The sequence below is a fragment of the Trachurus japonicus genome, chromosome 17 (genome assembly GCF_045865225.1).
Source record: "Trachurus japonicus isolate A0001 chromosome 17, Traja_1.0".
Classification (NCBI taxonomy): Eukaryota; Metazoa; Chordata; class Actinopteri; order Carangiformes; family Carangidae; genus Trachurus; species Trachurus japonicus.
This window is the reverse complement of record NC_140923.1, coordinates 1,060,469-1,132,557: the sequence shown is the minus strand read 5'-3', so window position 1 is coordinate 1,132,557 and position 72,089 is coordinate 1,060,469. Positions and strand designations below refer to the sequence as shown.

At 42.7% G+C, this 72,089-nt stretch overlaps 2 protein-coding genes and 1 pseudogene across 4 annotated transcripts; 1 reads left to right on the top strand and 2 right to left on the bottom strand.

The window, feature by feature from the left end:
* Positions 1-12,197: 12,197 nt before the first annotated feature.
* On the top strand, positions 12,198-39,922 carry LOC146969670 (uncharacterized; annotated as a pseudogene). The gene is made up of 3 exons (XR_015038034.1): positions 12,198-12,380; positions 12,544-13,564; positions 39,913-39,922. The product of XR_015038034.1 is annotated as an uncharacterized LOC146969670 (transcript).
* A 1,635-nt stretch (positions 39,923-41,557) lies between these two features.
* Positions 41,558-45,988, bottom strand: LOC146969669 (uncharacterized). Its single transcript, XM_085803672.1, has 2 exons — positions 45,771-45,988; positions 41,558-45,586 (listed from the first exon to the last, which is right to left on the bottom strand). The coding sequence occupies exons 1-2, from the start codon at positions 45,868-45,870 to the stop codon at positions 41,955-41,957; spliced, it is 3,732 nt and encodes a 1,243-aa protein (XP_085659798.1). The 5' UTR covers positions 45,871-45,988; the 3' UTR covers positions 41,558-41,954.
* Positions 45,989-56,955: 10,967 nt separating this feature from the next.
* On the bottom strand, positions 56,956-70,190 carry LOC146969668 (armadillo repeat-containing protein 1-like). Of its 2 annotated transcripts, XM_085803676.1 has the most exons (7): positions 70,172-70,190; positions 68,306-68,479; positions 66,015-66,106; positions 63,442-63,634; positions 62,196-62,312; positions 59,221-59,295; positions 56,956-57,148 (listed from the first exon to the last, which is right to left on the bottom strand). In XM_085803676.1, exons 2-7 carry the CDS (start codon positions 68,465-68,467, stop codon positions 56,957-56,959), a joined length of 831 nt encoding a protein of 276 aa, XP_085659802.1. In that variant the 5' UTR covers positions 68,468-68,479; positions 70,172-70,190; the 3' UTR covers position 56,956. The 2 variants fall into 2 exon arrangements, with proteins under 2 accessions (XP_085659802.1, XP_085659801.1); XM_085803675.1 differs by lacking the exon at positions 70,172-70,190 and having other exon boundaries at positions 68,306-68,495.
* Between the last annotated feature and the right edge of the window lie 1,899 nt (positions 70,191-72,089).

The following is a 72,089-nucleotide window of genomic DNA, read 5'->3' as shown; positions in this document are numbered from 1 at the left end:
ACCTCCGCTCATTTGATTGTGCAACTGCAGTGGGTGATTTATTAATACGTAGTAAGAAGCTAAGACTACCGTTTAAATGCACACATCATTTTGAACTCTTTATTAACAGAAAGTAGGCAGATTTTGTATCAAAATAGTCTTTTTTATAACAAAAAAAGACATTCTATGTAACAATTTATGCTCAGCAGCCGTGGGCACCCCCATATAGTCAGAATGGTATGGTCCTGGTTAGATTCGACTACGAGGTTCATAGTCGAATCAGACCCCTCCGAATCGAATCATCGAATAGTCGACTTTTGGAGGTCAGCCCTAGTCCAAAGTGTCTTATTTACACTAAATGACTGCTAGCTCAGCGTTCATTGTGAAGGACTTCACCTCTCCTCAGTGACTAACCCTTCCAGAGATAACGTCTGTGCTGTTGCGCTCTTACTGCAGCAGTAAAACCAGCAGCCTGTTGATTTAATGATCATCTGTCAGAGCAGCTGAATGAATGTAGGAAACACCAGTCCAGTCCGTCCTTACAGCCACTAACAACATCATTTGTCTGTTCAGTGTTCAGAGACTAAGAGTTAAAAAGTAAACCTGTAGAGGCTGACTGTGCTGCACACAGAATCTACAGGACATGATAAAGAATCACAGCCATAAACACAATTAATAATGGAATTGACCTTCAACACTGAAACAAGCAGAGTGGAACCAACAGCTCAGTGAGTTCATGTACTTACCAGAGACGAGGGTCAGAAACACTGCTCTGTCTCTGTTCTACAGTTCCTTATTATGCACATAACACAGGAAGTCACACCCATTTCCAAAAATCCTCTCTCTCTGTAGAGCTGAAAGTAAATGTGAAGTTTCTACATTTTCTACATTACAGACTTGAAGTCAACGATCTGTTGAATGTTTCCTGTAGAACCAGTCCAATCCTACACAAGTACCCATCATGTCTATATTTTAACTCCATGCTTCTTTTATTGAATATTGACTGTCAAATCATGTTGTGTTCAAGAACAAAGTTGATACCCCACTCCCCAGATGTTAGGACATTGGGCCTCATTCACCAATATCTTCTTAAGAACCTTCTTAGATTCTTTCTTAAGTTGTTCTTAAGAGGTTCCTTAAGAAAACCCTACGTCAGATTCATCAACGCGTTCGTAAGCCTCAGAATTGTTGGCAGCTGTGTTCATATGCCATCTCCTCGTAAGTTGAGGGCGTGTGCCAGGTGAGTCTAATTAACATAGGATTAGCATAGGTAACGGCCCCATCAATGCCCGTAAAAGGGCATGAGACTGCAGGGCCGTGTGCACAGCACCCACAGGCACTGAGCAGAGAAGGTGGAGTGAGAAAGAAAGTTGAAATGCTCAAATGAAAATCTGGGAGGGAGCACCAGACTCCAAACGTAAAAAGAACTTAAGTAGTGAAGTGGCGCTACTGCGGCAGGAATGAAACAAAGAAACAAACAAAAGGCTTATATTTAGTTTATATTTTCATATTTATATTTAGTAGCGTCAGCAGTGGCTGCAGCTCTTCGGGTTGTTATCAGAGAGACCACACTCTCACGTGTGCCATCATAAATATCATCATATTATCACATATGAAAAAACAACAACAATTGTGTGTAGTGTGAACACTTACAGTAAGTGCACTGTTGCAGCCCGCAATTAGGAAAAAAAATTCATATCGGCAGCTGCATGCCCCCCCCCCCCAAAAAAAGATGACTGATATGAATTAAGTCTCTATAATGTTTTTTGAGAGACTGCAATGATTTGTCTATTATTATTATTAATATATAAGATTATTAAAAACATCATAAAAGATAAGAAAATAATTCTTATTCAAATAATTTATATCATACAACTACAGAACAAAAGAAAACGCAATAATCCGTTTTTTTTGCAGAAGTCTCAGCACTTAAAAGTGCGTAAGTATACTCCTGACTGTTCGTAGATTTTGTTCTTAGTTAAAGCTTCAGTTGGTAACAATTATTCAGTCATATTTGCTGGAACTGTCACTATTCTGATGGTCAGACATTAAATGAGTAATTTAGGACAAAATCAAACTCCTCTGGCTCCACCTACAGCCTGTAATCGTATTTGCCAAAATCCACCGCGCCCGACGATTCTCCACCAGTCAGGTAGAGGGAGCAGGAGGAGCAGCCAATCGCCGCTCCTACACGTCGTGCTATGGATACGGTACGTCTTCTGTGGGTGCGTTTATGGCTACTTTGTGTGTGTCTGTGTGTGTGTGGGGCGCTTGGTGTGTGTGTGGGGCGCTTGGCAGAGGTTCATAAAGGGACCTGACGGAGTATTGTCTTGAAATTTCCGACCAAGTCGCGGAGTTTACTTTCACTTTCGTCAACTTACCAACTGGAGCTTTAAGAACAAATTCTGGATAAGAAAACATTCAGGAATGCCACAATCTTCGTAAAAACTTTGTAGGACTTAAGAACAAATTTGTTCTTAAGAACGGTTCGTGAATGAGGCCCATTGTCACCAAACTAATGCTGAACACAGGCAACAAGAGAATCTGACAGGTCACACATTTCACTGTAACACCAGACACTGGTTCTGAACTATGGGGTCAAAGGTCATTTCAACAGAATGAACATTGATCATGTGTAAACAACAGAGGAGTTGATTTACACATGAACCTGTGCATATTCTCATTTGTCCAGGTCATAGTATCTCAAAGGAATTTTCAATCGAAAGCAACTGGACTTGGTTATTTGTCTAGGAAGACGTTTCACCTTCATCCAAGAGGCTTCATCAGTTCATCTGACCAGGCTTGGACTGGTCCAACTATCTGGTGTGGGGACCCAGGTATTTAACCTCTTGTGGGGGCGTTCACAAGGCTGGTGTTCTATCCTTGGGATGTACCTGGTACTGTGTGTAGCGCTGCCACACATAAACATTGAAGACAGAGAAGAAGACGGGAAGTCCCCGCTGAAATTCAATAGAAGAAGTCCCCCACTGTATTACTATTACTATTGTATCAGTGTCCTATGAAACCAGGGGTAGACGTTATGAAACCCGACGAACTCCACATAACTTTAAAATACAAGGCAACACCTGGTCCAGATGGTTACATGCTGCTATTCCGACATGCCGCTATTTCGACATTGACTTCTAATTGTCGGAATAGCGGCATTAACATTATTTTTTAAGCATCCCACTATTCCGACTTTTTTTTTTTCATTGTCGGAGTAGCGGCACTTTACTATTTTTCAAACATTCCGCTTTTCCGACATTGATTGATTACGTTATAGTCAGACGTGTCCTTCTGATTTATTTTTATTTTTTCATCTGAGACACTGTTTCTCATACACAAATACATAGGCCTATTAGAGAAGAAAAAACAAACCCTCCAAGTTTAAAAACACACAGCACACAGCAGCGCACACTGATCAGCAGCTACTGAGACTGTTATTATTCTGTCACCTGAGTTTATCCTGCTGCTTTACATCGTTTTAACATAGGTAAAAGAAGAAAAAAAGATTGTCTGGAATAAAGGGGCAGATTACATAAGATTATTCTTTTTTCTGCTCCCTTTTGTTGAGATTTGGGAGGTTTTTGCCTGATTTATTGCCCGATGCCATGTATCTAGCTTTCTCTCCCCCCCTCCGCCTGTTGTCTTCGTTGTCACTTTGTTGTCGCTCCACAGAGCGCACATGGCTAATTAATATGCACGTGCTGACCATATGGTTGTGTAGGCATTCCGGGGACGGAGGTGTGTTCACCACCATTCTTGGATCCAGTTATCAAAGTTGAGGTGCAGAGTTGTGCACGCACAGTTTGATAGATCTGAAAAAGGTGTAAATATTTTGGGTGTCTTTTCACCGTAGGCCTAAGCAAAACATTTAGTAGCAGCAGTTTTACACTGCTTACTTACAGTTTTGATAAATGAGGCCCCAGGCCATAAGCCCAGAGCCCAGACGCTCACAGCTGGAGCTCCGCGGCTCATCCGCGGCGCTGTCCGTGGTGCTGAAGGTCACAGGTTAACTTGACAAACAAACTGCAGCATAGTTCTGTTTGTTTATCATGTGTGTCAGTTTTGTTTGCGACTTGATAGTTTAGTTGTTGAGATTAAGAACATTACTCCCTCATCAAACCAGTGATAGACATGCTGAAAAGAAAAGAGAGAGAGAGACGCGCCTGGGTATCGCAGCTGTAAAAAAAATAAAATAAAAATAAAAATAAAAAAGACGTGTCGGAATAGCGGTATCAAAAAGTGTCGGACTACCGGCATGTCTAGATAGAGGGATGTCGTAATAGCGGGATGTCTAAATAGTGACATGTCGGAATAGCGGGATGTCTGAATAGCAGGCGGACCCCGTCCAGATCACGGGTTCGATAAACAGGTTCAACGTCTAGGTAACCAACAAATAATCCTTAAAACAATGTACCAAACAAATGAGGGAGCAACAGGAGTCTCAGTCATAGTCTCATCAAAAGTAATGGACTTAGTCCATGACAGGACCCTCCACGTGTCTCTGACAAAACTCCCCGACCAGGGATGGAAAGACGTGGAGCGCATAGTACGCCAGGGAGAGAGTAGGGCTGGTACATGGACAAGTGAATCAGATGGATGGCAGAGAAATGGAAATCTCAGGAGAAAACATTTGGGGTGGGTGATACACACGCAACCGAGAACACATTTAGACGTGCCGCCGGGTACTGATGCAGAACTAGCATGATACCTATTGACACAGGACGAGGAGGAACTGTTAGCTGAGGTTCCAAAAGAAGTCTGGTCAAAAGGAAAAACAGACGTCGGACTCATGACAACAGCCTCAGAAGTAGTGGTCCGCCCAAAAACTAGCTACAGGCCAAGAATTAGACAATACCCACTAAGACCAGATGCAGAGGTGGGCATAGAACCGGTAATACAAGACATGCTCAAGGCAGGGATAATTAAAGAGGACCCAGAGGCATGTTGCAACACGCCCATTTTCCCCGTGCGTAAAGCTGATGGCAAAACATGGAGAATGATCCAAGACCTCAGAGAAGTAAATAAGGCAGTTGAAAGTGCCACACCAACGGTCCCAGACCCACACACATTACTCAACTCACTACAACCAGATAAAAGGTGGTTTTCAGTAGTAGATTTAAGTAATGCATTTTTCTCTATCCCCGTGGCCAAAGAGTCACAAGGATGGTTTGGGTTTACTCACAAAAACAAGAAATATTCATACAACAGGTTACCCCAAGGGTATTGCGAGAGTCCAAACATATTTTCATACGAAGTGAATAGATGTCTAGCAGATTGGACTGTACCAGAGGGTACACAATTCTTAGTGTATGTTGATGACATCCTGTTAGCCGCTCAAACACAACAACAATGTCAAAAGGCGACAGTTTCGCTCCTGGCTTACCTCGCTCATACAGGAAATAAAGTGTCACGAGAAAAGCTACAATTGGAAAAACAAGAAGTGAAGTTTCTCGGTCACACTATCAGCGGGGAGGGGAGGAAGCTAAGCGATGACAGGAAACAAGCAATCACTAAGGCTCCAAAGCCTGAAACAAAACAACAAATGATGCAATTTATGGGGCTGACTAATTTCTGCAGAAGCTGGGTGCTCAATTATGCAGTATTAACACAACCATTGTTAGACATGATGTATAAAGAGGAGTTACATCTGAAAGATAAACTCACATGGACGCCAGAAGGAGAACAAGCATTCACTACTTTGAAACAGACGTTAGTAAACACAGGGGTATTGGCCTTACCTGACTATTCGAAAGAATTTCTGCAGACGGTAGACTGTAAACGCGGTTTCATGACATCCATGATAGCACAAAGACACGGCACGAAAATAAAGACGATAGGCTACTATTCAAAAAGACTCGACCCTGTGGCAATGGCCTTACCACCGTGTGTGCAAGCAGTGTGTGCAGCAGCAATGGCGGTGGAAGCCACAGCTGAGCTGGTACTCTTCCACCCACTCACATTACACGTGACTCACGCTGTGCACTGTCTAATTAGTGAAACAAAAATGAGTTTTCTTTCACCGGCGCGTCACATGGCTCTGACAGCAACACTACTGCTGCAACCACACCTGCAGATAAAAAGATGCACAACATTAAACCCAGCCACATTACTTCCCATCGAGACCGATGGGACACCACACGATTGTAAAGCCGAGACTGAGAGTGTCAGTAAACCACGACCCGACCTTAAAGACACTCCCCTACCAGACGGACTTTTATGGTTTGTAGACGGATCTTGTTCAAAAAACAAATATGGAAAAAATCAAACAGGTTTTGCAGTGGTTAGTGAAACCAAAGTCATAACAATGTCAGCATTGCCATCACACTATTCCGTCCAAGCGGCCGAATTAATAGCACTCACCACAGCCTGTGAGTTTGCAAAAGGACAAAGCTTGACAGTATATACCGACAGCCAATACGCATTTTCCACTGTGCACACTTTTGCCGCGCAATGGGAAAGAAGAGGCATGAAAACATCAACAGGGAAACCTGTTGAACACGCAAAATTATTAACAAAACTGTTGGCTGCTGTACAATTGCCTAAACAATTGGCTATCTGCAAATGTGCAGCACACACCCGCGAAACCGACAATGTATCACAAGGAAATGCATTTGCAGACGAAACTGCCAAAAAGGCAGCTCAGCAAACTGAAGTGTTAGTACAAGACACCGACAAACCACACATCATTCCACTAGATGTATTAAAAGACATGCAAAAGCAGACATCAGATGCTGAAAAAAGGAAGTGGCTACAGAACGACGCAGTACTACAAAATGAACTATACACCATACAAAACAAGCCGATCCTACCTATAAATATGTAAGAGATAGCAGCAAAAGTGAGCCATGGGCTCTGCCATGTCTCAACAGGAGGGATGGTACATATTGTGCAACAACATTTCTATACATTTTCAAATTTTTCAACTTATGCACAATCATTTTGTAGGAAATGTATGACATGTTGTAGGCATAATGCACAAGGGAACATACGCATAACAAGAGGATCATTCCCAAAACCGGAATATCCGTTCCACCATATGTGTATGGACTTCATTGAGTTGTCAAAATATCAAAACTATAAATACTGCCTAGTGATGGTCTGCCCTTTAACTAAATGGGTAGAAATTGTACCCACATCTGCGCCTGACGCATTAACAGTTGCCAAAGCTCTCTGTAAAAGAATAATACCAACCCATGGTATTCCAGAAAAGATTTACAGCGATAATGGGACACATTTTGTAAACGAAGTTGTTAAAAAAGTATCAGAAAACATGGGAATACAACTTAAACACCACTGTGCCTACCACCCTCAGAGTGCAGGGTTAGTAGAGAGAACTAATGGTACAATCAAACTAAGACTCAGGAAGACCATAGAGTAAACAGGAAGACCCTGGTTAGAGTGTATCAGCTTGGTAGAAATGTACATGAGAATCACGCCCACAAGCTCAGGGCTAACACCCTTTGAAATGGTTAAAGGCAGATCTTTCAGGTTACCTGTATGTGATAGCATACAAGAAGAACAGGATGCTAAAGCTGAATGCACATTAGCAGATTGGATGTGTTCACCATTTAAGACCACTGAAATACAAAGAGCAAATAATCTGCCAGATTCCTCTTGTCCATTACAGGATACCAAGCTGACACCTGGAGACCAGGGGCCTCATGTATCAATACTTGCGTGGATTTCATACTGAAACATGGCGTACGCCAGAATCCAGAAAGTGTCGTACGCACAAAGAAAATCTGATGTATCAAAGTGTGCGTACGCATGGATCCAAGCACTTTTCCTTTGTACATCCCAATCAACGTGGAATTGAGCGCACATGTAGAAGTGCCGAACTCCTCCCTGTCCACGCCTCCATTTAAATATGCAAATCAATGTAAATAAGGCCTGCACCAAAGATTCCCTTCTCTTTACGGTCAGATAACACCATGAAAAACTGTGAGGAACAGCAATTTAACCAAATTTGAGTTGAAGGTGCTCCTCAATAAAGTTGAGCCGTGTAAACATATTTTTTTCTTTCTTTTTTTTGCCGTCCTCCGGCACCATCACAAAGGGGGTGGGAGAGTGTGTGTGTTATATAAAGGTGAATGTGAGGCGGAGGACCGCTGTCATCCCAAATGAAAGCAGACAATGTACTCGATAATTAAATTATGTGAAATGGATTTACAATTTAATTTGCCTTCTTTTATACACAGATCGCGTAGTAAATAAATGCAGAAGTGCGCCAGGGAGGCTGATAAAGACACATGTCCAACTTTACGCATGTGTTTATTGACATTAAGTAGGCTACTTCACACAGCGTGTGTAGTTTAACCAGCAAAAAAAGAAAGTCACTGACAGTGTGATATCTGGGCGGACATGCTCAGTGTGCATCGGGGGTTACATAGGACAATTAAACTCTATTCTATTCTCTATTCTAAACAAATACATTTACTTTGCAGTGCCAGCCTGTAATCTGTTCCCAACTATGCTGAATGAATGAATTGTGCGCTGAACCAGCCATCTCGCCTCAATGTTTGTTAATATGTGATGCATCTGTACATTCACTTCGCATCTGCAATATCTTAAAACTAAAGCTGACGGTACCACTTTGCGCGTGCTTTTATATCCACCTATCTAATTGCAACACGTGGATGGGATGTTCATAAATGTGTCTCTGATGAGCACATTACTCTGAGGACTAACTGTTTTCACATTATTAAAAGAAATGTTCAGCAGGGAAGCCATACTACAATCCCACAGACATCAACAATGTATTTTATCATCAGATATCAAGATCTGTATACATCCCCTCATAACCCAAATATTTAAGACATCTACAAATTTCTGAACAATATCAATCTACCCCAATTAACATCAGAACAATCTAATGCACTGGAACAATTATTAACCGCAGAAGAATGAACAATGCACTCCATAAGATGCCAAACAACAAGGCACCTGGTCCAGATGGCTTCCCTGCTGAGTTCTACAAACATTTGTGGTCCACAGTTTCTCCACTATTCTTTAGAATGATACACGAAATATTCAAAACTAACACAATACCTTCCACCATGAACACAGATTTAATCACCCTACTGTTAAAACCTGACAAAGATCCAACCCTCCCATCCAGCTACCGTCCTCTTTCCCTGATTAACACAGATATAAAAATCATAAGTAAGGCACTAAGGCCGCGTTCAGACTGCCAGCAAAAATCCGATTTTTATCCCATCCAGATTGGAACTGGATGGCTCTTTTTAAGTCTGATCTGCCCGGTGCTGCAGCCGCTGCGTCCGCGAGGCATCGCCTGTCACATACGGCGGAGCCTCCGCTCCGACGTCATTGCACCAGCAACCTGTCAGATGGGTCAATAATGTGGCACAGTCTGAACAGAGCCAAATGCGATTTGGACACTTGCTAAAATCAGTGTGGACAGTCAGCCCTAAAAATCGGATATGAGAAGGAATCAGATATGAATCAGATTTGCCTGCAGTCTGAACGCGGCCTAACAAATAGAATTGAAAAGGTCATCACCTCTGTTATACACCCAGATCAAACAGGTTTTATCAAAGGAAGACAGTCATCCCACAACACTCGGAAGCTGTTCAACCTAATGCAATATTTGCAAAACAAGAAACTTAAAACCATAATTCTTTCACTAGATGCACATAAGGCATTTGACAGGGTCAACTGGAAGTTCCTGTTTGCTACTCTGCAGAGGTTCGGGTTCGGAGAGTCATTCATAAACTGGATTAGGGCACTGTACACTTCACCGACAGCCACTATCACCACTAACGGTCTACATTCACAACAATTCACTCTTCACAACGGCACACGACAGGGATGTCCACTTTCTCCATCATATCACTCTTTGCAATTTTCATTGAACCACTCGCAGCCAGCATATGACAAAATATAAACATCAAAGGTATTACATCATTATCCACAGAACATAAAATAATTCTGTATGCGGGTGACGTATTGATCCTTCTTCAGGAACCATATCCCTCCCTGTCAGAATCCCTTTCTGTTATTCAGATTTTCTCATCACTCTCTCTCTCTCAACCTGTCCAAATCCACCCTCCTCCCTCTCTGCATGGATGAAGGGGATGTGGCAGCCCTCACCTCACAGTTTCAGCTACCTACAGGAAATATTAAATATCTAGGTATCTACATATCCACCAAGCTGTCAGAGTTATTTAACCTCAACTACAGCCCACTACTCAAATCAATACAGAGTGACCTCCTCCGCTGGACAAATTTACCACTCTCACTCTTAGAAAGAATTTCAACAATAAAAATGTCAGTCCTCCCCAAAATTAACTATTTATTCTCCATGATCCCCACTCTGCCCAACCCACCCTGGTTCAAAGCTCTAAACACAGCTATCTCTCACTTTTATTGGAAAAATAAAACCCCTCGGATTAAACTATCAACATTACAGAAACCCAAATTATATGGAGGACTAGAGGCACCAAATTTCAAACAGTACCACACTGCAAGTCAATTAAAATACTTAATACAATGGCTCACTGGATAGAAACTGAACAGGCATTATGTAATAACATTAATTTATCCGATCTCCCCTTCATCATAACTCATTCAAACATAACATCTGCTTCCAGAACATCAGCATAGCCTCATCTCTGACAGCTTGGTGGAACACCCACCTCAGTAAAGGCTCCACAGTTACACCGTCCCCCCGCTCACCAATCTGGAACAACCCAGACTTCACAATAAACAGGAAACCACTGCACTTCACACTATGGAAAGAACAAGGCACCATATTACGGAACCGTATTGCATTCACTTGAATAAAAAAAAAAAACATTTTTTTCTGAGTAATTTATTTCTTGGTCTGTTTTTCTGAGTAATTTTTTCTTTCCTGTTTTTCTGACTAATCTTTTTTCCTGTTTTTCTGGCTGTTTTTTTCCTCTGTTTTTCGGGGTAATTATTTTTCTGTTTTTCGTGGTCATTTTTTTCTCTGAATTATCGAGATACTTCGAAATCTCACGAGAACATCCAACCTGCAAGTGACTCCCATCTATGGTGACTCCTGCTCCCCACATATGCCCCGTCTTCAACTTTCTACCATCCCGGGTCAATTAAGGCATGTGATTAGTTACACACACAACATGATACTGTTGTTATGTTTTAGACTTTATCCTTCTATTGTAAGCCTATTGCTCAATGTAGCAGGGAAGGAATAGACCATAGACGGTATATAAAAGAGGAATAGATGAACATGTCTATGGGCATGATTTTAGTTTAATTAAGCTAATTAAAGCTAATTAAGCTAACAGTTTTGTTTCCATCATGCTGGACATTTTTTCTTTTATCAAAAATGAATCACCTTTCTTTCATTATATTGGTTTGGCACAAATAAAATGAGCCCTTCGTCATAATGTTAGGTTATATACTAATCGTATACGCTAACACTCTAGAGACATAACATGATAATACTAACATAGAAGTTGTTTAACATGGGGGCACTTACATGTGTAAGCAAACAGAACGTTGCCAGTAGACTAGTCACTAATATTGACACCATTGTCGGACCATGACAAGTGTTTTGAGTTGCTGAGGTTGCTATGGTTTGCTTATGGGCTCCCTCTCCTTTGCTATTTCCTATGTATTTAATACAAGTACACTGAGGATCCTACATGAAACGTCCATGCACATAATTATTTGTGTAGCCCCATATGTTGAATAAAACAATTTAAAATTTTAAAAGTTTTTGCACCTGCTTACTGGTAAAGTACAGTTACTCATACCCTATGTTGCAAAGCCCCAATTTGGATTTTATTGACTTTTTCAAAAGTAATCATAGTAATAACAATAATACTAATAATAAAAGCCCAGTCTAAGCTGCTGTGTTTAGTCTTCTGTACTATTGATGTTTATGAATAACCATGAAGGCTTTCATCACAAAAGGAGTTCAAAGTTCAAACAGTCTTTATTATCCCCAAAGCAATTATCTGTGCAGCAGTGGTCAACACATACACGACACCCAACGCACATGCAGTGCAGACACTACACAAATCAATTTTGTTGGTGATTTGAGTGAGCGTATTCAAATGTTTAATGACAGGTCAAGTTTCAAACGATTACATATTAACAGGGTGGTTATAGGTCTATAGTCAAGTCATGAAATATCCATTTCAAACATTGATTTTATGCTTTCATATAATTCGACAATATCGTGATACAATTGGCCTTGACAGTTTTCAACATGTTAACTGTCGGTTCAGTAAATATTTATATAGTTTCTGCCTTTTTCCTAAATGTTTGCAGTGCCAGCCATGGCTACATCCTCCACATCCGGCCTCCCACAAGATGATGGTCTGTGGATATTTCTTCGCAACAGAGGTGTTCCTGAGGAGAGTATTCAGAAAATGCAGCAGGATCATGTAAGTCACAGCTTCAAACGCTGTTTGTGTACTGTCATATTGTCCATTGTTTTATTATCTGCATTTGTAATTGGTTGTCCTGGAATTTAGCACAGAAGTAAATCGTCTTGAAGATAATATAGGCTAGTTTAACCTGTGTCATGTCTTTTTGTTTTTATTGCAGATTGACAGCTCGGTAGTTGGAGAAATAGATGATGCCACAATGGCTGCTTACATCCCAGCCTATGGCGACAGGATTGCCACAAGGCGTTTCTGTATGGAAAAACACAGAAGAGGTGGGGACGATACAAAAAGACTGTCCTTATTTAAAAAACTTAAAAACAAAATGGGCACAATGAGCAACAAAGACAGCGATCAAGGTTTGGAGGAGGAGAATACAGTGCAACCAACAAATATGCGTCTAAAAAGTAATAAGAGAGCCTGGAAGTCAACCAGAAAAATAGAAATAGGGTGGATACATGACAACAAACAAGTCAGAAAACGCAGTGGTGGAGGAGCCAGAGTTCTTGATATGAACAAGAATGCCACTAAAACTGAGATTCTGTCTCAAGCTAAAAAAAGTGTTTTCATCGTAAAGTCAACGATGGGAAAGTGGGAAGAGTTCAGCCACGATATAGTGAACTTCCAGGAAGCACAAGTTGATATGTCAGTGTGGGAGAATACTATGAGACACACAGATTGGGATTGTTAAGATTTTATTTGTTCACAAAGACCCTGACCAGTGTAGATGACCCAGAGGAAGGAGCTGATGCACAGACAGCTGAGCAACATGAAAACACAGCAGAATTTGGACAAGATAAACACACAATGGAAGAGGTCAAGCTGCTGACAACGGAAAGACATAACAGTGAAAATCAAATACACACAGTCCAAGGTGATGAGCAAAACACTGCCACGATGTCAGCTGTTGTCTCTACTGTAACTGTTATTGATCTTACATGTGTAATACATCAGAGGTCATTTTTGGTCCTTTGACAGGTGGACCGTTTTTAGGTGATCGTGATGATACACTCATACATGAGCCGATCCTTGCAATAGAAGAGGAACAAATAAACACCCCTACCTGCACCTCAACTCCTATTGATGCTGAGACAGCTTCTGCTAGACCGCCAAGTCCTGCCGGTGAACTTTTGCATGTGACAGTGAAACTCCAGAGTGACTCTCTTAGATGAACTGATTGCTCGGTATTTTATTTTATTTTATCCTATTTTATTTTATTTAAATGCAGTCAGCTGAAAATGAATCTTGTGATTGCTCCTCACTTTGGTTTTATTCATATTCAAAGTAAAAGTTCATTCAGTGGATATTTCAACGTGTATTAGCACCAACGTGCTGATTAACATATCTGTCTCCTAACATCCTGCTGAGAAGAGAGAAGACTTGCTTACACACTTAAGCCGTGAGAAAAGAAAAGAAAAGAAAAAAATACAAGCGCGGCGGCAGAAGTCACGAAATGGAGACATTGTAATAACTCCCGTGACATTGCAGCTGCAATACGACTGCTATGACGGTCTGAGAAATAAATGATCAGAAATAATCTGTGTTTCATTTTGATAAGTTAAAGCTTCCGAAGCTTCAAACCCATATAACACATTTGATTGACAGAGGAGGTCCCGGATCCACTCGGTGAGGTGCCGGCGAGGTGCCGGATCTTGTTCCGGCACAAATTAAGCATTGTTTAAAGCCCTTTGAGACAAACTGGTGGTAAAAACGGGCTATACTAATAAAATTGCCTTGCCTTGCCTAATCATGTGTAAACAACAGAGGAGTTGATTTACACATGAACAAGCACAGCTGCAGTGATCTAATAGAAGGACTGAGGGGAAGTGGCTCTGCTCCACCCTGATCTCACCGAGGCTGTACAAGTATCTGGTTACTTTTCCTTATGTACTTTTTTTGTACATGTAGGATTTGGTTTGAGATCATTTTACTGCACTTTAAATTATTAACTTACGGTTAGTGAAATGTATTTATATTACTGACTTATATATTTTTTGTACTTTTTGCCCTGTGGGCCCTATGCATATTATTGTTGAGTATGAAGTAGGAGACTAATCGCCTTGTGAGGAGGCTGATTGACTGAAGAGGCTTGTTTTACACACCTGTTGTAATTAGTCTGATGGTACTTATGCCACTTCTGTCACCTGTGATCTCACATTGAAAAAGACTTCGGTCAAAACGTCTGTGCTTGCCTGTCCTGTAATAAAAATTTGTGAGCATGCTGGCTTTTTCCCCCTTTTCTGTTTGTACTGTAGCCGTGCACTTCCTTAAGTTTTTATCCTTTTTTTTGGGTGAGTGCTCGCTTCTCCCTCCTTTTCTCCTTCTCCAATTTTTCCCTGTTAAAAGGGTTTTCGATGTGTCGATGTGAGGGTCTAAGGACAGAGGATGTTGTTATGATGGGATGTAAAGCCCTTTGAGACAAACTGGTGGTAAAAACGGGCTATACTAATAAAACTGCCTTGTCTCAACTCAACTCAACTCAAAGTTTATTTCTATAGCACATTTAAAAACAACCTTGGTTGCCCAAAGTGCTGCACAACATACAGGTGCTAGCAGTATAAATAAAACAACAAAATCATCAAACATAGATTAACAGAAAAATAGGGCCGTAAAAACAGTTACTAAGATAAGATAAAACAATTTAAAGCTATACTAAACATTAAACATAAAAAGTCAGGGTGTCAAGGTGAGTTAAAAGCCAGAGAGAAGAGATAAGTCTTTAAAAGTGATTTAAAAAGCTCCAGAGTTTCAGCTGCTCTGATGTGGAGGGGTAAGGTGTTCCACAATTTTGGGGCCACAACAGAAAATGCTCTGTCGCCCTTGCTCTTTAGTTTAGATCTGGGGCAAACCAGCAGTAACTGGTTGCTTGACCTCAAGGCTCTAGCTGGAGCATGATGCTTAATGAGGTCAGATAAATAGAAAGGGGCTAGACCATTTAGGCTTTTAAAAACAAACAATACAATTTTGAACTGCACCCTAAACTGGACAGGGAGCCAGTGAAGAGAGGCGAGAATGGGAGATATGTGATCACGCCGTTTTTTCCCTGTCAGCAATCGAGCTGCTGCATTCTGGACAGCCTGTAGGCGGTTCAAAGACTGCTGGTCTAGTCCAGCATACAGAGAATTACAATAGTCAAGACGACATGTGATAAATGCATGGATCGCCCTTTCAAAGTCAGGTAAGGGGAGATAGGGCTTCACCTTACTTAGTAGTCTTAACTGGAAGAAGCTAGATTTGAAGACTGAGCTTATCTGTCTGTCAAATTTAAAAGCAGAATCAAAGATAACTCCTAGGCTCCTAGCAGTAGGGCGACAGTAGGAGGCTAGTGGACCAAGAACACTATTACAGCCATCAAGAAGGTTGGAATTGCCGAATAGAATTATTTCTGTTTTTGATTTGTTAATATTCAGGAAATTTAAGGCCATCCACGTTTGAACATCATTTAGACAGTTCAACAAAGCTTGAGTGGAGGCAGAGTTATTGGTTTGGATAGGCAGGTAAATCTGCAGGTCGTCGGCAAAACAATGAAACAATATGTTATGTTGTCTAATCATGTGTAAACAACAGAAGAGTTGATTTACACATGAACGTCCACAGCTGCAGTGATCTAATAGAAGGACTGAGGGGAAGTGGCTCTGCTCCACCCTGATCTCACCAGGACAAAGAGTCTGTTCACATGAGAGCAAAAATCCTCTCTCTCTGTAAAGCTGAAAGTAAATGTTAAGTTTCTACATTTTCTACATTAGGTACAGACTTGAAGTCAACGATCTGTTGAATGTTTCCAGTCCTACACAAGTACCCATCATGTTTATATTTTAACTCCATGCTTCTTTTATTGAATATTGACTGTCAAATCATGTTGCGTTCAAGAACAAAGCTGATACCCTACCCACCAGATGTTAGTGGTCTGATGGTTGCCATGGTAACTGAAGAACCACATAGAGGAAACACTGCTGCTGAAACTGTCAAACGGCTCTTGACTGTGTGACTTCCTGAAGAACACAGAACTAACAGTCACTGTGAGTATTAGGGCGTATTCACACCAGGAAAGTCCGATAGTTCACTTGCTTTGGTGCGGACTAAATGTTTTTTTACTTGGTGCGGTTTGTATTCACATTGCATTTTTTCACAAGCGGATCAACTTTGTAAACAAAAGCACGTGTGTCCCACAGTCGCTCAGTCATTGGATAAAAATGATCAGCGTACTCAGACCAGGGTTTTTTCTGCATTATAAATTTTGAGGCGGCCGCCTGTCTGCGTTTGTACGGAGAGATCAGCTGATCCGCTGCTGTTTACTTTCTCTCCGAGCGTCTCCGCCTGCAGATGTTCAGATGAGGGAATACCTACGCTGCTCGCGTCAGGAGCAAGTTGATAACCAGCTTCGTAGTGGCCTACCGTGTTAACTCGGGCCGGGGCTTGAGGTTTTGTTAAGCTGGAACATGAACACAAAGCCTGGCGATGTTGAGCCTCCTTCGCAGTACAGGCTGGAGGAGTCTGTGTTTTGTTTTTTTCCCCCGGCCTTTATTTTGAAAGGACAGCTGGAGAGAGACGGGTAGGCTACGTGGAGATAAAGTGAGGGGGGACTGACACGCAGTCCATTATTATCTGAAGCTTTCAGGCAACATTATCACCCCTAAAAATACTATAGCCTATATGTTGGTGAGAAATGAACGAGGAGGAGGGGGAAAAAAGACGTGTAAACGGCTTATGATTTGTACCCGTTTACATGTGTAGATGTTGACACCTAGTCTGGTGCGCTAAAAAAAAAAAAGAAAAAAAGGACGGCACAGCAAAAAACAAACAAAAAAACATAATCATTCTCTCAGGATGAAGAAGTTAAAAAAAAAAAAAAAAAGATCGTTAACGGCTGTGGGTGCGTCCTCTCCAGCATCTGATAAATGTTTTCCACTGACCAGATATCAAGGAGGCAGCGTGTCTATCTGTGCTCCATGTTGACCCACGGCTCATTGTTGATCATTTCCACATTTTCTGACAACAACGGAAGCCTGTTGAATCCAAAAAGGCGCTTGGATTTTGCATTTGGTTCGGGAAAGGTTCGGTTTGCATTCACACCGTAGTACGCGAACCGCACCAGGGTTCGTTTGGGACTCTGGTGCGGATCAAACAAGTGGGCCGAGTCCCAGCTGCAGAGGTGGTCTCGGTTCACTTGTTTGATCCACACCAGAGTCCGCTGGTTTGTATTCACACCTCCCCAAAAAGTCCGCACCAGAGGAAAAGTCTGTTTCAAGCGGACCAAACGAGCCTGGTGTGAATACGCCCTTAGAAATGTTTACCTCAGGACAAACATCGTTCACAACCTTCACCACGATCCACCTTCAGCTGATGTCATAACGTGACCTGGACAGGAGGAGCTGGAGGAACTCCCACTGTTGAACTACACACTGTCTCCAAACTAATGCTGAACACAGGAAACAGGAGAAACTGACAGGTCACACATTTCACTGTAACACCAGACACTGAGTGAACACCTGAATGTTTGTGCTGATGGCTCCACGATGCTAAGGCCCTTTCACACCGGAGACGTATTTTTCGTGTGAATAATTTGCGCATCAATATTTTTTTTCATCACGGATCCTTTCAGACCGACCGCGAATGTGTCGCGGCGAAAATGCAACATAATTCTTTTATGTTGCACACACACACACTGACACACACACACACACACACACACACACACACACACACACGGGCGCATGGACACGTGCTCGGCCGCTAATGTAAACAATGTAAATAACCTTTGTCTCGGAGGAGAGAGGAGGGGGGATAGCAATAGAGTGTGTTCATACTGTCAGGACAGTGATCAGATATTGATCAGTGATCAGACAGTGAGCTGCTGTGTTGAGTAAAGTTGGTAACAGGACGACAGTGGCATAGCGACGCGAGGGATAGTTAACAGATTGAAGACATGACGTGGAGGCGAAGAACCACCTGTCGCAAAGCAAAACTTTGGAATCTAATTGTTGCATCTGTCACATAACTGACATTCAACACTGCAACAAACACTTAGTGGAACCAACAGTTCAGGTACTTACCAGAGATGAGGTTCAGAACAAGTGCTCCGTCTCTGTTCTACAGCTTCTTATATGCACACATATATATGTACATGTACACACACACAATCACGTACACACACACACACACACACACACACACACACACACACACACACACACACACACACACACACACAGCAAGTCACACCATTTCCCATAAACTTCTCTGCAAACCTGAAGTGAAACCTGAAAAGCATGATGCTTCAGGGTTACAGGGAGTCACCTGTGAACAAACTACAGGGATGGAAACAAATAAGAAGAAGTACAAGCACAAAAAGAAGAAGGAAAGTGAAAATGACTGATGTGTCAAAAAGTTCCTGTCGCAAAAGGTCATGTTCAGGACAGAAATTGTTCACGTTAGCTTACAGTTTTTCTCAATTGCTAAAACACTAAACCCTATTGTCTGAACCACTGATTGAATCAGTCTCTTTTGGCAAAACCATCAGCACTTTTCACCTGTTTAGACACAACTCACCAACACATTTTCATTGTGATGCACCTGTGTTGCATAATGCTGAGCACAGGTGGCAAAAGCCAAACACAACTAAAGCACAAGTTTCACCGGGTGAACACAACAACTCAACATTGATCATACTTGTGTCAAATGATGTGAGGGCACATATACTGTAGCTAGTTCAGGATGAAGTCCTGTGGTCTGATCCAGTAGAGAAATGATGCTGTGGCTGAGTTGTGCACTTCTCATTTCTAGATTTTTGTACTTTATTTTTACGTAGGCTTACTGTGTACAAGTACTAAATGCACAAGATTTCTGTTTGTTTTTGAACTGTACAAGTGCTACGTGTACAATGCACAGGATTTCTGTTTTTTGTACTTTTTTTTTTACTGTAGTACTATGTACAAGTGCTAAATGCACAGGTTTTTTGTTTTGCAACGTGCATTTATGGAGGAAGAGGAGGAGGTGAGAGACGACAGAGTGAAGGAAGAGAGGATGAGGGAGGGAGGGAGGGAGGGAGGGAGGGATGAACTGGGAAGAAAAAAGAAGAAGGAAGGAAAAGGGGATGAAATGGATGTGGGGAGGGAGGGAGGAGGGTGATAGAAAGGGAAGGAGAGAAGTGCTACAGTGTAAATGCACAGGTTTTTTGTTTTGCAACATGCATTTAGCTACAGTGAACGATAAACATTTATTTCTACAGCTTCATGTGCTGAGCGTTGTGTTTTTTATTTTTCTATGTAGTGTTTAGTGACTGCTCAGTAGTGGTTTTAATTTTGATTGACTCGGGGCACGATTTGACAACATAGTTCAGGTGAAAGTTTGGTTTTGCAAGAAGAGTCTGAGGTTTTGTGAATGTAGCTTGAACAGTGGGGTTTGTGTTCACAGTTTAGAGAAAAGGTGAGCAGCTTTACAGAAATGTGTCTTAGCAATCGAGAAAAACTGTTACCACGATCCATCCTTCAGCTGATACAGTATCATAACGTGATTGACAGGAGGAGCTCCCACTGTTGAACTACACACTCTTCTTCTGGACACTGTCACCAAACTAATGCTGAACACAGGAAATAAGAGAAACTGACAGGTCACACATTTCACTGCAACACCTGAACTATGGGGTCAAAGGTTATCTCAACAGAATGAACATCAATCATGTGTAAACAACAGAGGAGTTAATATAGTACACATGAACGTCCACAGCTGCAGTGATCTAATAGAAGGACTGAGGGGAAGTGGCTCTGCTCCACCCTGATCTCATTAACCCTAGAACACTAACGTTACAAAAAGTAACATCATCACTAACGCCGGGTATTTTTTACCCGATATAATATACCCATAAAAAAATATTTCTCACCAAAGTATATTAAAATACAACAATACATGGCAAATTGAAGTACACTTCCTTAATTTTCCACTGTACAATGTTTCACAAAATGAAAAAAAGGTATCATGGTGACCCTATAAAAAAATGTCCAAAATTTGTGATTTTTTTTTGTTTTTTTAACAAAAACTTCCTTAAAAAAAAAACTAATGGAGCTGGGACTTTGTCCTTCAGACCCATTTGTGGGACATTTGAGCCTTATTTGGTGGAGTAAAAAGAAAAAAGAAGAATTTTCAGCATCACCAGAAATGGTCGCCAGATTTAGATACATAAACACTAACGTCGGGTGAAATCCACCCGAACATGTGCCTGCTGAAAAAACTAGGGATGGGAGCAGGGAAACATGCATGGATCTATAATACATCCATGGTGACATGCCGACCTTCAATGACGTCAGTGAGCAGTATGAAGCTACCCAGGGAACCATGAAACTCAGACAACAGCAACATAATGAAAATTATGAAACAATAATTTCATGGGTGAAAATCACCCGACGTTAGTGGTCTAGGGTTAAGAGTCTGTTCACACGAGAGTATGAAGAGTTAAAGATAAAAAAAAAAAAGAGAATGAAGAGTCACAGCAGCAGCAGTGATGGCGTCTCCATCTCAGGATCTTCTGTGTGGAGCAACATGGAGGAGAAGCTACAGAGAAGCTCTGGGGCCTCATTTATCATTGTGGATACACCTTTTTTTTTTACACCTTTTCCCCCACTTTTCTCCGCCAAATCTGGGATCTATCAAGCCAAAACCTGACGGGGAAAAGTGCGGACATTTACACCCATTTTGACCCTGGCGTACGCCTTTTTTGAGGAACAGGAGGAATTGGCGACACCGTTGCTGAGTCAGAGAACTGCAGTGTGAGAGGGAGAGAGGAGCGGAGTACATTTAGAAGAGCACAGTAGGATTTTTTGAAGTAATTGTGGTAGTGGTGGACCGTTGATGCTGGCAATCCAACCCGCTCTATAATAACACTAGGCTCTATGTTCATTGATAAACAGAGTGGATTGAGGATTTTGCTTTTTTGCTTTTACACACTCTAGTGTGACGTCCGACAAGGATCAAACTCGCCAAGTTTAAAAACACATCGGCAGCAGCGCACACTGATCTGCAGCCTAGACTGTTATTATTCTGTCACCTGAGTTAACGAGGTGCACGTGTGTTTGGAGCTGACGAGAGAATAAAGACTGAGACAACGTAACGTTAATGGAAAATGACCTAAACCGAGTCCAGTAGAGCTGTAACTGTGTAGTGGAAGGCGTTCAAAGTAATGGTAACTATCGTGGAAATCCTGCTTATTGTTTTAACATCTAGGTGTAAAAAAAAAAAAAAAAAAAAAAGATTTTCTGGGATAAACGGGCAGATTACATGAGATTCGTCTTCTTTCTGCTCCCTTTTGTTGAGATTTGAGAGGTTTTGGTTTTTATTGTAGCTTATTAAAATGCAAGATCATTTTTCTGACTGATTTATTGCCCGTGTATCTGCTTTCGGAGAAGCGGAGAAGTTCCGCTTCTTTCCCCCGTCCTCCGCCCGTTGTCTCCGTTGTCACTTTGTAGCTGCTCCACAGAGCACATGGCTAATTAAATATGTACGTGCTGACCATATATAGTTGTATATAGGCGTTCCGGGGGCGGAGTAAGAGGTGTGTTCACGTGTGCACCATTCTTGAGTCCTGTGTGATTTATCAAAGGGAAATTGCGGAGAGTTGTGCGTACGCACAGTTTGATTGATCTGAAAAAGGTGTAAATATTTCGGGTGTACGCCATTTTTGTCTTTTCGCCGTACGCAAAACTTTAGTAGCAGTTTTACACCCTCAGTTTTACACCCTCTGTTCACACGAGAGTATGAAGAGTTAAAGATAAAAAAAAAAAAGAGAATGAAGAGTCGCAGCAGCAGCAGTGATGGCGTCTCCATCTCAGGATCTTCTCTGTGGAGCAACATGGAGGAGAAGCTACAGAGAAGCTCTGGACTCTGGATGTCACAAACTCCAAGGCTGAGATCTCCAAAGATGGAGATGTGAGCACCTCCCACTGTTCCTCCCACTTTACAAATAGAGGCCCAGTTGAGGCCTTCCCCCTTTTCCTTTGTCTCCAGACTCTGTGTGTGTGTGCTGGTGGTGCTCACCTGAGTTTGCCATGCGTGTTTGACTTCAACTCATTGTAAGTAAATCTAAACTTATTTCAACGCATTAAGGTTAAGGTCAATGTTTAAAGCAGATATCAGTGGAATGTTTTTGTTAATATAAGTCCTAAATAGTCCTATTTTCCGTCAGCAATCACTTACATGAAGTATTTCAGCCTAAACACGAGTCTCTCCGTCACTCTGCTCTGCTGTAACCCGAGGAGAAAATTTTCCTTGTGGGATACAAGTGTTATCCAATGAGGGGAGAGAACGGCATGAAGGGCTGTGTGTGCAGCCAAGGGATGCGCGTGAATGTGGTGACGTAGCACGAGGACCAATTGATGCCTGACAAGGGCGGGGGCTGCTAACTCATGGTGCGTTCAAGGAAACTCGTACTTTGTGTTTTTCCTTCCTGTGAACTCGTACCAGATCGAACTGGTACGAGTTCACGGGTCGGAAGTTACGAGTGGCCGTTATAGGGAACTTTCACAGACAACAGGACGGTAAAAACACGAGCTACGGGTTACCTGGAACGCTACCAAGTCGTAGTTGTGACTTGAAGCTGTAACTTACGGTTTCAAAAGCCTGCCTTGAACACAGCATTAGCCGAAACGGCCGTGCCGCTGTTATCTGCTTTAAGTTTCAAGTATTTTAACATGCCTAAGTTTAACGAGAATCATATGGTTTGATGTGTTTATGGATAATGAACTTAAAAGATTGATTGTATTCTAATTTAATGGTATTTCGTTGTATTTATCAGGCATGAATTACTTTGTTTCCTTTCTTTCTTTTCTTCCTTTTAGAACCATGGCACTCGGTGACACCACCCCCTCAATTCAAACGTTAAAACAAATAAACAGAGATTAAATGCAAAGCAACTTCTGTGTCCTGGTGGTTTGTGTGGCTCCAGTCTGAACCTTCACAACACTGCATCTGAATCTACTGAGTGAACACCTGAACGTTTGGGCTGATGACTCCATGATGCTTCAGGGTTACAGGACTGAAACAAAGAAGAAGTAGAAAGAAGAAACTGAAAGTGACTGATGTCTCAACACGTTTCTGTCTCCATCACTTTATTATCATGTTGCTTTATGATCAAACAGTTGCATTATGTTCTGCATTTAGCATCATGCTAACGTCTGACAACAGGCTACAGTGAGCGGTGTAGGCGGAGCTATGAGCACATCAACACACACACACACACACTGACAGCATGAGAGGAGACAGTAGAAATCTGTACAAGGTCATTAAAGGAATGGATGAAGCAACCAATATAATAATAAATTGGAAATTTAATTATAATATATTCAAATTTAAGGAGATAGCATAGTGCATGCATATATTTGCATGTATAACACTAAAACAGGGCATTTAAGGCCACGAACAAGGTAACACGTACACAGAACATCAAACAGTAAATGATTTGAGCTTTTTTTATTTTTTTAAGAGAAAATATTCAATGAACATAGAATTTATTCTTAAATATAGCATATCACCTCTTTGTATTTTTATTTATTTACATTTCACTGTGTTTTAGATTTGCTGTGTGGGGTGGATGCAGATTATTTACATTAAGGCCTATATAGAATCACTGGAATTACAGTATTGGCATATGTAGGCTTTGTGGCCCATTTCACTGCATAAGTCATGTGCCCATTTCTTGCACTCAGTGCACTGAATTGTATAAAATTATGTTTAATCACATTTAATATATATATACTGCATGTTGGGGTTGGTTTGTGTGTGCCAACCAACCCCGACATGAGTGTGCCAACCAACCCCGACCAAAACAAACCCACTTTTGTGAATATATGATGTTGCCCAGGTAACATCACTCATCAAAGACTTTCAAGTTTCATATCAAATTGAAGCTGACTCTTATCTCTACAAACTGGAAGTAACACATTTCCAATATCTTTATCCAAAGCAATTTTATAACACTTAAAGTGCGGGAGGCAATTTTTTACTTTTGGTACTAAAAAACTGATATTTTGCCCTCAGAAAAAAAGTGAGTGAGTTTCAGATGTTTTAACAAACTAGATAAGTGCAGCTCAAAAAGATGATTATTTTGATGCCACATTTGTGAGTCTGTGACCAACAGGAGGCCAGAAAACAGGGGTGTGCCAACCAACCCCTGTAGCCAACCAACCCCGGTCTCCCCTACTCACCACTACTAGCCTTTGACACAGCAGCATCCAGAGACATGTATTATGGGCCTTGGCTGGAGGATATCTACACAGTAAAAATTAAAAGAAATGTTGAAAAAAATCAAGTATGTGTAAAGGTAAAGGTAAAGGTAAAGGTACTTTATTAGTCACATATACAGCTAGTACAGTGAAATTCTTTCTCTGCATTTAACCCATCCCTGAGGAGCAGTGGGTGTGTAGGCAACATCAACTCAAGGCAGGACATAGACATAAAAGAGCTAACGTATAATGTTAGTTGACTTAAAGCCTAGCAAGAACGACAGCCTTCCTTATTAAAAAAAAAAAAAAATCACAGGCCATTTCTGCTCCGATGATTTAAATCAGCGGCCCTGAGATGTCTTCCTAATACAAATCTTGGAGGCGACGCCTTTACAAATACGGCTTTACTTCCCCGTGAGAAAAGCGACCGAGAGTTTAGCATGTCGCTGCCGGAGAAGCAGGTCCATGAAGCTGTGTGCAGTGGACGTGCACGACAGAATAAGCGTGTCATGCAGAAAGCTCTAGCTCCCAAGGAATATACTATAAAAAAACAAACAAGAAAACTTAAAATCGATAAGTCACGGACTGTAGTCCAGTAATTTTAATGTAAACAAAGTTATTGTAAAAAAAAATAAAGAAATAAAAGAAAGAAAAAAAAGTTACCATCACTCTCCCTTTCCTTTCTCATGCTGCCATACTTTAGCTAATAGATTAACTTAGCATGCGGCAAACATGTACAAACATGTACGAACATGTACGAACATGTCGACGACCCCCCCCCTCACACACACGGATAATTTGAACAGAACATAGTCACCTCCATAGTGGAAGCAGCTGAACATGAGATACACCGCTAGACCAGTCAGTTTCCTCCATTTTGTTGCCATAGAGACATACAGTATCTATGGTTGTTACAGCTTCAGTTGTGTTGTTAGTGACTGAGCTTTAATGAGTTTTTCCTTTCAGCTTTCAGAGCAAGCTAAATTATACATTAATGCAGGGGTGTAGATCCGATGCCAGGATTGGGGGGGACACAAAGGTGATTTTTTTTTTTTTTACCCATATAGAACTCATACCATGCCGCCATAAATCACAACTCCGCAAAGTCTCGGCATATCATTCAAAAAGTACTGCACAGGGAATCATTTATTGTGCTTACCTTTCTTGTTTATTTGTCCTAAACAGCCAACAGCGAGTATCACTGCTGTTATATTAGTAAATTATAATTTAAAGGGTCTCGGACATGTAATGTCTACTCGCGTTTTTATCTTTCGCCTCCCACCGACCCTCCCAGATCCCCAATTCTTCTCACCATCTTCCTTTTCCCCCAGTGTATGGAACTTTATGCACGATTAACTGATATGGATGAATATCAAAATATGAAGCCATAAGATTGAGGGGGTTGTTTTTTTAAAGCCTGCTGATGTCATCAGCGTCTGTGTAAGAAACTACCCGTTCATCTGCATCGTAGTGGAGGAGACCAGAGGTGGGATGTGGAGTCAGAAATATTTTTGTCAAACATTATTTGTTCCACCATTTCAATAATTTCTTTTTAGTTGTGAAGAATGTGAAGTCTGAAAATACATTTGTTAAATTTTGAATAGTTTGGGGTATTTTTATTGGGGGGGACAATTCATGTTTTTCAGAAATTGGGGGGGACATGTCCCCCCCGTCCCCCCCGGGATCTGCACCCATGCATTAATGGAATAGAAATGACCCAAGTTAAAACTACCAAATTCCTCGGAATATTAGTTGACGAAAGACTTGATTGGACAAATCATATAGACCTTGTTTGCAAGAGATTAACAAAGATGATGGGCATCTTAAGAAAAGTGTGCCCATTCATTCATCCTTCTGCTCATTTAATGTTATATTATAGTTTTTTATTTCCTTATTTGAACTACTGTAACATGGTCTGGGCAGCTACATCTCCTACACATCTCAAGATCATCTCACATTCAAATAGATCTGCTCCGTCAGCACCACTATTCACTAAGTATTCTCTTCTACCAATTCACACATTGAATAACTATCAGATTTGTTTGTTTATTTACAGGAACCAAGATCTCCCTATCACTTTTCAAAATTTCTTTACCTTCACTTATAATGTACATTCTCACTAGACACAGTAATAATCTTACTCTATATTTACCCTTCACCCGCACATCACACCATCAGCTTAATTTGACTTACGGTCCTATGTTTTGGAATGGACTACCTCCTTCATTAACTCATTGAGTGCCAACCACGTAATTTCTCGTTTTTCGTTCCCATGCGTTGAGTGCCAAAAACGAAATTTTTCGTTTTTTGCTTTTTTTTTAAATTATGAAAATAGACACTTTAATACACATTATATGTAAATTTGGGGACTCTACGACGAGGAGAACTGAAATAGATGACGATCAAAGTCACATGACAGCTCATGATCTGGAAGTTTTTATCATAACTCAGCTTCTGCAAACGGAGTTCTGCATGCAGATGCAGCGCAGCTGCGCCGCAGCCGCTCCGCTCTCACCCGCGAGGCTGCAGCAGCTGGGAGCTGAACCAGGAGGGTTAGCTTGACTTTTCTCAGGAGCGGAGGCACGTAGAAACAAACGGTTTGTGGCCATTTGAAGGATAAAGTTAAACCTTTCAAATGAGCTACAGTATGTGTTGGTGGCAATAATATAGAATACACTATGGCTCTAAAATAAAAAGTCAAATATGGTCTAATTTGCCGGTACACTTGACTAAAACTTTGGAAAGGAGCGCGGCACTCAATGAGTTAAGATCAATTTCTTCTTATTCACTTTTTAAAAAGCAGTTAAAAATACATCTCAACTTCTCTTGAATTTCCCACTCTTTCCTCTCTCTCTCTTTCGCTCTCTCCATATCCCACATCCTTACTTTGTCTTTTTATGAGTTCAAATAACTAATTTTTTGTATATTATCTCTATTGTCTTTATTTGTTACCGAATCACTTTGCACTTTATCTCTTTATTTTTTTCTCATTTCTGTTCATTTCTGCTCATATAACATTGATTATGTATGCACTTTATCTCTTTTTTTTAAGTTTATTTGTTAGCCATTGAAATTTGTCTTTCTGTAATTTGTTATAGGGGTGGAACCTATGTACAAGCCAACCGGCTTCGTTCCCTCCTTGCACCATTGAAATTTGTGTGCTAAATAAATAAACTAAACTAAACTAAGCTGGATCGGGACTCGGTGCTAACAGAGCAGAGGGAGCTCGACTATCGGTCAGTAAAAGTTGATTTTCTTACTGACTCTGAATCAGTTTTAATGTGTGTAGTTCTGGTGAAAACCCAGAGAGAGAATCAGAGACTTTCTACACTGAATAGAAGTGAATCGCTGAGTCACTGTGCTAACCTAGCTAGTTAGTTAGCTGATAGCTCGGCTAACACTAAGCTAACCCTCCTAACCAGAGACTTTCTACACTGAATAGAAGTTAATCGCTGAGTCACTGTGCTAACCTAGCTAGTTAGCTAGCTGATAGCTCGGCTAACACTAAGCTAACCCTCCTAACCAGAGACTATTCTACACTGAATATATCATCGCTGAGTCACTGTGCTAACCTAGCTAGTTAGTTAGCTGATAGCTCAGCTAACACTAAGCTAACCCTCCTAACCAGAGGCTATACTGAAGTGAATCGCTTAGTCACTGTGCTAACCTAGCTAGGTAGCTGATAGCTCGGCTAACACTAAGCTAACCCTCCTAACCAGAGACTATTCTATCATCGCTGAGTCACTGTGCTAACCTAGCTAGGTAGCTGATAGCTCGGCTAACACTAAGCTAACCCTCCTAACCAGAGACTATTCTACACTGAATATATCATCGCTGAGTCACTGTGCTAACCTAGCTGGCTGATAGCTTGTCTAACACTAAGCTAACCCTCCTAACCAGAGACTATTCTACACTGAAGTGAATGGGCGCATGACGTCTGTCCGACTACCCATTTCTCCGACCAGAGGACCAGAGGATCAATAACCAGAGGATCAATAACCAGAGAGCAGCTCTAGTGGTGAGTTGTGTAGAGTTTCAGGTGTTTGCAGGTGAAGTGGAGGAGGTTGTTACCATATAGGTTGTTGCCATAGAGACATACAGTATCTATGGTTGTTACAGCAACAGTTGTGTTGTTAGTTTGTCTTTAATGAGTTTTCCTTTCAGCTGGACCGGGACTCGGTGCTAACGGAGCGGAAGGAGCTCACATCGACTATCGGTCAGTAAAAGTTGATTTTCTTACTGACTCTGAATCAGTTTTAATGTGTGTAGTTCTGATGAAAACCTAGTGCGTGTGAGAAAGAACCAGAGACTTTCTACACCGAATATATCAGAGTTAAAGTGAATCGCTGAGTCACTGTGCTAACCTAGCTAGCTGATAGCTGCTAGCTCGGCTAACACTAAGCTAACCCTCCTAACCAGAGACTATTCTACACTGAAGTGAATCGCTGAGTCACTGTGCTAACCGAGCTAGCTGGCTGATAGCTCGGCTAACACTAAGCTAACCCTCCTAACCAGAGACTATTCTACACTGAATATATCATCGCTGAGTCACTGTGCTAACCTAGCTAGCTACCTCGGCTAACACTAAGCTAACCCTCAGCCAGACATGGAAACAAACAGGACATAAAGAGATAAAAACGGTTTAATAATGAACTCAGCCTCATGTCAGCAGAAAAAACTGAGGCTCATTATGGGAATGGCTAGTGGCTACGTCATCACATTCTAAAACATCACTTCCGTGTCCAATCGCAGGATATTCAGTATAGAAACAACAGGCAGAGCCAGGTTAAAAACACCGCGGGAGCTTTCATTCATGAATAAATAAACATATATATTCATGTAGCCTATATGAATTCAATGCACAATATAGCATTTTTTTTTTTTACCATAGCCTAAAAAAGAAAAAAAAAAGAGAGAGAGAGAGAGAGAGAAGATGAACGTAACGTGGGACGAAAGTAACAAAGCGATTTTCTCCGAGCACATAATGTACGTCTAACTTTGTCAGCATGTACATCATGTATAACCTAACAGAAACAAATCTTGAGGTTATACGTCTGACTTTGACCGAGTTACATTCAAGAACCAGCTGTTTTCAATGACTGAAAGTGATTTCAACTCGGTGATTTACTTCGGTCGATCAGCTGTGTTTACCGTTTCAGGTGTCATAGATGGTTAGACAGATGAATTAGTCCAACACATCCTAAAGTTTGACTTGTCAGAGTTTTTCAGTAGAAGCAGCTCAGGTTTAAGTGTCGGGAGTCACTGTGGGGACGAAGGAAACAGCTGTAAAGTTAACCTCGTCCCTCTCTTTTATACAGTCTATGGTCCCTCTGCACATTAATGAACCTGTCTGTCACCGTGCCGACCGCGGTCACCGTGATATGTTAACGTTACAGGCAGTGCTTAATTTGTAAATCATAAGGTGCCGGAACGCAAAGTACACATGACAGCTCGGGGATGACGAGACGGGCAGAGGTCCCGGAACTTATGCGGCGCACGTCGGGGGGGGGGACATGCCACGCTGTGGGACACAAGCCTCAATTTCAAATAATAGGCTATCCATGTTATGACGTTTACTTGAAATTATTTTAGGCACAGGCAAATGCCCACATCACCACAGGCGGTGCTTTACAGTCAGGAATTTTCTCAACAGCTCTAACTTGTAAAAAAAAAAAGAGCTTATAAAAAAATCACACAAATCTTCCTATTATTCAAAGACTGGCACGGCGACCTATTAATAGACAGTAGTTCAGTTGTGCAGCAAAACCTGAATTTTCCATAAGAAGCCAGGGGTAATAAGTCTGCTTCACCTTGAACTGAGCTGCTGTCCAAACAGTTGTGCATCTCATCCCTGACCTGTCGCTGGACGTCCCACACTACTCTCACTGCGCTCTCCTCTTCTTCTGAATCTCCCTGCTGTAAGCGGGCTGATGCCAGGGTTCCCGCCTGTTGCTCCGGCCAGTGTTGCCCACAGTTTCAAATTAATTACGTCCGCCACGAATAGATTTTTCGGCAATATCGTTCCGTTCATTCATCTCTGCATTACGCTCTTTCGCCGTTATTGGCACACACACACACACACACACACACACACACACACACACACACACACACACACAGAGAAACAGACCGAGAGGGGGGAGAGAGAGAAAGAGGAAAGGACGAGTGCAGCAGTGCACAGCGCGGTAAAAGCGAAACTATATACGGCCCGGTCAGTGCGTCAACTTCAACAGATCTCCGACTCTTTCAAATGACTTTAAATCTTAATAAACAACATGGATTTATGGGGATCTGTTCTGTAAATTAATTTAAGTAGCCTACCGGAACACAGGGAGGCCAAAATTAAGAGGTGCCGGATCTTGTTCCGGCAGGATCCGGCTCAAATTAACCCCTGGTTACAGGATTAATTAAAACACACAACGTAAACAATGCGACCGTATACGTGTAACTACCGGAGGAGGCAGAGACCAGTGGGTCGCGGTGGTCCAGTCACGGAGGTAAACGTTAGTTAGCTGGTAGCTAGCGCTAAGCGTTAGCTCATATAACGTCTCTATGTAACTTATAAATGATTGTGTGTGTGTGTGCGTGTGCGTGCGTGTTTTGGGGGGACAGCAATGAAGAACATGCATTGCTTGCATGCGTTAGCAGCAGGGGTTGGGTTGGACACGGAAGTGATTCGTGACGTCACACTAGCCATTCCCATAGGATTTATTTATATACAAGTAGTAGCCTAGTGTTGTAGTACAGACCACCCAAGGACCACCTTCCGCGTTCAAAAAACTGCAATCCCCTCGGATTCCTCTGGGGGCTGGTGTCAGAAGGGAGCATTCCCCATAGACCCCCATGTTAAAATCGCCGACTTTACATCCTCAGTAAACATGTTAACTCTTTGACTGCCAGCCATTCTCACAGCAGCTTCCTCCAGCTTGCCAGGCATTTTCCAGCTTTTTGACTGATTTCCGTAGACCCACCATAATATTATGTACTGTTACTACATACACATTCAACCCATCAAAGGAAAGATGAGGGTCTCTAGTTTCCAGCAAAAAAACCTGTTTGTTTCTATCTTGTTCCAGTCTTGTGAAATTGGCGGTTGAATATAGGTTACTTTAGCCCAAAATGCCATTTTGGCACCAAAATCTTGAGAAAAAGAGGTTTTTGTGTCGGCTGTCATTTTCAGGTGAACCAGTACAATTGGCTCCTTTATATTTTGCTTTAGTGATGCCTCAACATCTGTACAGTTGTTCTCTTGTAAACAACAACTAAATCAACACTGACAAATGACTTTTGATGACAATAGACAAAATATTTAGCTACTGACACACACTACTGCAGCCTCTTTTTTTCTTTTCTTTGAGTTACAACTTTTTCTTTTCTTTTTTTTAGTGTGTGCGTACGTGACGTGTGCGTGTGCATACGTGTGCGTGTGTGTGTGCGTGCGTGTGTGTGTGTCTGTGTGTGTGTGTGCGCGCGCGCGCGGATCAGTTCGACAGGTTTTTGTAGCCGAAACACGGTGCTTTAGATCAGATCCAGCTTCCTCTGGTCAGCAGGCAGCGGCCTCACTCTCTCTGTCTCACACACACATCTACACACACACACACAGCCTACAGCTCTGGCTGACGCCCCCTGAACTCAGCCACAGACATGTGCGCTCACAACAGACAGACACCATAGCTCTCCTCGTCACGTTCTCCGGCGCCGTCCGTTCCTCATCCACACTAGATCGTAGGATTTTCAAGCTGCTATCTGAGTGATTTCTCGCAAAATCTGGCGACTTTCCAAACGCTCTTGATGACTAAGGACGAGCGATCAACGGGGTTGTTGTTACTAACGTTTGTGCTTTGTATCACGGAGCTGCACGGAGCTTCGACGAGCTGCCGAGCCACCATGAGCCCCGCCGCCGCCCCCTAAGCTCTCACCGGCGGCCAGAGTGTCACGGAGCGGCGCCGCTGCAGTCAGACACCCGCTCCGCTCCGTGAGGGGGAAAAACACGCTATAGTTTTTATATCTCTCAATCCAAATGTGTTTTTCTGCACTTTATTTTGATGATACAAGTCTGATCTTCACAGAGGAGTAGGGCAAGACATTCAACATGGCGTTGCCATTAAAAAAACGCTAAGACGAGTTATCTCGTCTTTGGCAGACTACGCTTGGATTCGCTAAGACGAGATAACTCGTCTTTGGCAGTCAAAGAGTTAAAAGCCTGGTGTCAGAACGTTTTTTCGTCTCAATCGATAGTTTCTACCCCCGCACACACTCTGAGGGGGGTGAATTTTTTTTTAACTCTACAGTTTTACTGTTATTAGGTTAAAATTCTGGCCAATTAGGGCGCGGAAACGTTGAGTGACAGGTCCGAGCAGCTCCGTGGACAGCTGCTTCAAGGCCAGTGGGCGGGTTCTCGGCCGGCCAATCCAACATGGCGCTGTTCAGGCCGCCATGTTGGAGTCACAAAAACGACTCCCCAAAACCAATGGGTGACGTCACGGACGCTACGTCCATTCTTTTTACAGTCTATGAGACCACCTAATAAAAAGCATGATAAAAGCTGAGGACTGGTTGTACTGGCAGCGAATGCTTTGCCTACTCTAGCTGCTGTTTCATGTTTTCAACACCACATATATAATTTAGAGAAATTTTAAATTGGGAAAAGCTTTATTACAAATGTAACATAACAGAACATTAACTTCTTATAACCTTTATTTGGCTCTCACATTCCCCTTCACAGTCTATGGCCTCATCTTTTTATTAGGGTTTTCAATAACATATAGCAAAGCACAGTACAAATACAAGAGTATTTCTGATACAAGCATGTGTAGCTATATATCGCCGCTGTCCGATGAAAACCACATTTTTTTTGGATTTTGAGTTTTTTCGACAGAGTGATCAGCTGTCCCTCTGTAAACAGTAAGTGTTGGATATCAAAATGACCAATGAAAAGATGTGAAATCACGCCATCTAATTTTCACGTATCTCCATTTGATGTCAGAGCTGTCAATCAAGGCGCGTATCTCCAACTGTTTTGTCGCGCAACCTTTTTTTTTTTTCAACAAACCTCTCCCTCTCTGAAGCAACAGCAGTGGCTCAGAACAATGTCAAGGTACAGTAACAACGATGGTTATTGTTTGTGTTGTCGACTGTTTTCAACTTAACTCTAGCTGACATTTATTACCAATTGATTGTATTTCGTTCAGACAAATTAACGCCACTCAGTATCTTCATCGACAGCTTAGCTGACGGACGTAATAACTTTATACTGGTAGCCACCATAGCTCACCATATAGTCCATGAGCCAAGACCCCAAAATTGGCCTCCCGCAATCGAACGGGTGGGCAATTTCTAGTTTGTTTTTTTGACTTGGTAGACATCTCTAGTGAACAGTTTGGCATGATAACCATTGCAAACAGGTAGCTTAGTGGTGGTTATCATGTGTTGAATAGGTGGACCGGTAGAGTGGAAACTTGAAAACTGTGTATAGTGCTTGTTCGGTATTATGCTGTTTGTTGACCACTCAGTGCCTAAATCACTTCAAGGATGTTTTTCCCTTTTATCAAGACCCTACTGTAATAATAATAGACTCACCTCAGGAATATGTGAATGAAAATGTGATAAAAATTAGAACATAGGCCTACACATGAAATAGCCAACGTTTTTAGAGTGTTTTACTTTTCATGCAATAACAAGAACAAACAAATATTTGTTTACACAATTAAAATCAACTAAAGAGCTTGCTCCTTCTGTCACAAATAATGTGGAGCATACTGCCAGTGCAGTATTTCAAGTGTCCCTCTGTCAATGACCTACGCCTGGCCAACAGCCTGAACGAGTTCTACTGCCGCTTTGAAAGACAATGGGACAGACCTGATATCCCCCACACCTCCAACCACCAGCCATCGATCAGCAACAGCTCCTCCACACCTCGATCACCTACACAGCCCCACACCCAAGTGCCACCCTCCCCCACACCTCTCACACCTCTCTCCATCATAGAAATCAAATCAAATCAAAGAAGGAGAGGTGAAGAGACTGTTTAAACGGCTGAACCCGTGCAAAGCTGCAGGCCGTTTTCCTACTAACATCAGCGGGTCGACGCAGGTTTTTTAAATGCGGGTCGACCCGCTAACAATCGGCATTTGGCTCCTTTCCCATTGACCAAAATGAGCCGGGTCTGTCTGTCTAACCCCCGCATAAACCAGTCGCCCCGCTTTCATTCGCAGTGCGAGAAACACCGTGTCATGCCCCAGCCGCCAGCCACGGAGGACAGCGAGTCTGCCGCGGCCGCCTGATGATGGACGTCCGCGGCACAACATGTCAGTTAAACAGACTGTCGCTTCTTTTTTTTCAATCTTTTTTGGTAAGTGTTCTTTGATCTTCAAATCCCAGTCTTGAATGCAAGCAGAGCTTTGTTTTGGTAGCCTACGTGAGACGCGACTGGTGCGATGATGTGGCATCACGTAACGCCCAATGTCATCACATAAATTAGCGGGTTGAGCCGGGTCTGGTGTTCCCGCTGCAAGCCGATCAGAGCCGAGCCGATTGAAGGCGATTTTAACCCGCGTCGCTTGCCGATAGGGCTGGACGATTATTGCAAAAATCATAATCACGATTATTTTGGTCAATATTGAAATCACGATTATGCAGGGGGGGGACTATGCAGGATTTATAGCTTGACCATGCTACATTATTACCTTAAATAAACAGTGCCAATGTGTGTTTAAGGTTTTTAAGTTTATAATTTTAAACATTTATTCAAAATGTATTTAAAACTTTTTTTTTTTAAGTTTTATGATCCAGCAGCAGAAACTATAGGCTACAGGATGTTTAGCTTAACTTTTCTACATTTTTACCTTGAATACACAGATTTGGAGTAATTGTCATGGTTTAACTTATTAAGAGGGAGAATGGAGGCTCTCTGCTTCCGTGTGTGTCGCTTATTGCGTCTCTGGGATGAAATCCAGGAGGAGGAGGAGGAGGAGGAGGAGGAGGAGGGTTGTTGTTGTGCGGCCGCTTTGAGGAGACGAGCGAGTGTTTTAAATGATTATTTCCCGTTCATTCGTCCTGAGCGGTGGCCGCTGCTCTCTCTTCACTGGCGCTGATTTTTAAACGCCGCCGTCAACACATGAGTGGACTCGTCCACAGCATTAACTGAGAGAGGAGTGCAGTGCAGGCGCGGGGGCGGAAGCGCGCATGTGTGTTTTTCAGAATAAAACACCAATAGACAAAAAAAATAATCGTTTTTCTTCGATTACAGTGTTTTTATGATCGTGAGAAGCCAAAATCGTAATCACGATCAAAATTCGATTAATCGTCCAGCCCTACTTGCCGAGTCATTTGACGCAGGTCGACGGGGGGGCATACATCAGTCCGACTGAAAAGTCCGACAGCTCATTTCTCCGACTACCCATTCTACAGTGTTAAGGTTAGGTTTAGGGTAAGGTTGAGGGTTAGGGCTACTTAAGTCGGAGAAATGGGAGGTCGGACTAATGGACTCAAAAATAAAGAAATGTATGGTCGGAGAAATGGGTAATCAGACAGACGTCCCGGGTTGACGCGGGTCGGTGCGTTTGTGGGTTTAAACGGGTTTTTTGGCCAGTGGGAAAGGGGTATAAGTCTCCCCCTCCACCCTGAAGCACTGAGCCAATCAGCTGTCTCCGGTGTTCACACACATTTTTAACACCTCACTGGAGAACTGTCATGTGCCAGCTTGCTTCAAGGCCTCAGCCATTGTTCGAGTTCCCAAAAAGACAAGGCTCACAGGCCTTAATGACTACAGACCCGTTGCTCTGACTTCTGTGGTCATGAAGACTTTTGAGTGTCTCGTCTTGACCCACCTTAAGGACATTACAGCTCACCTACAGAGCCAACAGATCTGTAGATGATGCTGTAAACATGGCCCTCCACTAGCACCTGGACTTCCCAGGATCCTACGCCAGGAAACAGTTTGTGGACTTCAGCTCTGCCTTCAATACGATCATCCCAGCTCTGCTCCGTGACAAGCTCTCCCAGCTTAATGTGCCTGACTCCATGTGCAGGTGGATTACGGACTTCCTGACTGACAGACGGTAGTTCATGAGGCTGGGGAAGCATGTCTCTGACACCCGGACCATCAGCACTGGATCCCCCCAAGGTTGCGTCCTTTCTCCTCTGCTGTTCTCCCTGTACACCAACAGCTGCACATCTGGACACCAGTCTGTCAAGCTCCTGAAATTTGCTGACACCACCCTCATCTGCCTCATTTCTGATGGGGACGTGTCGGCCTACAGCAGCGAGACGGACCGTCTGGTGTCATGGTGCAGCATGAACAACCTGGAGCCCAACGCTCTGAAGACAGTGGAGATGATAGTGGACTTCAGAAAGGACCAAGCTGCCCTCCCCCTGTCATCCTCTGTGACTCTACAGCGACCCTGGTTGAGTCCTTCTTCTTCCTGGGCACCACCATCTCCCAGGAGCTCAAATGGGAGCAGAACATCAGCTCCCTCACCAAGAAGCCTCAGCAGAGGATAGGCTATACCTCCTGCTGCAGCTGAAGAAGTTTCACCTCCCTGTGAAGATGCTGGTGAACTTCTACACTGCCACCACTGAATCCATCCTCACATCCTCCATGTCAGTCTGGTGTGCTGCAGCTACAGCCAGAGACAAGGCCAAACTGCAGCGTGTCATTCACTCTGCCCAGAGGGTGATCGGCTGCAGCCTCCCATCTCTTCAAGAGCTGTACATCTCCAGGACCAGAGCCAGAATAGCTGCTGACCCCTCTTACCCTGGACACAAACTCCTCCAGCCCCTCCCCTCTGGCAAAAGGCTCCGGTCCATCCGGACCAGGACCTCACGCCACAAGAACAGTTTCTTCCTCTCTGCAGTCAGCCTAATGAACAATGCCCCAGTTCCCCCTAAATAACCCTAAACCTATGGATGTAATATGCTATAATGTTAATGTCATCTTTACTCACTACATCTTAGCCTTCTTAACCTTGGATGTATATATAAACCATTAAAAATGTTCCCTGTATAATGTGATTTCACAAAAGTCCTCTGCTACTTCCTGCTAACAGCAAAATTAAAGCCGATTTTCCCCCTCGCTCCCTCATGCACCCAGTGGAATTAGCGCCAACTAGTGGTGCAAACAAATATTATCTGCAGGGCCTTTCTGCAACTGCAAAGGCACTCTAAATCATCAGTAGTGGCACACAAATTATGAAACACCGGAGAATGGCCATAATTGGTGTATATGGCATTTTTATGGTCAAAATAGTGAATGCATGATAAATATTGTTAAGCTACTCTTGTGCGAAGGTTATCATACCAATTAATAATCTGGACATATATAGGAATAATAAAATAGCAACAAGAATTCGCCCACCCTTTCGATTGCGATTGGTGGTCTGGCTCATGGACTAATAGACTAACGTTAGCTACCTGGCTTGCTAGCCGGCAAATAAACTTGGTTGATAACAGCTTTGGTTTTATTATGAGATTCACTCAAACATGTTTTTCACCATCAAACTCGAGTAACGATAGCCTATCTATAATATTGCTGTCATGAACGTGACCGTAAAATGCCTTAAAGGTATAGTACGTAGGAATTCCCCCCATCTAGCGGTGCGGTTGCATACGTATTCTTGATGTTGCATTCAGGTGAAATGGGGCAGACGTCAGACAGACAACAGACGCTGCATGTAACAGGATAAACAAGCGTCTATGTAAACAAGTGGTCCGCCAGCACGAGGCAAAACAATACAGGCGTGACAATATGTTGTCATGGTGATGTCGTATTGTTTACCTGACCCACGTTTTACCGTCTTTCCAAGGGGGCAGTTGTCGTTCTGAGAAGTGAAGCTCACTTCCGCGTTCAAAAAGCTGCAATCCCCTGGGCTGTCGCTGGGGGCTGGCTCCAGAAGGGAGCAACTCCAATTGAGCCCCATGTTAAAATAGCCGATTTTACAGCTTTAAAAAACATATTTACAGCCTGGTACATTTCATTTTTTTGGTCTCAACCGATAGTTTCTACCCCCGCACACACTCTGAGGGGGGTGAATTTTTTTTAAACTCTACCGTTTTACTGTTATTAGGTTTAAAGTTCTGGCCAATTAGGGCGCAGAACCGTTGAGTGACAGGTCCGGCGACCGCTGCTACGAGGCCAGTGGGCGGGTTCTCGGCCGGCCAACGGCCGCACCGCTCCAAATATGGCAAGTAGAATCCAACATGGCGCGGCTCAAACCCCCGTAGTAGCGGCACAAAACAGACTCCCCCAAACCAATGGGGGACGTCACGGACGCTACGTCCATTCTTTTTACAGTCTGTGCGTCTTTCTCTGGAGTAAAATGACATCCGGTTGGTTTGCTGACGGCCGTCTGCCTGACTGCACCTGAATGCAACACCAGTGCCTCCGTCCTTCCTCACACTACACAGTGGTGACAGTTTTAACAGGCCGTTTCCGTGGTTACCTACGGTCACGATGCAACATGGCCGCCTCGGTTCGGTGCGTCGCCCACTTCTGTATTTGTAACGACTTGTAACAACTCATTCTAAGGAACCAGAAAGCTTTCATTTGGATGCAGCTGTGATTCACCTTCAGTCAAATACGGATTTATGAAAGACAGGTTTGATTTTTTGCTAATAAAAAGCCAAATAAGTTACATACTGGGGCTTTAATCATTGAGTGAAAATCCTGGTGTTTTCTTTCTAGCAGTAGCGTGCTAGCTCGCGTCAGTCTATTATATAACTGCTTCAGAATAATTATGCCATCATTGACCGAGATAAATGTATTGGCGTCTGTGGTCGAGTATTTTAAACGTTGTGTACTATGTGTAGCGCACGCAATTGTTTTCTTATGTGTTTTTCTCCCTCCTCTTAGGATGTCTGTCTCATTTAAGGAGACGTGTGAGTTGGTCAACATTAGTTATGATAGGGCACTTGAGGCAAACGTGAGGGTCGGCAGTGAGGAAGGTTTGTTGCAGAGCATCAAAGTCAACATTGTATTCAGTGTACTAAACCTGGTTCTCTTTATTGTTCTTAGACTTATCTGAAAGTGACTCTGGCCAAGATGAAGAGGATACACCTGCCAATGAGGGTTGGTGGCTTATCATTATCATCATATTACACACTTTACTTCCAACTGCCCATGTTTGTTTTGTTTAGGATATTAATTAAGCTCAAAGTCTGTCTCAGAGCTAGTTCTAGGGAAGAGATAATTAAGTACAAAGCAACTGAGGTTTTCAAAAAAAAAAAAATTGCCTGTCAAATCAACCGATTCCAACTCAATTCTGAATATTGTGAACATTGCATTCAGTGTATTAACTGTGTTTTTATGCTGTCCTTATTGTTCTTAGATTTGCTTGAAGATAATTCTGGTGATGACCCGGAGTACTTACCAGCAAATGAGGGTTGGTAGCCTATCATCATTATATCATATTACATCCTCCACATCTCCATATTGGGTTTGTGTAGAACTTTAGGACCAAAGTCTGTCACAGACTAAGTTTTGAGAAAAGTAAACCGTTGCTGAAGAGAGAGAACAGTCTCCCTTCACCTGAGTGAAATCTGTGTCTGGATGTGTACGTCGGGCAGCAACGATATGCAACGCAATCATTTTTCCCTTTTAACACTGATTACAGCATTTTACAAAACTGTAAACATTCAAGTAAAAGCTGTGGATAATTTTAAAGGTAAATGTCACTGTCACAAGACAAGTTTGTAGAACTTGTATGAATTACAGTAGAAATGTAAAATAGTGTTTAAAAACCTCTTTGCTGCAGTTGCAACATTAATCCACTAGATGGCTCCAAACTACACACATCAGCTCAGCATGAGGCTCAGGAGAGAAGTCATTTCCAACTCTGCTACACAAACACATATTAAGTCTCAGGTGTCAAATGTTTAGTCAGCACAATTACTGTTTATTTTCTGGATTAATATTATGTTTCTGCAGTATCACTGAGAACTTGAATATCTGTACATATTTTTAAAAAATCAGTCAATAGACCAGAGACCAGAGCTGTCACATTCTGAGGATATTTTTATTGAGTATAAGTCACATGACACAGTTATAATTAAATCATCAAACTCTCCAGTGTCCCCAAAATAAAACAAAATATAAAAACATGATTAAGAGCCACAATCTTTAAAAATCACCATCTACCAGAATCCTTTAAGAGCTGATGGACGTCAACACTCAGGTGCAACAGAAGCTGATTGATTTCATTCACAAATGAGTTTCAAAACGACTGACTGAGTTACTATTTGATTGGAGGAAAAACATGAGTAAAGAAAACTAACATTTCTCTACAAAAGTCATGTCACTTTAATACAACTGGATAGAAACAACAAAAAGTTATAATCAAAATGAGAACAAAACAGGAGAAAAAAAACAAACAAACCACAAACTGATGAACTGATCACATGATTAATGTCAACAGAATCACCACTAAATGAACAAAGCAATGAGGAGTGCTTCACACCAATCACACTGAACTCCTCTAAACACCACAGAGGTCAGCCTTGACATGTTTAAAGCTTGGGTTGACGTTAAGAGGGATCGATCATTATTATTAACATCATTTAGATGGTGGTTATCGCCCAATAGTAGATAGATAGAGATAGATAGATACGCTTTATTTCGGTGTCACTCCACAACACACAATAAAAATCCAGAGACAATATAAAAATACAATATTCATTACAAAATTACCCGTTCCACTTTGACAAAATTAAAAGTGATGGGGACCACTCAAAAAGAGAGTTGTGAGACACCAACTAATAAAATCATGAATAAAAACGTACATTATAGTACCATACAAACAAAACAATTGTTTTATGAACTGGAACTCATGAGAGACAGTCTTCTATTGAGGATGAGGTGGCAGGCTTTGGCACATACGTTAATGCAATGTTTGCCAGCTAAAATTACACACAATTTATTCATATCATCAAGATCATTAAAATTAAAATAGGACTGTGTACTAAATAGATCAGTACGAATGTCCGTATAAGTAACACAGTGCAAAAGAGTAGTACGACCTACACAATGTGAAGAACAAGTACAAAATGAAGAAAGAACAAGTATCAAATGTATGATGAATCTTATGATACGTTTGATGCTTTAAATCCGAAATTTAAGAATAAAGCTGAAAAAAACAAACACAATTAGTCATCACGAATATTTCATTGCTGCTTTAAACGCATCATTGCATTAACATCTAAATCTAAATGGAAGCAAAAAGGTAAAACTCATAATGTCTCATCAACATTCGCCGGCATAGCTAACATGTTGGTACATAGAAACTAAAACTACTGCTGATCCACCACAGTCACACTGATGAACTGTTTTTACTGCAGGTTGTTTCACAGGTTCTGGTTTCAGAAGGTTTTCAAGTTATTTAAACCAACTGAGTGGATTGTTGAATATCCCCTTCACCTTGGACTTCATCTTCTCAAACACTGACTTCTCTTCTCCAGTCAGATCAACTCCCTCTGCCAACTTGTTCAGAAGAACTGCTCGCTCTCTGACACTGTGCAGCTCTTTGATTCGCTGCTGAAATCCAGGTTTGGCCTCACGTTCCTCTGTCTGTATCAGGAGATCAATGTAATCTGGAGTAGACAACGGATCTGGACAGAGTGCGATCTCTCTCAGACGTTCCAGGCATTTCACTAATGTTTCCATCATTTCTATGATTTTCTTCTGCACCTGCTCGTATTCTACTTCCAACTGTTTCATGATTTTCTCTTTATTCATCTTCTGTCCCAGCGCCTCCTCATATTTCTTCTTCAGTTCCTGATACGTCTTCTTCACTGTTACACGTTTTGTGTCAATTCGGAACGAATTGTTGCGGTGGACGCTCCACACACACTTTCCCACACACACTGTGCAGTTTCCATTTCTCATAGCAGCACACCCTTTTTTACCCTCGTCATTTGGTATCCCACAAGGATAATGGCAGGTGGAGTTGCAAGTGAGGCAGTTGGTGACATAGGTTCTTGGTGGAAGATCAATCTTTATCATAATTTCGTCCACTGTTTCATAATCAAAGTCCTTGTTCTCCTTCATGTGGGTCTCGTGGTTTTTGAGTGCAGCTTTTGTCATGTTTATTTCCTCCAGTTTTGACAAACCATTTTGTATAATTGGCTGCACACCTTCAATAGTCGCCTCAAGTTGTTCACGCTCTTGGAGAACCTCCTTGGTCAGGGTCAGACTCTGGGGATCCATGCTGGATAGATGAGTGAAGAATGTTTTCATACTGACTTTCCCCATTTTCCAGACCATGTGATCAAAGTCGTCCTCGTGAGCCTTGGCTCCTGTGTTTTTGGCAAAAAGCACAGAGTTGTTGAATTTGAAATTGAGAACAGAGCCATCAGGGTTTGTAGCACATGGGATCTCAGCAGCTTCGATCGCCTTCAGGACTGGAGGCGTTTTACCATCAGCAAAAGTGACCAGAGCAACAATGTTTCTGGCAATGTCCTTCCCAAAAATGGAGAGGATGGCATCAAAGATGTACTTCTGTGTGTGTGTTAGACGAACTGAAGCTGACGGAACTACAAAACACACTGCATTAATGCTGTCAATTCCACTTTTGACAGAGAAAAACTCTCTGATTTTGTCTGTGATTTTTTTGTCCTGTGTGATTCCTCTTGTGTCTCCATACCCTGGAGTGTCGATGATTGTGAGGGAGTATGGAACTTGGAAACCATCTCTGTGGTTGATCTGATAGGCTGTCACCTCTGAGGTCTGACTGCACGCTTGTGATTCTTGAGTTTCTTCATCTATCAGTTTAAATCTGTAGTTGTCCTCCCAGTCAACTCCTAGGATGTAGTTGATCATGCCGTTGATCAGGGTGGTCTTTCCAGATCCAGTGGCTCCAACAACCATGATGGTTTTGTTTGATGAGTTTTTGGCTGGTGTCCTTCCAAAAACCTTTTTGTTGAACTTACCATGTCCTGCTGGTTTCAGATTTAAGAGGTAGACAGGTGGATCACTTGGGAGGAGAGTGAAGTCTGGGTTATCCACTGGTTCTTTCTTAGTTTTAATCTTGAGCTCTGCTCCAGGCCGACTCCGTCCAAAACCAACATCTGTGCGCATCCTGATGGAGTAGACCGTGTTGCGTTTAAGGTTCTTCAGAGTGAAAGTGTACACCTCCTCCCTGGTGTCTCTGCTCTGCCACTGACTGCTGTTCTCCTCCTTGAACTCAATGATGTAGCCTGCTACTGATTCACACATTTGGACAGACGGGGTGCTCCATGTCAGAGTGATCGAGTTTGCTTTCACTTTGGTGTCTCTTACCTGAGTTGGTGGACCAGCTGTTATGAGGGTCACAGCTGTGCAGATGTCACTGCTGACAGTGTAGCTGAATTTGCCCACAGCTGTGACTCTGATCTCATACTCAGTGTTTGGCCTAAGTCCTGACAGAGTCACTTCCTCCTGGTTCTTCTTCAGTGGTTCAGATGCCCACTGAGGGTTTCCTTCCTGTTTGATTCTGTGTTCTACTCTGTACTCTACAGATCCAGGATCTGGTTCAGGTGCTGCTCTCACTGTTATTGTATCATATGAAACAGCAGCAGCTGTTGGGGTGGCAGGTTTTGATGGAGGGAAGTGGACTGGTTCATCTGATCCTTCTTCAAATATGAAAATACACGCCCCAGGATGACGTCCATCATATTTTGCTGCAGATATGAATCTGGTGTCATCACTGCTGTTCACCTTCTTGAGTTCTTTAAACAGTTTCAGTTGTGTCCTCATAGTCTGTCTGGTCTCAGTGGTGAGCCAGTCTGAGTCTCTGGTGGTTAGATCAGAGGATTCTCCAGCTGTGTCCATCATTCCTGCTGGTTTCAGGTGATTGGACAGTTTGACCAGGAAACTATCAGGCTGCTCTACTGAGGTAAATGAAAAGCACACAACATTTCTGAGGTTTAAATCAGACAAGAGGTCATCCAGCTCATCATCCATCTTCACATCTAGTTCCTCCAGCTGCTTAAGGTAGGATTTCAGTGTGTCTGATTCCTTCCCCTTGGTTTTTAGCCACTGATCCAGGTCTTTACTGTTGAATGGTGACTTCTCATGTGCCTTGAGGATCTCCTCCAGGACACTTTCCTCGTTCCCACCCCCTCGGATTGAAGGAAGCACTGACCCGAGCTTCTGCATGAAGTCATACTTGTAATGTTTGCACATCTGCATCAAATCCTGAACCTTCTTTTCCATGGCAGGAAATGTTGCTGCTGCTGTGCCTCTCAGCAGGTCTCTGCATCTCATCTCTGTCTGGTTCAAACTCTCTATAGTTTCTGAAGAGTTTCTGATGAGAGCACTGCTGATGTCTCTTTGGAGTCTTGCTGCTCTTGAATCCAGCTTCACCAGAGGGTAGAGCCACACCCTGAGAGGGACAGCATGTTCTCCATCCCCACCAAGCATATTAGGAAGGTTTCTGTAAACACTCACAGCATCACTGAAGGACGTTGGGTTGGAAGGTAACTTGAAGTCTCCATGAAACATGCAGCTAAACTTTTCTACTGCTGCTTCCTCTTCTTTGTTCATGTTGACAGATGCTTCACAATTTGCTGTGAGGTGCTTCAGTTTATTGAACATGACTTTAGCCTCCCCTTCCACTTGTTTCTTATCTTCCTCTGATGATGATTCTCTGTCAAACACAAAGTAAGCACCAGCTCCATACAAGATGGCTGTGACCACATGAGTGGCAGTGTCGTCCTCAAACACATTAGGATGAGTCACCTGTCCACGACCCAGGTGAGCCATCGTTAATGATTCAAACTTTATTGTTGTTTTATACTGAAGAGTCATGCGGGGTTGTTTGTCAGATTTCTTTGTGTCTTGGAAGTATTTTGCTGATCCCCCCATATCTACCAGTCCTCCCAAGATGCTCAGCTTCAGAGAGCCAGAAATCTTTAATGAGTTTGATTTCTCTTCTATTGAATCTGATGTGGTGACATTGAAGTCAGTGTTATTTTGATGTTGAACACTTGTATTACTTTTCAGCTGATCTGGATCCCACATAGTTACACCTGTTGACACATTAATGACACAATGGTAAGTCAAAAAAGAGTTCAGAAACTTAAATGTCCTATCCAAATGACACAAACCAGGTACTGAAGTGTTTGTTACAATAGTTTTGAAGCTGTATATTTATCCATGTATTCTTGTTAAGTTTCACTGAGGCTCTGAGGGGTTAGGGTTAGCTATCCCTACCTGGAACAAGAAGGTCCCTCCTGCAGTCATACAGCATGCCAAGCTGGAATGGTCTTCCAAGGGCTGCAATCTGTATGGTCTCATCACCAGGCGAGGCCATGATGTAGCTAAATTTCAACTGGAAAACAAAAAAGCAAACAAACAACTTAATTATCAGCAGCTGAAACTAATTAAATTGTCCTAGAGTGCTTCAGACAGAGAAAGTAATTGATTTCAAAAGAGAAACTCAGCACAGATGTCAGGACTGACTTCCTGTAGCATACCTTATTAAAAGGCGTTAGTCGTAGTCGGTCGGCAAACAAGCCACAATGTCCTTCTTGGATAGCAAATGGCGTAAACATACTCCTGAATATCTTAACAGTCATATCGAAATACCTGTGGTTCCTGTTGTTGTTTCCTTTCTCAGAGTGGACTGTGAAAACTGCAACGGGAAGGCAGAACTTCCGCTGGTTGGCTCGTTCTGGCCAATGAGAGGCTAATCGCAGCAGCAAACTTCATTTAGCTCAGACTACTCAACAACTAAGCTACTTGTTGTTGCAAGTTGGATTTTCTTGCAGTACAGACAGAAACAGATGGGAAGAAAACCTGCAACCTCATACTGCACATATTGGAGAACCTCAGCTTCATCAAGAATAAGATATATCTGGGCAACAAGTGAATCGAAGGTAACTGGACTTGTTTAGGTTCCGCCTCTTATCGAAAGGGCTTTATCAGTATGTAATGCATTGGTCTGACTACTCCTCACTAGTCTGACAAAACAGTGGAGACAGACCCATGTATTTAACCTCTGTGGGGGTCACAACATAAGAAACCATAGTTTCGTCTTGTTCAGTTGCATGTTCCTCACAAAGGAACGCCTCCAAGCCATTGGTTCAGGTATGTGACGACACATGGGTGAAAATCAAAACCCAAGTTTTCCAGGTATTCTCTGAACACATCAACTCAGTGGACAAAAACATAAAGTTCACTAGAGAAGATGGTAAGGACAAGCACCTACATTTTTTGGATTGTGACATTAACTTTGGTGAAGACCGGAGCCTCCACATTGGGGTAGATAGGAAACCCACACACAGACCAATATCTTCTATTTGACTCACACCATCCACTGGAGCACAAACTGGGAGTTATCTGGACTCTTGATAAAACAGCAACATGCTCCAGAAAGAATACCAACTCTGAGGGTGCTGAGGAAATGAAAGACAAACGCAAAAACACGTATCCCATACGTGTCTGGGGTATCAGAGAAACTCAGGAGGATTTTTAACAAACATCAAATCCCTGTATGTTTCAAACCCAGCAACACACTCAGGTAAAAACTGGTACACCCAAAATACAGGGTACCACACACTCAAAACTAACAGAGACAGAAATCTTTATAGTACCCATAGAAGCACCTCCCAGACTTGGTGCACACTTGGACAGCTTCTCCCCCATCAACCTGTCAGACTTAACCTCTGCAATTACTTCTTCCAAGTCAGCCACTTGTCTGCTGGATCCCGTCCCGACAAGACTACCTAAGGATGTAGTTAACATTTCTATATTGAACCAAATCAATCTTTCCCTAGTCACAGGCTATGTGCCACAGGCCTTCAAGGTGGCTGTCATTAACCCTTTATTTAAAAAACCTTCTCTTGACCCAGATGTCCTAGCCAACTATAGGCCTATATCCAACCTTCCTTACATCTCTAAGATCCTCGAGAAGGTTGTCCTGGAGCAGCTACATGAACATCTGCACAGCAACGAGCTCTTTGAAGCTTTCTAATGATCTTCTTATAGCTTCAGACAGAGGTCTCGTCTCTGTACTTGTACTTTTGGACCTCAGTGCTGCATTCGACACCATTGACCACAGCATCCTGCTGCAGAGACTGGACCATGAAATTGGGATAAAAGGACCTGCCCTAAAATGGTTTAAGTCAGGTTTCAATTTGTTAATGTTAATAACGACCATTCAGAGTATAGCAGAGTTACGTATGGTGTACCACAGGGTTCAGTCTTAGGGCCAATCCTCTTCATTCTTTACATGCTCCCATTAGGTGACATCATCCGGAAGCACTCAATCAATTTTCACTGTTATGCGGATGATACGCAACTCTACTTGTCCATGGAGCCAGATGACAGAAGCCGTCTCATCAATCTGCAAGACTGTCTGAAAGACATTAGATCCTGGATGTCCTCTAACTTCTTGCTACTGAATTCAGATAAAACTGAGGTCTTCGTGTTTGGACCTAAACACCTCAGGGACACGTTCTCTAATCAGATCGCTACTCTAGATGGCATCACCCTGACCCCGAGTAAAACTGCAAGGAACCTTGGAGTCATTTTTGACCAGGACCTTTCCTTTAGCTCCCACATAAAACACGTGACTAGGACCGCCTTCTTCCATCTGCGCAGTATCACTAACATTAGGAATATCCTCTCCCAGAGTGATGCTGAGAAACTAGTACATGCATTTATCACTTCTAGGCTGGACTACTGTAACTCTCTCCTGTCAGGATGTCCGAAAAACTCTGTAAAGAGTCTCCAGCTGGTCCAGAATGCTGCAGCGAGGGTTTTGACAGGAGTTAGGCAGAGAGAGCACATCTCTCCCACTTTAGCTTCTCCACTGGCTTCCTGTAGGATTTAGAATAGACTTAAATCCTTCTGCTGACTTATAAGGCTCTTAATGATAAAGCTCTATCCTATCTGAAAGAACTAATCATTCCCCTCCTCTCGCATATTTTGAACTGTCATTATCATTATCTGTTGCACTTTGTAGTTTGGCCTTGGTGTCTCGCACTCTCTCTGTGTTTCCACAGATCCACCGGAGCTCCATCTCTCTGCACCAACCGCTGCCTGCACCCCCCTCCCTTTCCCCTGCTGTTAGACCGGTCTGCTCTCCCTTCCTATGAACCAGTCTGCCATCCAGTCCTCCCATTAAACTGGTCTGCTCTCCCTTCCCATGAACCAGTCTGCCATCCAGTCCTCCCATTAAGCTGGTCTGTCCTCTCTTCCTATGAACCAGTCTGCCATCCAGTCCTCCCATTAAGCTGGTCTGTCCTCTCTTCCTATGAACCAGTCTGCCATCCAGTCCTCCCATTAAGCTGGTCTGTCCTCTCTTCCTATGAACCAGTCTGCCATCCAGTCCTCCCATTAAGCTGGTCTGCCCTCTCTTCCTATGAACCAGTCTGCCATCCAGTCCTCCCATTAAGCTGGTCTGCCCTCTCTTCCTATGAACCAGTCTGCCATCCAGTCCTCCCATTAAGCTGGTCTGCCCTCTCTTCCTATGAACCAGTCTGCCATCCAGTCCTCCCATTAAGCTGGTCTGCCCTCTCTTCCCATGAACCAGTCTGCCATAGGGGTTGCACGACTTCAGATTTTTAAAAGTCGACTCTAATGTTATGAAAGTCGAGTCGACGTCGACTAGTCGCTGATGTTCGTCATTCATATTTTTCCCATCATAAATCACAGGAGGAGGGAAATGCTTTGCAACAATCTGTATTCACTGACTGACGCTCATGCACAGAAATGAGTCCACAGAACAGCAGCTTTAGCCTATAAACAACAAGCTGTAAATCAGTTTGTTTTTTTGTAATAAACACTCCTATACAAGTGCAAAAGATAATACTGTACTGTCCGTTAAACAATTAGGGAGGAAAATGACACACATGGCCTCGTCACCATCACAGTCCTGTTCACTCACACTTTTTTCCTGGTTGGTTGTTGGTTTTTTTTGGTTTTTTTATTGCCGGCAGCCCGGACACACTGGCCGCGGAAGCGCAGCACCTCACAGGCGCTTGGCTGGGAGGCAGCAGCTTCTCCTGCTCTTTCCGCGCCGGTCAAACATCGACTCGTCTGTAGGCTACTCGGTTTTCCACACACAGGTCTGTCTCTAGCACTGTATGGATGGATGTGTGTCTTGTGTGCAGACGCAACTGACAAATATCTATAGACGGCCAAGCAAACTTAATCATCATTTATTTTATTTTGAAAATTGACCGGATTCTCTCGCCTTTTCTGTGCCCGACTTCCTGTCTGGTATGATCTGTTCTATCCAGCTTGACGGCGCTCGTATTTTTTTCATTCAGCGCACTCAGCTATTGTTTCAAGCCGCTACTCTTGTACTGTCACATGATCAGTGACTAGTCGACGTCAAGCTGAAAACGTCATTGTGGAGCAGTAAAGTTGACTAGTCGATTAGTCTGTGCAACCCCTAGTCTGCCATCCAGTCCTCCCATTAAGCTGGTCTGTCCTCTCTTCCTATGAACCAGTCTGCCATCCAGTCCTCCATTAAGCTGGTCTGTCCTCTCTTCCCATGAACCAGTCTGCCATCCAGTCCTCCATTAAGCTGGTCTGTCCTCTCTTCCCATGAACCAGTCTGCCATCCAGTCCTCCCATTAAGCTGGTCTGTCCTCTCTTCCCATGAACCAGTCTGCCATCCAGTCCTCCCATTAAGCTGGTCTGTCCTCTCTTCCTATGAACCAGTCTGCCATCCAGTCCTCCCATTAAGCTGGTCTGTCCTCCCTGCCTCCCTTACCCACCAGAAGCTTCCTCCTTCAGCTGTTGTTAACATGTCCATGTTTCTCACATTCTCTGTTATAAACTGTTTTCTTGTCTGTAACAACATCTCTGTCCCGTCTGTCCGTCCTGGGTGAGGGATCCCTCCTCTGTTGCTCACCCTGAGGTTTCTCCGATTTTTCCCTGTTGATCTACTAAGAGTAACCCGCTAAATGACAACATGCGCAAACCGCATTATTTAAATGAGTGTTTTGCGCGTTGTAATCGTTTCTGCCATGGAGAGTGTGGACAGAGAGCTGGATGACCACAAAGACAGAATGAAAATTTGATCCAATGGATTAATAGAGACGGGCAAATAAACATATTGTCGAGCTGTAGCAGAAGAAAAGTGGGAGACTATCTATGAGAAAGTAAATGTGGTTGGTAAAACAAGAAGAGAACAGATGAATTGAAGAGAAGATGAGGAGATGACCAGAGGGATCAAGACGGAGTGAAGGCAGCGGTGACGTCTCTCAGTCCTGCTCCCAGAGCTGAGCAGCCAGGTACTGGAGAGGGAGGAGAGGAGAGGAGCGCACCGGACGAGAGAGGTGCGGCGTGCGTAACGGCGCTTATAGGACTTTTGATCGCATGATCAACCATCTGAACACAACTATCATATAATTATGTTACAGCTTGGCCTGATGGAAATTGTCCCAAAAAAAATTAAATAAGTCTATTTTTCAAGCTTGTTTGTAGCGGAAGCTTTTTTGGTGTGTCTTTTTGTTACGAAGACAATTGGTATCCATTTGCAACCGTCATATGGACATGCACTGCTACGCCGAGACCCCCTGTAACTCAGAGAAGCCACGGAGGACTCTGAAACTTCTCCCAGCCCTTAGTCCACATGAGGGGGAGTAGATAATGAGTGAAATTTCCATTTTGGGTGAACTATCCCTTTAACAGGCGTGTCAGGTGACTAATCCTGGGTGGGGGGGCTGCTCTACCAGGGCTTGTGGCTTGGGGAAGTGGGATAGACGTCAGGATGAAGGCAGTCAGAAGCTAGGCGAGTTTCCTCATCACCAGCTTAAACATTCTCTAGAATTTCTACTCTGGTCCGTGACCATTAGAACTTGAGAAATTACCCTTTAAACGGAGAGCTGGTCCAGTAAAGGCCTTAGTAATAGGGGCTTAATACCGGGGATCTAACAAGAGATAACGTCTGTCGACACACTCACACTGCACCAGTAAAACCAGCAGACTGTGGATCTATCCGTCCTTACAGCCACTAACAACATCATATCTGTCTGTTCAGTGTTCAGAGACTCAGAGTTAAAAAGTAAACCTGTAGAGGCCGACTGTGCTGCACACAGAAAATCTACAGGAAGTGATAACAAATAACATGCACAATCAATAATGGCATTGGTATCAATAAAATCTATCATTTGTATTTTACAGGTGGCTACTTAATGAGGAAGATGTAAACTGACATTTGACACTGAAACAAGCAGAGTGGAACCAACAGCTCAGTGAGTTCATGTACTTACCAGAGACGAGGGTCAGAAACACTGCTCTATCTCTGTTCTACAGTTCCTTATATGCGCATCTGTCTGTCTACACAGACGCACAGGAAGTCACACCCATTTCCCAGAATCCTGTCTCTGCAAAGCTGAAAGTAAAGTTTCTGTATCTTCCACAGATTTGAAGTCAACGATCTGTTATGACGAGTCACCATCATGCCTGTATTTTAACCACATGCTGCTTTTATTTAATGTTGACCGTGTCAAATCATGTTGTGTTTAAGGACAAATATAATACCCACCGGATGTTCGAGGTCTGATGGTTGCTGTGGTAAATGAAGAATCACAACAGGAAACACTGCTGCTGAAACTGTCTGAGTTATTGACTGTGTCACTTCCTGATAAACACAGAACTAACAGTCACTGTGGGTATTAGAAATGTTTACCTCAGGACAAACATCGTTCACAGCCTTCACCACGATCCATCCTTCAACTGATATCATAACGTGATTGGACAGAAGGAGCTCCCACTGTTGAACTACACACTCTTCTTCTGGACACTGTCCCCAAACTAATGCTGAACACAGGAAACCGACGAGAAACTGACGGGTCACACATTTCACTGCAACACCTGACACTGGTTCTGAACTATGGGGTCAAAGGTCATCTCAACAGAATGAACGTTAATCATGTGTAAACAACAGAGGAGTTAATATAGTACACATGAACGTCCACAGCTGCAGTGATCTAATAGAAGGACTGAGGGGAAGTGGCTCTGCTCCGTCCTGGTCTCATTAAGAGTCTGTTCACACGAGAGTATGAAGAGTTAAAGATTAAAAAAAAAAAAAGAGAATGAAGAGTCGCAGCAGCAGCAGTGATGGCGTCTCCATCTCAGGATCTTCTCTGTGGAGCAACATGGAGGAGAAGCTACAGAGAAGCTCTGGACTCTGGATGTCACAAACTCCAAGGCTGAGATCTCCAAAGATGGAGATGTGAGCACCTCCCACTGTTCCTCCCACTTTACAAATAGAGGCCCAGTTGAGGCCTTCCCCCTTTTCCTTTGTCTCCAGACTCTGTGTGTGTGTGCTGGTGGTGCTCACCTGAGTTTGCCATGCGTGTTTGACTTCAACTCATTGTAAGTAAATCTAAACTTATTTCAACGCATTAAGGTTAAGGTCAATGTTTAAGTTTCAAGTATTTTAACATGCCTAAGTTTAACGAGAATCATATGGTTTGATGTGTTTATGGATAATGAACTTAAAAGATTGATTGTATTCTAATTTAATGGTATTTCGTTGTATTTATCAGGCATGAATTACTTTGTTTCCTTTCTTTCTTTTCTTCCTTTTAGAACCATGGCACTCGGTGACACCACCCCCTCAATTCAAACGTTAAAACAAATAAACAGAGATTAAATGCAAAGCAACTTCTGTGTCCTGGTGGTTTGTGTGGCTCCAGTCTGAACCTTCACAACACTGCATCTGAATCTACTGAGTGAACACGTGAACGTTTGTGCTGATGACTCCATGATGCTTCAGCGTTACAGGACTGAAACAAAGAAGAAGTAGAAAGAAGGAACTGAAAGTGACTGATGTTTCAACACGTTTCTGTCTCCATCACTTTATTATCACGTTGCTTTATGATCAAACAGTTGCATTATGTTCTGCATTTAGCATCATGCTAACGTCTGACAACAGGCTACAGTGAGCGGTGTAGGCGGAGCTATGAGCACATCAACACACACACACACACACACACACACACTGACAGCATGAGAGGAGACAGTAGAAATCTGTACAAGGTCATTAAAGGTCATTTCAGAATAAAGTCTCAGTCTGATCAACTCAAATTACATTAAATTAAAACTTTGGAGGTGGATTCATTTTTCTTCTGATGCTCCATCATCAACAAAACTCTTTGTCCTGTTTAGTTGCTGTCTTTAATACTGAGACGTCGGGCTGAGACGCGGCTCCTTTGTCCCCTCTGGTGGGGTTGGTTCAGTCAGAGTCCTGTCCCGTGCTCCAGTGTTTCTAACACACCTTTCTTTCTACTCTACCAGAAAACACCACCTCAGATGCTACTGTGCAAAAAAAAGCTCACAACTGGTTCCCATCATCAACCGGTCAGAGGAGAAAATCAAACTCAGGTAACGTTGCTCCATAAAACACCACCGTGGTGATGGTGGAGATCAGCGACTGATCCACAGGAAGAGTCAAAACTAAAGTTCAGTTTCAAGGATCATTTCTGTTTTTTACAACCTGGACCTTATTTCTAGCATAAAATACGATCATTTACTCACCCAGATAACTTTGGTGTCATTTGGAGTCATTTTGACGAAATTAGCCCCAGTGGAGAGGCGTGTATATCCATATAATGCGAGAACACGGGGCAGCGCAATGCAGCCTCTAAATAACACATTATCTGCAGAGAAACTCCTTCATTTCACCAATATTTAGTTGTGATAGGCTAGTGCTATTCCCCTCTGAGTCCGGGGTTAGCTGTTATCAACATCCGGGGTCTGTAGGTTGACCTGCTGACCTCTGACCTGGATGATGTCATCTCTGAGCTTGTTGCTACGGCTAATGCTATGGTTCGTTTCTACGTGTTTCTGACTTGTCAGAACAAAATGAGCAGCTGGATGAAGTTCAGCTTCCACAGGCTTCCTCTCCTCAACCTGGACTCACTAAAGCTCCGGCTGGTTGAGATAAACATGGACCCGAATGCCGAAGCAGAATGATTATTATCAGAATGAGGCGCGCTGTGCGGCGCTCAGAGATGACATCATCCAGGTCAGAGGTCAGCAGGTCAACCTACAGACACCGGATGTTGATAACAGCTAACCCCGGACTCAGAGGGGAATAGCACTAGCCTATCAGAACTAAATATTGGTGAAATGAAGGAGTTTCTCTGCAGATAATGTGTTATTTAGAGGCTGCATTGCGCTGCCCCGTGTTCTCACATTATACGGATATACGCGCCTCTCCACTGGGGCTAATTTCGTCAAAACGACTCCAAATGACACCAAAGTTGTCTGGGTGAGGAACTGATCGTATTTTATGCTAGAAATAAGGTCCAGGTTGTAAAAAACGGAAATGATCCTTTAAAGGCATTCACACGGGGTGACGGTGTAAACATGACGACGGGTGCAGACGCCTCAGGAGCTCCCGACCGTCAGAGAAGAGGAAGAGGAGGAGGAGGAGGAGGAGGAAGAGGAGGTAAAGCACCGACCTGAGGAGCGTCTGTCTGTTCTTCTGCCACTCGCAGGAGTCGGGAATCGAACCTGTGAGCGTCTCTGAGCCAACCGCAGAGCGAGCGTGAGGTCACCAGAGGTCGTGAGGTCATAGATACACATACTGACTAGATGCCGCCTTCTGCTTCTCAGCGTACGTCAACACGGCGGCCATCTTGGTCAGGGGTTTCTGACCATAGACATTAGGGCTGGGCCAAAAAATCTATGTTATATTAATCGCGATTTTTTTTCAATTTTTATTTTTTTTGGGACGACCAATCTTTATTATTCTGTGCCATTACACTCAACAAAGTCAAACCGGCCTGTTGTGTTCGTTTGTTCACAGATTACGAACACAACAGACAAACTGATGTGATGTGTGTATTGTTTTTTGTAAATATGACTTATGATGTATTGTCAAGTGTTTGGTTCAACCAGCTCTTGTTTAAGGAAAGAAAATCACAATAATTGAAATATAAAAATCACAATACTTGTTTAATCAGAATCGCAATTTAAATCAAATTGGGACCCAAAAATCGTTAAGAGAATTGAATCGGCACAAAAGTATATCGGCCCAGCCCTAATAGACATATAAACGTCTGACCAGCAGTCAGACCCGGTCAGACCCTTGTAGAACACATTTTAGTGTATTTATGCATGTGGGTGTGTGTCTGAGTATCTAAGTGTATGTTTAATACATAAAAAAAATGTATAAACATTTTTCAAAAAATGTGTTTTTTTGTTGTATCATAAATAGCCTATATGTCTAACATTTATAATAAACCAAATGGCTTGAAAACCGGTTGAATATTTGGTGAGTTGTGGTGATGTTAATGGTTGATAGACGTCTAGTGCAGGAAGTAGACACGGCTTCCCCCTCACCAAGATGGCCGCCGCGTTGACGTATTCCACTCAGTAGAGCTGCCTGGGAACGCAGCATCTAGTCAGTATATATCTATGTCGTGAGGTCACCAGAGGTTGTGAGTGTGTGTCTCTGTCAGTGCCCGATCCGTACCCGGAACAAGATCCGTTCCAGACGCTTCTGCGCAAGCGCCAGCAATGCTAACTGCTAGCCTAGCAATAGAGCAGCTAAACGTCCGCCGTAGCCTAGCGTTGTTAAAACGTCACTTCATTCATTTTAAATATTTTTTTAATGCGAGAAAGTCACAGTTTAGAGTCCTGATCTGTGGTTTGGAAGTTTGCTCCGAGGTTTTAGGAGAAGTGCAGAGCTAGCTGGGAGCTCGGCTCATCTCAGAGGTTAGCAGATTAATTCATGGTCTCATTGATTAGTTTGTGTAAATGAAAAGTGAAGCTTCAGGAGGAGCTGGTCAGAGGAGCAGTGCTGACTTGCTGCTGTCTGTATGTGCAGAAATCACCACATTTACATCAATAAATACATGTTTTACATTAACTGATTGGTCTACATTACATTTCATTTAATAAATTAATTTAAATTCGTTGCGACGTGCTTGTGTTTTTCCTCATAGAACGTCTCTGTTTTCATGCATATCCCCGGTGTCGCCGTAAACTAAAAGAAGGGGGAAGTGCGCATGTGCGTGTGCAGAAGCGTCTGGAACGGATGGTGTTCCGGGTACGGATCGGATCACCCGTCCAAACATCTGGACCAGCTGTTGTGGTCTGAGCCTCAGCCTCAGACTGAAGGCACCGCTGAATGACCTCTGACCTCTCGCCCCCTCACACCTCACTCAGTCTTCTGCTCCGATAAGGAAAAGGAGGAGTCAGGACACTTCCTGTCCACTCGGACCGTTTGGTTTGTGACGCGTGGACCCGAGAGACGCCACAGAAACTTCACCGCCACCGTCCAGATGTTCTTGTTCAGGGCGGCTGCTGCTGCTCCGGCAGATGTTCCAGTCCGGTCTCTGGCAGCTCCAGGATTATTTGGCAGCTGGTGGTTTTGGTTCTGAGAGGACGTGGGGGTCGGTGGGGGGTTAAAGGAGGAGGGGGGGTCACCAGTAGAAGGATCGCGACAGGAAGTTGGTGGCGGCTCCGAGCCAGCTGCTCCCGTCCTGGCCGGTTCCCACCCGGCTCACCGCCTTGTCCGGCTCCTGAGACGGACTCTCGTCCTCCGGGAGGTAGTCGGGAAGGTCCACGTCCCGCTGCACCGCCACGGAGCCGTCCTCCCAGAGCGGGATCAGGATCTGGAGACACAGACAGGAGAAGAACTCAGTCTGAAACCAGAACTTCTTGTTTTACAAATGGGATCAAACATCAACGTAATGATTTGCCCTGAGGTGTGTTTGTTGGGCGCTAAGGTGGACGGTGGAGGATCTGATACAAAGCAGCGACTAGTAACACTTGCTTTTCTCTCTGTAACTCTTTCGCGACCATTGACGAGTTAACTCGTCAAAACCGTTTTGTTTTTTTACAGATTACGATAATAGACACTCTGACATACCCTGTGTGTGAATATGGTTCCTCTGATATGTAAAACTGTTTTAAACTAAAATCAAAACATAATGTTTTTTATAAACTGTGTGATCTTGGTTTTGTTTGAGTAATCATCACAGTAATCACATTTTCACTTTTCTTGTTGTTTTCTTGCACTTTTCTTGTCTAAAAAAGAAAAAAAATACCGATCTTGGTAGAAACCGGAACTTCTTGTTTTACAAATGGGATCAAACGTCTTGGTCAGGTTCACTGTGTACTGTTGTTGGAGTTTTGGGGGGGATTTGTTGACCTATACATTTTTGGAATCTGCAGACCTTGGGGAATCCAAAAACCAATGTTGCCACTTACACAAGACACCTGTATGGCTGCCATTTTAGGAATTTCAAAATGGGCGCCATAATATACAGGATTTCAATTATCTTGGCCTCTAAACAACCTAGAAACTCAATTAAACATGCCAAACCTATGTTTTCTTAGAATTGGGCTCATAATGGGCTCTACGGACGGAAACTAGCTTTGAGCTAAATCCGGCACACTTACAGGACGCCACGGCGTTAAATTGTTCATTAATGTGCACTGTCCTCGACAAATAAACAATAAATGAAATGAAATGAAATAAAATAATCAAGCTGTGGCGCCCTCAAGAAGTGGAAAAGGAAATTGTTACTTTAATTCCATGTCAGAAGTCCTGGGAAAAAACACTTTAAATGTCTGCATAGAATTATATAAACATTGACAAAGGTAAATGAAAACTAGAAGGTCTGCAGATTCCAAAAATGTATAGGTCAACAAATCCCCCAAAAATTCCCACAAAAGTACATTTTTGTACACAGTGAACTTGACTCTGATCTCCACATCACTGAGCCTCAGTCTGGTCTGATGGACGGAGCTGGTCTCCTGGGTCCAGTTGTTCAAAGGTAATCCGATCGGATTTTGGATAATGGATTGGATCAAATCTTGAAAATGGGTTGTTCAAAACCAAAAACGGATTCTGAGATCGGATTAGATCACGTAATCCAATCTTGGTTTTGATCTGGATAAAACCCTCAGTTTGTGTTGTTCAAAACTTTTCAGTAGGATCGGGAAAACTTTGATCCAAAAAATCAGGATTATTCTGATCCCAGCAGTTGGGTGGATTCAGGAACAAAATGTGATTTAAATTAAATTCAAACTGGTCAAATAAACTAAATATTCATAATGTAGTAAATATACATTTATTGATTTTTATTTTGCACTTAATTTTAAACCACAACAGTGATTAGTAAATAAAGTCAACTTTTGAATATTCTACAACTGAAAAACTTTCCCCCAAACTGAATTTAATGAAATTGAATTTTGAATTTGAACCACATGCAACATTTGCTTTTTTCAGTGTATTTTACCAGCCCAACCAGATGGGGTCTGGCTGTTTAAAAGACACTGAAGAAACAACAAAGAGCACAGAAAACAATGCATACACTCTGTTTTCATATAAACACACTTTGAGAGACCTCATGCTGCTGTTCTACCTGTTGTTAACAGACCAATCAGCCCTCAGTGTGATGCACAGTCCCATCTAGAGCATCATTATCCGGATTTGGTAATCTTGAAAATTTGGATTTGGATCAGACTGATCTGGGATAAAAGTAAAACAGATTACGTGATCCTGGATAGCAAAAAAAGGGGATTTCAAAATCCGGATCATTTTTATCCAGATTGCACCTTTTGAACAACTGGGCCCTGGGTCCAGAGCTGAGATGGGATGGATCTACAGATCTACAGCTCTGCAGCTCTGCATCACTGTGACTCTGCTGCCCCCTGCTGGAGCTTCTGTCACACTGACCTCGTCTCCGTTTTCTGCCTTCACCACCTGCTGAGCCTTCATCACCTCAGTGGAGGCGATCGCCGACGCCAGAGCCTGAAGAGACAAAACATTTTAATTTAATGATCATGTGGACTATAAAACTGCTCAAATGATGTATGAAGTAAATAATAATCTGCTTCCAGACGGTGTCTAGAGGATGTTTCAGACTGGAACCAGTAGATATGAACTAAGACGGAGTCAATCAATGGAATAATCTAGAATTAGAAATCAAACTGTGCAACACACTTAATAGATTCAAAAAGTTATTCAAAAATAATATTATTAATAAATATAAAACTGATTTATAAATACCAGTGTGCTTATAAACTGCTGTATGTAGAATAAGCAGGTTTTTTTTTGGTTGTTCTGTAAAAAAAATTTAAATTGAGTGAACGGAAAATGTTAATTTAAGAAGGGTAGGCAAAATAAGATGATGCTTCAGCCTCTTACACCTTTTCAGTCAAAGTGAATTGTATTGCTTGTTGTTTTTTTGTTCTGATTTGTTTTGTTTTGTTTTTTATTTACACTGCAAAAACTCAAATATCTTACCAAGAATATTTGTCTTATTTCTAGTCAAAACAAATCTCATTCTACTTAAAATAAGACTCATCACATTAAAAAGCAGCTTGTTTTTAGACACTTTTTACTTCTTTCAAGCAGATTTTCACTTAAAAATCTGATAGTGGAGCAAGTTTTTCTTTCTTATTACAAGCACAAAAAACTTATTTCAAGTGAAAATTTGTTTGAAACAAGTGAAAATGATCTAAAAACAAGTTAATTTTTAGGTGATGAGTCTTATTTTGAGTGGAAAGTGATTATTTGACTAGAAATGAGACATTTTGACAAGAAATAAGACAAATATTCCTGGGAAGATTTTGAGTTTTTGCAGTGTATACCTTTATATTTGTCTATTGTATTTGTTTTTATAAGACCGAAATAAACACACTAAACAAACAAACAAACATTTACTGAGGATCAAACAGTCAAACACAACTAGTCCAGTAAAAAGCCCTGGAGACGTCACGGCAACCGGAGCATCCTCTGTTTCTACGGTTTCAGATTGGTTTATTTGTTTATGGTTCCCTAAAAAAAATCCTCCCATCATCTTTTCATTATATATTTGCATACAATTATCAATTTCACACCTATTCCACACGTAACTCTTGTCACCTGAGAACCCAATATTGTTGTACCTCCCGATCACAGTTCTGTTACTTTATCATGGGCCAAGAATATGGAATTTATTACCTGCACATTTTTTTAAATTTATCTTTACAACAATTTAGGACTCAGAGCTCTTAGTCTAGTACGAAGAGGGGGGTATCATGCACCCCCCGGAAATATACTTCTAACCAGTGTTTCTAGATTGGAAAAAATGTGTAGAAAATGATGAGCTATGTTAAAAAGTTGTCAGAATGTCCCATGTATCATTTTTATGCAAATTAGTGCCGCCATTATCGAAAAAACCTAATTTCACTATATCTCAGCCAATATTGCAGATATCTGAACAAATAAGGTGTCTAGACCCATGTTTTGGGGGTCAGAGATCACAATAAAACTATTCATAAAGTGATCACATGTTGGTGGCATGCTAGTAAGCAAACCTAACCCTTTTACCAATTACAAGACGCCAATATTGGAGATACCAAATAAGGTGTCTAGACAGAGGTTGTTGTGTGTTTAACCAAGGTTTATTTGGATCAAACATCAATGCTCATTAATAGAGACCATTTACAGTCTATGATAGAGATGGAGCATGTCATACCTGCTCTACTAAGGATGTGGCTGTCTTGAAAAATTGCAGTCATCTTGAAATTAATTAATTAATGCTCATTAATAGAGACCATTTACAGTCTATGATAGAGATGGAGTAGCCTAAATTGGTTCCATTCCTTAAGTTTTTTAACTGTAATATGTTAACAAGATTGAACAAGACATTTTCACCTGCTCTACCCAATGTTTAGATCAGGTGTTGTATGTATGCAAATTAGCCATACGTAATTGGATTAAGCACTGTTGGCTCATGTCATACCTGCTCTACTAAGGATGTGGCTGTCTTGAAAAATTGCAGTCATCTTGAAATTTAAAGTGGTCAACTTGTTGGTTGACCGATGGAGTCAACTCATTCCAGTTTTCATGCCGGTACCACCACAGCAACTTCATATATACATGTGCCGTCAAAACGGTGGAATTTATGCAAATATATGCAAATTTGCTCATGTTAACAAAGAATTTCAAAAAACTTGTAATACATTTTTTGTCTGTCTTAATGTAAGTAATCAACTAATTTTCATGGAGATATCTAAAGGTTAAAAATTTTACCCTATACACGTGAAAAAAATGTTTTATATGCGTATAAATGGGATATGTTTGGGTGTTTTTCTAAACTTTCCCCTAATGGGATTCTTCTGGGCTTTTCTTCCCTCACTCAGGACATGTTGAGGATACAAAACCAGTTGAGTTTGCTTCTGTTGCAATTTGTTTAACCTTTTCTCATAAAATGACTGGACTATGAGTATTATGTGAGTGTGTATGTGTCTGGCTATGAGTGTGGTTATTAGAGGAGGATGATTGTTATCTGTGTGTTGTATGTGTGTCTGTGTGTGAATGTGTGATGAGAGTGAGAGAGAGTGTATGTGCACTTCATGATTTGGCTCCTGTTTCCCTGCTTTTATTAGTGCATTCTGTCAATTTTTTTTTTTATATTATGGTCATGATGTCACTTATGTCCTATTTCAATTAATCTTAATATTGTATCTGTTCCCACTTTACCTGCCCAGGGACTACAGGCGGGAATGAGCAGTTGTTGCTATAACAACCTGGCTCAAAGCATCTCTTCTTAATGTTTTTTTTTGTGCATTGTCCCTGTTTTAAATAAATAAATTCATCCATTCATCTGCTGACTGAGCTCCAGCCCTGAGCTGGTCTGATGAGGAGCAGATGAGGAGTCTCACCTCGGCCTTCAGGTCCGAGCGGATGCGGACGATGCACCTCTTGACGGCCATCTGGAAGGTGAAGCTGATGACTCCTCTGATCTTCAGCAGAGCCTCCTCACACAGACTCCTCCGGCTCTGAGCAGGGACACACACACAGTTCAACCCTCAACCAAATGGTAATACATTACTGCTCCCAACACTGAACCTCAACCTGAAGCCGCCCAGGACAAGACCAGTGTCTGATGTCTCCACTCACACAAAGTGTGTCTCAAATCGCACACTTCTCTTATGGCGCTTTTCCACTACACTTCACAGCACGGCTCGGCTCGGCTCGGCTCGGCTCGGTAAAGGTGCTTTTCCACTACAGCTGAGTTCTCTAGTTCCTCCTCAGCGGGGGCGGGGGCGGCACGGGGGCGATCGCGGGGCCGCATTGTCCGTGTCTCTTTTTTCTCTCCTCTCATCAGCTCCAAACTGACTGGTCTGCAGCTCGTTAACAGACCACGGTGGTTTTACACAGCAACATTTAACTCAGGTGAAGGAACCACAACAGTCTGATACAGATCTGCTGCTCTGTTTTTGAAATGTCCAGGTTTGATTCTCATGTCGGACGTAGCGCTCGCGACTCTTCCAGTGACGACGCTCTGTCCAATCAGTGGAAGGCAGTCGGCTGACGTCACGTTTTAGTATCGCTTCGGCTGCTAGGAACCAGGAGGAGGAGGAACTAAAATAGTTCCTGGTACCGGGTAGGGCTAGTGGAAAAGCAAAAAAAGTGGGCCGTGCCGTGCCAGTGGAAAAGCGCCATTAGTGCACTTCCTTGCACTTACCGGAAATGACTCGACAGCTTCTTCTTCTATTTTTTAAAGGCTGATTGCAACCGGCCGTTGGAGCTCTATCTATCGCCGACACTTGACAACATTTTTTGTGGATCAAAACAAGCTGTTAAAGGGATAGTTCAACATTTTGGCAAATTGGCCCATTGCCATAATCCCTATAGTCATAGCAGTAGGTTCTTTACCACACAGAGTTGTTTTAGAGGGAAATACAGAGACTGATGATGAAAAACTGTCCCTGAAGGCAACGTGCATCAGTGGTTTTACATGAATTTCCCTCTAAAACAACTCTGTGGTAACGTTGTGTTATTATCTCAGTGTGGTGAATGCGCTCCTAAAATTTTAAGTTAGGGGCCACTGTGCTCCTAGTCAAAACAGTTAGTCTGGAGCCCTGGAATGAATGAATGAATGAATGAATGAATGGATGAACTGACCGAGTCGTCCAGGCCGTCGATGTGCAGCACGACGGTCTTGGCTCTCTTGTTGCTGGAGCCCAGGAAGAACTGGGCTTTGCGGCGGCCGCCGACGGCCTCGTCGGCCGGCTCGTTGCCGTCGGCGCCGCTGGCCGCCTGCAGCAGCTCGTAGATCTCCGACGCCAGCAGCTTCGTCTCCCCGGGCGTGGTGGACCTGGACCACGCGGGGAGTTCAGGGTCACTGGTTTGACTCAGGATATGTACAGCTACTGGACGTCAGCAGATAGCCTCGTAAACCAGCCTCTCTAAACGCATTTCATTTCATTTCTGAGGGAGAGTCTGGCCTCATCCGCGTTGTCAGCGTTTGGCCTGAAACCCTCAGAAGGCCGAGCCAATCAGCGTCGCCGCTGTGATTGACACAGCACGTTGGCAAGACAAGGCAATTTTATTAGTATAGCCCGTTTTTACCACCAGTTTGTCTCAAAGGGCTTTACATCCCATCATAACAACATCCTCTGTCCTTAGACCCTCACATCCACTGAGGAGAAACTCCATGGAAAACCCTTTTAACAGGGAAAACCAGGAGAAAGCTCAGGGTGAGCAACAGAGGAGGGATCATCACCCAGGACAGAGATGTTGTTACAGACAAGACAGATTACAGTTTATGTCACAGAATGTGCGAAATATGGAAATGTTGGCCAATCAGGGACCGACTGGTGCAACGCCCCGTCACTACAGCAACTTGCTGATTGGCTGAATGGGGTTGTCTGTCAACGCTACTTCTCCCGCCCAGCTCCTGCCCACCCCAAACGCTGACAGGGGGGATGAGGCCAGACTCTCCCTCAGAAATGAAATGAAATGCATTTCCGGGAGCGGCTGGTTAACGAGGCTAGTCAGCACCCTGATACATTTGTCTTTATATTATAGTTGCCTTGTTAACATTCATCTGCTACCTCTTAGTATTATTTAATAATTACCTGAATGCACCTTTAAAGGGACAACGAGGAGTTTCTCCATCGGCAGAACGAAAAATTCCGCCACAATAAAAAAGTCTGATATTAATGTGGATGAATCTCCGTTACCACTTGTTAATGGTCCATTTTAGATAAATCTATGGTTTTGTCTCTATGGTTATTTTGTTATTATTAGTGGTGGTGGAAATGCTGGGCGAGCCGACCAGCGTTTCTTTACTTTCGGTTTCGTGGCGAGTCATGAGAATAACGCCGCCGTATGAATCTCCGTTTATGGTGGGAACTACGACGGTATGTGATCGTCTTCCAACCTCTGACTTTAATTCTTGATGAATGAAAACATGAGTCTGTCTTGACCCGGTCAAAGAATTTCACGGTGCGGAGGCTCATAAATGTAGTGTGGAAACACTTCGCTTTAACAAAACTCCTCATTGTCCCTTTAACCTTTAAATCTATGTGTTTCTGACTTTGTTATTTCTGGATTTTGACTGAGCTCACAAACCTGCAGTTCCTCTCCTGACCACTAGAGTGAGTCTCCAACAGTGAGTCAGTCCCCACAGACTTCCAAGTTTAAATGTTAAAGGGATAGTTCAACATTTAGTCAAATTGGCCCATTGCCATAATCCCTATAGTCATAGCAGTAGGTTCGTTACCTTTAATTGTCGGTGCAAGCTGTTTTTAGAACGGTGGAGCAGAGCCGTGAGCTACTCAGAGCTACGCTACGGAGGCTCATTATGGGATTTCTTGGTTTCCCTCATCAAACTCATCAAATACACAATCCAACAACTCCACAACGCTCTGGTGGACAAGTTGTGAGCTGCACATTCACCACACTATGAGATAATAACACAACGTTACCACACAGAGTTGTTGTAGAGGTAAATTCATGCAAAACCACTGATGCACGTTGCCTTCAGGGACAGTTTTTCATCATCAGTCTCTGTATTTCCCTCTACAACAACTCTGTGTGGTAACGTTGTGTTATTATCTCATAGCGTGGTGAATGTGCAGCTCACAACTTGTCCACCAGAGCGTTGTGGAGTTGTTGGATTGTGTATTTGATGAGTTTGATGAGGGAAACCAAGAAATCCCATAATGAGCCTCCGTAGCGTAGCTCTGAGCAGCTCACGGCTCTGCTCCGCCGTTCTAAAAACAGCTTGCACCGACAATTAAAGGTAAAAACTAACCTACTGCTATGACTATAGGGATTATGGCAATGGGCCGATTTGACTAAATGTTGAACTATCCCTTTAACAGCCTGGTGCAGGAAGTGTTGTGGTGTGTCGCTCTGAGAAACAGACTGACTGATCGATCAGCTGATCAACTCCTTCACTTCACTGAAAATCGCCATGACAACGTGTGAAAGGAGTCGAGGTGAAAACCAAACACTCACCATTCTTTCATATGGTTATTTTATTTAACTTGCATTGTTTTGGTATGATTTGATTCTGTACGATCTTGGCATTGTTTTTACTTTGATATTTACAAATGTATTAATTTTATTTATTTATTTTTTAAATGTTGAAGTGAATCCCTTGTGCCTTGACATTTGCTGTTAAAATGCATTCAAGGAAAACTCAATAAAAAGAATTTTTAAAGCAAGAAAGAAAACCAAACACTCACTTCTGCACCACGGTCTGGAGGCTCAGCAGCATTCCCAACTCGCCCTTCAGCTTCTCCCGGTTGGCTCGGCATTCCGCCAGATACCGGATCGCCTGTCGGGTCAACCAATCACAGTCACCCAATCTGTTCCCTTCCTCCATCCTTCCTTCTTTCCTTCCTTCCTTTCTCCCTTCCTTCTTTCCACAATCCTTCCTTCCTTCCTTCCTGCCTTCCTTCCTTCCTACTTTTCCTTTGTCCTTCCTTCCCTCTTTCTTTCTTTCTTTCTTTCTTTCTTTCTTTCTTTCTTTCTTTCTTTCTTTCTTTCCTTCCTTCCTTCCTTCCCTTTGTCCTTCCTTCCTTCCTTCCTTCCTTCCTTCCTACTTTTCCTTTGTCCTTCCTTCCCTCTTTCTTTCTTTCTTTCCTTCCTTCCTTCCTTCCTTCCTTCCTTCCTTCCCTTTGTCCTTCCTTCCTTCCTTCCTTCCTACTTTTCCTTTGTCCTTCCTTCCTTCCTTCTTTTTTTCTATCCCTTTCTCTTTCATTTTACTTACTTACTTCTTTCTTTCTTTCTTTCTTTCTTTCTTTCTTTCCTTCCTTCCTTCCTTCCTTCCTTCCTTCCTTCCTTCCTTCCTGGCCCCAGGTGGACAACAGGAGGGTTAATAATAAATAGTATTTATAGAGCGCTTTTCACCTGAAGAACAAGTCTCAAAGCGCTTACAGAGGTTATAGAGAGCCGGAGCGGAAGCAGCCCCATGGGACCTCAATTCGAAAAAAGTCTCCATGTGAGTGAACGGGAGTCAAAGTTTTATTTTGTGATCCGATTGAATTGCGCCATGAGAAAACAATCTGTCCTCTACCTGTTTAAAACATCACGTTTCATGAAGAGAAATCAGCAGTTTGTTGTAAAACGGCAACAGAAGAATGTATTTAGTGTGAAGATGCTCTAGGACTACAGATCTGGTGTTCCACTAAAAATACGTCACCAACTGACACGGGAAAGGAAGGACGCCATGTGGTCGCCATGGTGACGTCACCTATGCAACTCTTTCTGTCTTTCTGGTTAAGGACTCTTCTGAATTTTATTCTACAATAGTTTTACAACAAACTGCTGATTTCTCTTCATGAAACGTGATGTTTTAAACAGGTAGAGGACAGAGTTTTTTCTCATGGCACAATTCAAACAGATCAGGAAATAAAACTTGGAGTCCCGTTCATTTACATGGAGACTTTTTTCGAATTGAGGTCCCATGGGGCCGTTACTTCCTGCTTCCGCTTCGGCTCTCTATAGCAGGGGTACTCAAATACATATGTCGAAGGGCCAGAATTTTTCTTAACAGACACCTTGGGGGCCGAACATTCAAATAGGCCTAGATTGAAATTAAATTCACCTTTTTCGTCTAATAATTTAAATATGTTTATTTTACTTGTAAGCATATAATTTTTATTTATACACTTCACGGTGTTTTGTAAATGTCTTAACATTATCATATCATCATTACATATCATGAGCTTTACACTGCTGACTTGTATCCTCAGACATGCCCTGTGATTTTCAGCTTAAATATGAAAGGAGGCTGACCATCACAGGACATGTCTGACTCTGTTCTGAGGATACAAGTCATTGGTCCTGAAATGTGTGTTTCTCTTCTATAAAACACATTCTACATCTCGGAGGCGATGTCTTTCCACACATGGGCTTCCTTCACCTTTCAAACGAGGCAGAGCTCAGTGGGAAACAGTAGGAGAGACACAGGCCGAGGGAACCGGGACACAACACCGGGGGAGAAGCAGGTCGTGCAGCTGTGCGCCGCAGACGTGCACGGAAAAACAATTGCGTCTCATCAAATGCGCGCGGCTACGGCTTTTGAGTTGTGAGCGTGCATGACGCGCGGCTACATTGAATGGGTTTGAGCGCGCGCAAAAGACGCTTCATCTGAACGGCCCCCCATGCATGATGCACACACAGTTGAACCAAGACGGCGGTGAAAATCACCCACGGTCTCTGCAGACAGGCAGGGAAAACCCTGCAGTCCAGCCCGCTCCCCAAACACTCGCGCATGGTGATTTGGGTTCGTCAGCGTTTCTGTATCCCAGTGCAGCGCCTCACAGGCACACACAAACGCTCTGCACGTGTTTCCATGTCCCAGCGCATTGACTTACAGGCGCACGGAGCCCGAGAAATACAGTATACAGTTATATGTAAACTAGTAGAACTCAGTCGCGGGCCTGATTGGAAGGTTCGGCGGGCCGGATGCGGCCCACGGGCCGCCTATTGAGTACCGCTGCTCTATAGGGTTGAGGTTGAGGCGGCTCACCAGCAGGGCGGAGTAGACCACCTGGGGGTTGGGGTGGTCTAGGAACAGGATGAGTCCGGGCAGACAGCCCTGGTCCTGGACGATGGCCCGCCGGTTCATGGGGTCGGCGGCCAGGTCCCTCAGCTGGTTGACCACGGCCAGGGCGTCCGGCTCCGCACTCATGGCCGCCGCTCACTCGCCCATACACGGAGAAACAACCTGGGGACGGCGGCAACAACAAACATTTAGGCTAGGGATGCACCGAATATTCGGTAACCGAATATATTCGGCCGAATATTGCAAAAAAAGCTACATTCGGCCTTCGGTGGAATGAGCGAAAAGCAAGGCTGAATATTAAAAAAAAAAAAACTGGAATATTCAAAAACTGTCAGAATAGTCAATAAACATTTACTTTCTTTGAAAATTAAGTTAAAAAAAAATATATTTAAAAACTTTATAACCACTTTCGGTATTCGGTATTATTCGGTTATTCGGCCAAGCGTTTTCATTTTATTCAGTATTCGGCTTCGGCCAAAAAATGCCATTCGGTGCACCCCTAATTTAGGCAAACATCAACAAGACTTCACAAGGTTTCAAAGAGGGGACACTATCCCCCTTATTTTTGTCATGTCATAAGCTACAGTCACTTTGGGGCAGCTTGTTTGAGTTCTTCACTAATAGTCCTGGCAAAATAGCGTTTTCTGACAGACTAATTGTAACAGAATGTTTTTCACCATCCATCATTTCTATGAGGTGTCCAGAACAACAAACTAAAAGTCCTAAGAAATCCTCGTTGGGGAAATATGTTTAATTCTCATCATTATTTACTGTATAAAGTCTATGGTGCTGACAACAATACACCCCAATGGGGCTATTTTTTCCCTTTACTGTAGTCCACGGTAGATGATTATAATATAATATAATATAATATAATATAATATAATATAATAATAATAAACCAGTCAGCTCTGATCCACCTGTTGTGTGGAGCTCAGCTCACACAGACAAGACAAGGTAGTTTTATCTGTATAGCCCGTTTTTACCACCAGTTTGTCTCAAAGGGCTTTACATCCCATCATAACAACATCCTCTGTCCTTAGACCCTCACATCCACTGAGGAAAAACTCCTTGGAAAACCCTTTTAACAGGGAAAAGCAGCTCAGGGTGAGCAACAGAGGAGGGATCCCTCATGTTGTTACAGACAAGACAACATTCGGCCGCCTCGACTTTTTATTTTTATTTCTAAGGCTGAAACTCATTAGGAAGATGATGATGATGGTGATGATGATGATGAAGCATTGTTCCAGTGTACAACATCATGTGGACAGTCTGCCTCCTCAGTAAAAGGGGTTAGTTAACCTATGGAACATTCTACCCACTCAGAGACTGATACAAACTCCTTTAACAGAGGACTAACAGCAAAACAACAATGCTCACATGTATAAATATGGACTTTTTCATTGCTACTATTCTTACTGTTAGGATCATGATTTCTGTTTGCTCAATCTCCTCTCGTTGATCTTGTGCTCTGTGTTTTTAGATTAGTCTGCTACTGTCATGATGTAGTGTCATGCACTTGGTTTCATCTCATACTGTTGATAATTATGGTCTGTGTTTTTAGATTAGCCGCCTATGGACTGGTGTTGAAAATTATATAGCACATGTGCTAAACACACCCAAGCAAAGCATCTGGTCTGTCCACTGGAACAGTCTCAATGTATCTGTGATGTAGCCTATGTATTTCTTGGGGAGGAGCTTTTTATTATTAAGCTCATTTAGGGTTTTTTTTTTTAACCTCTCCTGCACTCACTACTCTTGTTTCATTTCTGTTTTTTGTAATTGTCGTTTTTTATGGTGCAAATAAATAAATACTAAATAGTAAAATACCAGACCAGACCGGACTCACCTCGCCTCGGACGGTCACCGGCACCGAGCCCCGGGGATCCTCTCCGTCTGGAAGCTCCGGTCTGGTTCTGGTCTTGGTCTTGGTCTTGGTCCGGTCTGGTTCTGGTTCTGGTCCTGAGCGCCGGTGAAACCCGGTAACGTCGCTGTTTGCACCGACAGACCGACAGGAGAGGAGAGGAGTTCTTCCTGCTGGAGACGGAGCAGCAGCAGCAGCAGCAGCAGCAGCAGCAGCAGCAGCCAGGGCGGCGACGCAGCAGCAACGAGGCCTGTGATTGGTCGGACAGGGGCCACCTGAGTCTTCTGACCAATGAGAGACGTCCTTCTAGCAGTTAAAGGGCCCACGCCCCGGTGGTGTCGGCCAGCTGACGCAGGATCAGTTTGACCGGGTGGGCTCAGCTCCCGGCGCGTCCACGAGGCTGCGCGTAAAACTGTCCAAGCGCACGGAACCAGAACCAGAACCAGAACCAGAACCAGAACCAGAACCAGCGTGTCTGATCAGTGATCAATAGATGACTGAGTCAGACTGATGAGTCCTGATAGACTGGTCTCTCCTGAACAAACACAAACTGGTTTTACCAGAGTTCCATGTGTGAAGATCAATATTGATTGATTGATTGATTGATTGATTGATTGATTGATTGATTGATTGATTGATTGATTGATTGAAATTCTTTATTCAGTCGCATCACACAATAACATTATCGACAAAATAGTGAGTGAAAAGGCCCAGGCAGAAGCTTAATGCTGATATTAATGCCTGTCCTACAAACCAAATTAAGCTACCCAGCATTGTTACAAACAAGCAAGAAAACAAACAAACATAAAAGCAAAACTAACCCAGAAAAGGACCAGAACCAGTAAGATTAACAGTAGTATTTAAAATATATAGTGGTAAATACATTTTTAAATATCAGAGAAAAAAAAAACGACAAAAACAAATAAACATTAACATTTGTGACCTTTTTTTGTAAACCGAAAATGAACTGCACATTCGTAAATCCAGGTTAGCGTCATTCCATAACTCCCACAACAGATATACAACATCTCCTTTTAGTCTCTTTTCTAGCTTTTTGTTCAACAATGTGATACAACCACACAGAGAAGTGACTGGTACACATTATGGTGGTTTGTATTTAATGTAACAAAACGTGGGTGAACAAGATGATTGTTTGTTTTCAGCAGCTGGAAGGAGGAAACTGATGTGAAGAGTCATGTCAGTGTCGTCCAGCAGAGGCCGCCAGAGACCAGAGGCCAACGCTGACAGAAAACAACTGTCTGAGTCTAACTAAAATGAACATGAATCTAAAGATTTAACACCTTCTTCATCCAGCAGCTGGCTTAGCAGCAAAGGCAATAAGACACAGGTATAAAGAAACTGTGAACCTATACAGAAGCTTCAAGTGGTTTATATTGATGGATGTGAATTAGGGATGTCACAATTACTTGTTTTCACAATTAATCGTGGTATTAGACGCCACAATTAATTAATCGTAAAGATTCCTAAATACCGTCACTTTCCCAAAAAGATGATATGTTAGAACCATGTCGGCAAAGTAAAGGTAAATGCATGGATACTGGTAAATTTGTATGCAATTTGTACGTAACACTGAATTGGTAGGAATTTAAATGAAAGCGTGTCATTTGTAATTAAAAAAAAAAAAGATTAAAATAAACGTAAACATTTGGTATAGATTTGAAACATTTCCCGTGGGGGATTAAAAACTGGTCCTATATTGATACATATTTAAAATATTTTGTGTAAACAATCAGTTATGTAAGTATATTTTGGCTATATTTGATTTTACACATTCATAGTGTTTAAAAGAAATTGATATATATATATAGATAGATTGCATAATAATCGTCATAATCGTAATACCGTGATTATTTCTCTGACAAT

Coding starts and splice junctions, on each gene's coding strand:
- LOC146969669 (XM_085803672.1), bottom strand. CDS start 45,870: ATGGCCTCGCCTGGTGATGAGACCATACAGATTGCAGCCCTTGGAAGA. Junction 45,587..45,770: donor GAGGGACCTTCTTGTTCCAG/GTAGGGATAGCT, acceptor ATGTGTCAACAG/GTGTAACTATGTGGGATCCA.
- LOC146969668 (XM_085803676.1), bottom strand. CDS start 68,467: ATGAGTGCGGAGCCGGACGCCCTGGCCGTGGTCAACCAGCTGAGGGAC. Junction 66,107..68,305: donor TGGTCTACTCCGCCCTGCTG/GTGAGCCGCCTC, acceptor TTGACCCGACAG/GCGATCCGGTATCTGGCGGA. Junction 62,313..63,441: donor TCGACGGCCTGGACGACTCG/GTCAGTTCATCC, acceptor GTCCCTGCTCAG/AGCCGGAGGAGTCTGTGTGA.